At 54.9% G+C, this 60,948-nt stretch overlaps 3 protein-coding genes across 10 annotated transcripts; 2 read left to right on the forward strand and 1 right to left on the reverse strand.

The window, feature by feature from the left end:
- Window positions 1–326: 326 nt before the first annotated feature.
- Window positions 327–5,479, reverse strand: USB1 (U6 snRNA biogenesis phosphodiesterase 1). Its single transcript, XM_075160755.1, has 7 exons — window positions 5,310–5,479; window positions 5,036–5,187; window positions 4,658–4,841; window positions 4,110–4,163; window positions 2,840–2,945; window positions 1,818–1,901; window positions 327–1,525 (listed from the first exon to the last, which is right to left on the reverse strand). The coding sequence occupies exons 1-7, from the start codon at window positions 5,402–5,404 to the stop codon at window positions 1,421–1,423; spliced, it is 780 nt and encodes a 259-aa protein (XP_075016856.1). The 5' UTR covers window positions 5,405–5,479; the 3' UTR covers window positions 327–1,420.
- A 287-nt stretch (window positions 5,480–5,766) lies between these two features.
- On the forward strand, window positions 5,767–14,040 carry ZNF319 (zinc finger protein 319). 3 transcript variants are annotated; one of them, XR_012675314.1, is made up of 3 exons: window positions 5,767–6,295; window positions 7,813–9,976; window positions 11,150–14,040. XR_012675314.1 is itself a non-coding variant. In XM_075160753.1 (2 exons), exon 2 carries the CDS (start codon window positions 8,186–8,188, stop codon window positions 9,845–9,847), a length of 1,662 nt encoding a protein of 553 aa, XP_075016854.1. In that variant the 5' UTR covers window positions 5,767–6,295; window positions 7,813–8,185; the 3' UTR covers window positions 9,848–11,120. The 3 variants fall into 3 exon arrangements, 1 of the variants encoding a protein (XP_075016854.1); XR_012675313.1 differs by lacking the exon at window positions 11,150–14,040 and adding an exon at window positions 11,066–11,120; XM_075160753.1 differs by lacking the exon at window positions 11,150–14,040 and having other exon boundaries at window positions 7,813–11,120.
- On the forward strand, window positions 11,229–52,116 carry CNGB1 (cyclic nucleotide gated channel subunit beta 1). Of its 6 annotated transcripts, XM_075160744.1 has the most exons (36): window positions 11,354–11,433; window positions 15,030–15,222; window positions 16,636–16,765; window positions 16,847–16,916; window positions 21,098–21,343; window positions 21,599–21,656; window positions 21,809–21,866; window positions 21,982–22,111; window positions 22,351–22,393; window positions 22,581–22,662; window positions 22,752–22,833; window positions 23,235–23,274; window positions 23,645–23,795; window positions 23,901–23,976; window positions 24,523–24,559; window positions 28,084–28,258; window positions 29,371–29,529; window positions 31,433–31,562; window positions 31,862–31,904; window positions 34,272–34,410; window positions 39,094–39,192; window positions 40,173–40,330; window positions 40,488–40,667; window positions 41,427–41,635; window positions 42,532–42,582; window positions 42,697–42,783; window positions 43,151–43,215; window positions 43,670–43,792; window positions 45,113–45,254; window positions 45,497–45,656; window positions 46,277–46,374; window positions 46,460–46,543; window positions 46,961–47,079; window positions 47,697–47,843; window positions 48,329–48,524; window positions 49,810–52,116. In XM_075160744.1, exons 5-36 carry the CDS (start codon window positions 21,245–21,247, stop codon window positions 50,023–50,025), a joined length of 3,636 nt encoding a protein of 1,211 aa, XP_075016845.1. In that variant the 5' UTR covers window positions 11,354–11,433; window positions 15,030–15,222; window positions 16,636–16,765; window positions 16,847–16,916; window positions 21,098–21,244; the 3' UTR covers window positions 50,026–52,116. The 6 variants fall into 6 exon arrangements, with proteins under 6 accessions (XP_075016844.1, XP_075016847.1, XP_075016845.1 ...); XM_075160743.1 differs by lacking the exons at window positions 15,030–15,222; window positions 16,636–16,765; window positions 16,847–16,916 and having other exon boundaries at window positions 11,229–11,433; XM_075160746.1 differs by lacking the exons at window positions 15,030–15,222; window positions 16,847–16,916; window positions 21,098–21,343; window positions 21,599–21,656; window positions 21,809–21,866 and having other exon boundaries at window positions 11,241–11,433.
- Window positions 52,117–60,948: the final 8,832 nt, after the last annotated feature.

The raw sequence follows: 60,948 nt of genomic DNA on the forward strand, positions 1-60,948 counted from the left end.
TTGTTTGTTTTTCCTTCCCCAAAAGAAAACTCGGGGTGTAATCACGCGCCTTATCACGCAGATCCCCATCCCAGAAACTAACTGGCTACAGACTCAACAGAATTTTGTTAAGGATTTTGAAAAGCAGCTATTGCACGGGTGTTGGCAGACATCGTGACCTGTGCTGAGATGCTCCCATGGCCACGCAGCCCCCAGGCTCTCTTCTGTGCAAGGACGGGCAGTGCAGCACCGAGCTCACAGAAGCGCTTGCACGCATTGCCTCATCTGAAATCTGCGGGAGCTGGGCATGTCTGAAAGGGAACGGCTGAAATATACCATGGAAACAATTTTATGACACGAGGAGACAGATTTTTACTGCTCAGAAGTCCCAGAGTCTTTCATCAGACAGATGTGGAATGAAAGATTCAGGGCAGCACATCGGCATCCTGCTCTGAATACCTGAGAGGCTGCAGCCAACCTCCCCACAGGAACAAAAGGATTAAAAAAGAGCTTCTCCCAAGGGACAAAGTTCAGCCCGCCGTCCCCAGGGTCATCACGGCACCGAGGGTGCTGTTCCCACGGGGAAAAAGCGTGGAGCCTGGGCAGGAGCTGCCACCCCTTGACTCATCCGTGGGCACTGCCCTTCCAGCTCAGGCAAAAGCTGACACTGCCCTCTCTTGGGCTTGCCCACACACGGCAGCAAGCTTCTCAGGAAAAGCAGCCCACCAAAAAAGTCCTGGGCTTATGGCACACACAATCGTAAACCAAAGCTCTTTTAGACTCAGCCTGGAGCACTGAAACACAAGGGGTTTCCAACCTTTCCCCTCCAGATTTCATTTTTTGCTGTTTGGCAAAAGGATCTGATACTGAAATTTTTCTATAGAGGCAACAGCAGTGTGAGAGGGACACAAAACATGACCTGGGAACTTGTCCGAGCTGGCTTACAGTAGAGAGATGCTCTGGCGAGAGAGTCCAGCTCCACGTCTTCGCCTCTTGCTCCTCAAAGCATGCTCAGAGCCTCCTAACAATCAGGCAGTGCGACTTCCAACCGTGCGAGACACTCTCCCTTTAGAAACAGCTTCCCACGCTACCTTCTTCCTCCTTCCCATAAGGCATCTATGGCTTTTATAGAGATCTTTTTTTTTCTTTTTTTAAAAAATCAGCAAAATTAGCGACCGTGGGATGGCTGGAACCGCCGGTGCTGACTGCAGCACATACAGCAGTGAGGACAGAATCTGCTACAAACACACATTTCTTCAGCCAGCAACTCAAACTTGGAAGTAGCCTGACTTGAGGCCACAAACACCCCAGAGATGCTGAGCAGGCAAGAAGAGCGTGGGAGGTGTGTGGCAGCCCGCGCCACTCAGAGCTGCACTGGAGAACGGTCCTTGGTTGAACATCAGGGTTTTCGAGGCTCTGAGATGCACAGCCCCACCGGCCCCTACCTCAAGGGGAAGGAGAAATACTTGTTCCCCGACTTGCAGCGAATTTGCTCCCATTGGACACGCAGCAGGAGCGCCGAGTCCTCAAACCCGTCCACAATGTCCTGGAAAACAGATACAGGAGTCAGTACCAGGAGGGTGGATCTGCCAGAGGAAGGAGTCAGCAGCTCCCTCTCTGAACCAAGTCAGAGACGAGGCTGTTTGTGGCTGGAAGCCTCTGACTTCCCTCTGGAGGGTGATTTAACTCACGCTCCCCCCAAAAGCTTCTCTTCTTTCAACCCAGTGAAGTTTGTCTTGCTCAGTGAAGAGAATTTCCCGCTCTCTGCCCTCAGCAGGGAGGTGTGGCTGGACACCAGCTCTGCTCTTCCCTGCTCTCCACACTGCGTGGGGACGCACCTGGAGCTCCTGCAGACACTGCCCTTCCAGCCTGCCAGACAGATCCCCAACGCACCAGGCCAAGCTGATATGGAATGACGGGTCCTGAAAACAAAACAGGGATCAGATTGTGAGGGCTAAAGGAGACTTTGCGCAATGCATGGAGCCGCAGTGGGAGATCTGGTGTGATGCTGCCCTGCCTGGGATCGCAGAGGTAGGAGGATCCCGAAGCTGGGAGCCCCCTCTGCCAGCTCAAAGTTGCAGAGCTGATACGGACAGTGCTGGAGGCGAGATGAGTCCTGGGGTCTCCACCCCAGCCTTTTTGGACACCAGTGGGAAAGGCTGCCTGGTTTCCAGCCTCCCTGTGGTCAACTCTGCCTGGTTCCCAGCCTCCCTGTGGTCAACTCTGCCTGGTTCCCAGCCTCCCTGTGGTCAACTCTGCAGAAGGTTCTCCAACTGCATAGAAAACCTCTCATGGACAGTCCTGGAGCAGGTAGATGGGTCACTTCTGAATAACCCACAGGAGCCCCCTGCTCAACTCTGGAGACAGAGAAATCAGAGTTTGGCCTTTCAAAATCCAAAATCTGTCCCCAAAGCTGGTACCAATCAAAGAGGCTGGACTGATGCCCCAGGCAACTGCCCAGGGAAGAGGCACAAGCATCGCTCTCAGTCCCACAGTGCTCACCCTAAGCCCATTCTATCCTAGGACAATCCTGCTTCCACGCAGAGCGGGGCAGCAACCGTGACATACAGTCTGGCCCATCGCCCTGGAAACCCAATTCTCAGGAGGCCACCAGATAGTTTACATCCTTACTTTCCTGCACAGGATGCGAAACAGAAGTCACGGACTTGCGCTATAGTCCCATTCTCAGCAAGATCGTGTTCAGGGTGTTAAATATGAGCATCACCAACCGGCCCAGAGGAGACCATTTCAGAGTCTAACCTCCCCGCTCCGGTTTATTTGGGTGAACATTTCATGACCTCTTGCAGGGAACCAGCTGGCATCTCTGGACTGGCAGGGAATTAAGTGGGAGACCCCTCACCTTGTAGAACGTGGGAAGGTCAAATTCCTCCAGAACTCTGTCCACCTCCGAGACCAGCTCCAGCAGCTGGAAATGCCCAGCGGAGACCTCCAAGCCGATAAAGGTCCTAAAGAAGGACAAGGAGAGACAGCAAGCACCCTTTCATGCTGCAGAAAGCACAGCCGTAAGCATACTTAGCTCTGCATTCCTACCGGGCAAATTCCCTACCCCCCAACAAAAGATAATTTGAGAAATGCCAGGTTTAAGCATTCAAGGACCGTATTCCAAAGAAAAACAGAAATAAAGGCGTGGTAGCAGGGAGAAGCAGGACTGGATGATATACCACGTAGATTTACTAGATTAACTCGGGACCTTTTGGGACATGAAAACTCATTTTCCAGGCAGAGGATGCACTCAATGGGTATGTCAGCAGAGTGCCGTGCTGTGCAGGAGCTGCATTCAAAAAGCAGAAGTTGCCGGAGTGGTTTTACCGTGGGAGAGGAAGCGGGGAACGGGAAGTAGCAAGCTGGAGAGACGTGACAAAGAGGTACCTCCTCAAGGACTGTCTGGATGACATTTTCTAGACTCCAGGAGGGGAGGGGAAGACTAAGTCTCACCCAGGATCCGCTTCGTCCCACCCATGACTATCGTGGGCTGCCATTCCCACTACATTCAGCAACTTTTCACAATTTTAATCACCTTTGCTTTGAGATTTAAACTACTTAATTGCGTTCAATTGGAATCAGACTTCTGAGATGACACCCAGGAGAATTAGCACCGTCTAAGCTGTTTCTCTCCAATTCTTGGAAGACCTGCATCACAATTTCACGACCGGCACTGTTGCCAAAAGAGGTGGCCCCCGGCTCTGATCGCCTCAGGCTGCTTACGCTGGCACGAGGTTTGCGAAACCACAGAACAAACCAGATGGGAGATGGCGGCTGCCTCCTTTAGCTGCTGTGAAACCATAGCACGAATCTAACCCCAGCCGAAAGGCCCGCCTCAGGTCATGTTGTGAACAGATCTCTTCTCTTCAGAAGACTGAAGTCCTGCAGCCTGAGGTTCATCCACCACTATCGAGACCAACGGCTTGCAGAGAATCAGTGCTGATCCTCAAAATTTCCCAGGTGGCTGGAGAAAGGTGTGAAACCTCTGGAGACAAGGTGATCACATACTGCCCCGTCACACGGCTCAGCCTGGTCACCATGGGACAGGCAGGGTGATGCTTCCCACCCACCCAGCACCTTGTCCAGCCTTCTCCCCAGGCAGGCAGGCTGCCCCGCTGCTCGCTCACCTGGTTTTGTTCTGGTTGGTGTAAACCTTCACTTGGTCAGCCACGCAGAAGAACCTGAAATAAAAAAGATCCTATTTCACCTAGTGGAAACAAAAAAAGAAAAGAAAAAAACAGAAGATGGGGAGGGGACAGGATTTCTACCGAGCTATGGAAAGATAAAGGCGAATGCAAGCTACAATCGGACAAAATCAGCACAACCAGAACCTTTCTGGGCTCAAATTAATCCATTCCCCACCCGGTTTCCAGCCCTCTGAAGCCCAGATAGCAACAGAAGCCCTGAAGCGGCTGATGCTCAGCAAGTGCCTGAGCCCGTAAGCAGTGAAACCATCCCTGATTTAGAGGATGCACAGCTCCGGCCTCGTCCTTGAAAGCCGAGACCTGACTTGTTTGGTGCCAGATCCCGAGGCAGAGAGGAAAACTCCCGAGGGCTTTCCTGGTGCAGCACCAGCTCCCAGAGACGACTTAGGGTGTGGATGCTGGTGAAACACAGACCCCGAGGGAGAGGGAAGGGTGCGAGGAGCGCTCTCCCGCGGCTCCGCCATCCCTACCTGTCGAAGGAGGCCAGGCGCTCCTTGAGGGAGCGGACGAAGGGGTCTATCCAGTGGTAGCGCAGCACCACGCACTGCGAGAGGCTGAGGTGGAACTCCTCCATGGCAGCCAGCGAGGAGACGTAGGTGCGAGCGCGGGAGACCAGGAGCTCCAGCAGCTCCAGGAATTCCTCCTGGACTCTGTCTGCGGGGCAGCGCCGTCAGACCCGGGTCCCTCCCCGCAGCATCGGCCGCGGACCCCCACCGGGGACAGGCGGCTCCCCCGGGGCTCCCAGCCCCGCCGTGCACCGGCCGACCCTGGGGGCTCGTCGGGCCTCACCCGGCTGGGCTCCGTCCCGACCTCCCCTCCCGGTCCCGTCCCGGGCCGCCGTTACCTACAGGGCAGGTAGACGTGGGTGGCCCAGCTGCCCCGCTCGTGGGGGAAGCCGCGGACGCGGCCTCCGTGCCGGGAGCTGTCGTCGTTAACGGCCTCCTCCGGCTCCGGATCGCCCGGCAGGCCGGCGGGGACGGGCAGGCGGGGCCGGCCGGCGCTGCGGGGAGCGGGGAGGACGATGAGGAGGAGGAGGAAGGCCGCGCGTTCCTCACCCAGCCCCGCTCGCTCCCGCCGCCCCCCGCGCGAAGGGCCCGTCCCGCCGCCCCCCGCCGCACCCACCTGGCCCCGGGGGGCTCCTGCGCGCCGCCGCCCCGGCGCCCCGCTTCCTCCTCCTCCTCCTCCGAGCTGCTGTACCCCACCAGCGCGGCCCTCATGGCCGGCCCGGCCCCGCCCGCGCCCGCCGGGCCCTTCCGGGACGCTCCTGGCGGCGCCCCCCCCGCGGCGGTGCCGGTGTCGGCGGGCGGCGGCGGGGGCGCTGTTGTCGGCGCGGCCCGGCAGGGGGCAGCCGCCGCGGCCCGCCCCGCCCCGCCTCCTCCGCCGCGGCCGGCCCGGCCCGCTCGGCTCCCTCCCGCACCCCGCCACCGCCGCCCGCCCGCCTCCGGCACCGGCGCCCCCTTCCTTTCCCTTCCTCCCGGCTCCCGCCGCCACGCCAGCGCGGGGCTCGGGCGGAGCGCGCAGGCCGCGGTCCCGCCGGCGGCGAGCGGGCTGACAGGGGCCTCCCGCCGCAGGTGAGGGGCCCGGCCGCCGCCGCCGCCCTTTGTGTGGGCCTCGCCGGGGCGGGGGCGGCCCCGGCCGGGCAGGGACCCCCGCCACCCCACCGCGGGCCCCTCCCGGCGCGGCGGCGGCGGTGAAGGCCTCGGGGCGCCGTCACCGCGCTTGTCCGCAGGCCGGCGGGGCCCGAGGAGCCGTCCCATGGGGAGAGGCGAGCGGCGGGACGGGCCTCGCCGCGGGCTGCGGCGGCGGCGGCTGGCCTCCGAGCTCCCCGGCCGCCCCCGCGCCCCGCGGCCCCGCCGCGCCTCTCCCTGAGGCGGCCTCGGCCCGGCTGTGGGAGGCCCGGACGGCGGGGAGCCAGGGGGAGGCGGGAGTCGGACCGGACCATGCCGGAGCGGGCCGTGCCGTGGGCCGCTTCTCCAGTTTGAAAGTACCTCTGCTTTCCCGTCTTCTCTCCTTAAATGGTTGTCGCTTCCCACCTCCCACGGAGGGATGAGTTAGGCTCGGAGCTGGCGCCGACTCGGGTACCCGTGCGGAGCCCTCGGTAAGCCAAGGTTGGTATTTCTTATTCTTCCCTGCCGGGGGGAACGCGAGCTTCCCCTCCCCGTTAGGCCGGATGATCTGGGATGCCGTCGCCGTTGGGTTGCTCCTGCTGTGGTTAATGTTGCCTGTGGGGGAAGGTGGCGGCTGGGCTGTGCTGAAGTTTTGTATCCTGTCGAGCTCAGGTGCTAGGAATCGTAGCTGCAAGCCCTCCCTTCGTGTCGACAGTCAAGGTGAGCTACGTAGCAGAAAGAGGAGATCCTGCGAACCGGCAGGCTTGCGATGGGACCTTTGGGAATTTTACTGCCCAAAATTGTGCCGGCGGACAAAGTAATGCAGTGTTCCCCTAGGCAGAAGTGCGGTCCAGCACTGCCCAAGCTGTGGGGCACAATCCGGTCTCAGCTGAGTGCTGGGGGAGGTGGGGACGCTGGGAAGTGGCTTTCTCTGATGCTCTTTATCGCTTAATTTTAAATACAACAAACACCCTCCTGGAAGACCAAGGTTTTACTTACCCTGGGTGAGGGCAGGTGGCTTGACGCAGAAACGGGTGTGCTCTTGCGGGCTTAGGGGCTTGTGGCCCAGGAGCTGCTGCTTCTCACCAAGGCCTGGACCCTTCCTCTCTCTTGAGGTGTGTTGGCACTGCTGTTATTTGCTGCTCACTGATGGGTTTTACTCTTCTCTAAGTTGATACCAGGTTTTACTGGGCATCTCTAGGAAGACTGGAACTTTTCAGTGAGCAAAACCCCTGTGATGCTTTATAGTAGGCCAAGCAGCACCTCTGGTGTAGGTTGTTCGGCTCCAGTGTACTTTTATTCCGTGGTTTGGTAGGAGGTTCAGCTGAGCCATTGCTTTAACACTTCTTTTATCTTCACAGAGCGTGCATGCACGATACCTGCAGGTTCTGTGTTTTGTCTGTGGATAGGATAACGTTGAGCACAAACCTTCCCCTGAGCTCTCTGGCTCTTCCTAGTCTACAAGTGCTGCCTGGAGAGGGGGAAATCTCTTACATGCATCCCTTGGGTAATGTGCCCAATACCCGAGCTGCAGGAGGAGCACAACTGCTTCACAGGGGTGTTTCAGCTGGGGTGGGACCAGGTTGGGATCTGCCTTGGTATCTGTAAAATCTAACCCAGTAGCTTCTCGATTGCACGGTATTTGGTGTACCTCAGCCCATGCAGAGAGACCGATGTTCTCAGCCAGCGGGAGATCCAGCGACTGACAGCGTACGGGGTAACAGCTGAGCTGACTGGGACCTGGGCGGTTGTGCTGCCTCTCGTGAGAGCACGCCGCTCAGACACATACCTGGCTATGGCCGGGCAGAGCCTGACCCCTTGCAGGCTGAGCACGCCTTGTCCCAGGCCCTTCGCACAGCAATAAGAGGGGCTTCGGTTCTGGTTAGCTCCCCCACCCTGGCTTCCTGGTAGCTTTGCAGGGACGCAGGAGAGTTTTCAAAGCGAGCCGTAGGGGGAGGTTCTAGAGAGTTGCCCGTCTTTCCTCCGAGACCTGACATGAGCTGTTTTCTTCCTTGCAGAGAGCGCTGCTCCCTGGGCTGCCTCCCTCATCCTTCCCAAATGTGAGCACATCGCAGCCAGCACAGAGAAGGGCCTCCTCTTGTCTTCAAGGCACTGGCTTCTGTCTCCTGTTCTTTTGTCCAAAAACGAAAAAGCCAAACCAAACCAGTCCACAAAGAACTTGTGCTGATCTAGGGAGGAGGCTGTGGAGTCTCAGTCACCTCTTTGCCTCCCAAGATCCTGGCTGTGGGCTGGATTTTCTGTCCTCGACTTCAGGGGATCAGCTACGGGGAATCAGGATCTTGGATACTTTTGATTTTTGTTTTTACTTGAACCCTTTCAACCGAGAAGCTGAAGCTGTCACTGCTAAAATCCCGTTTTTTTTTCCCAAGCATGTCAGAAAGCTGGCAGCAGCAACAGCAGCAACCACAGCAGCCGCCGCCACCGCAGCAGCACCACGCTGGGGCAGCCGCCCTCCCAGAGCACTCCATCCCGCCCAGCACTGCTGACAACCCCTTGGGCTGTGCTGTCTACGGCATCCTGCTCCAGCCGGACCCCGGTCTGCAGCACCACCAGCACGCCGCCATCCAGGCTGGAGAGCCATCCCACAAATGTGGTGTGTGTGGCCATGACCTCGCTCACCTCTCCAACCCTCATGAGCACCAGTGCTTGCCAGGCCATGACCGCTCTTTCCAGTGTACCCAGTGCCTGAAGATCTTCCACCAGGCCACCGACCTCCTCGAACACCAGTGCATCCAGGTGGAGCAGAAGCCCTTTGTGTGCGGCGTCTGCAAGATGGGCTTCTCCCTCCTGACCTCGCTGGCGCAGCACCACAATGTCCACAATGGCAATGCCATGAAGTGCTCTATCTGTGAGAAGACCTACAAGCCTCCCGAGGCAGAGCATTCGCAGCCTCTCGACCCCTCGGAGAAGCCCTACAGCTGCTCCATCTGTCAGAAAACCTTCAAGCACCTCTCGGAACTGTCCCGGCACGAGCGCATCCACACTGGTGAGAAGCCGTACAAGTGCACGCTGTGCGACAAGAGCTTCAGCCAGTCATCCCACCTGGTGCACCACAAACGGACGCACAGCTCGGAGCGGCCCTACAAGTGCACAGTGTGTGAGAAGACCTTCAAGCACCGCTCCCACCTGGTGCGCCACATGTACGCGCACTCAGGGGAGCACCTCTTCAAGTGCAACGTCTGTGAGCTGCACTTCAAGGAGTCATCAGAGCTGCTGCAGCACCCTTGCACGCCCAGCGGGGAACGGCCCTTCCGCTGCGGTGAGTGCCAGAAGGCTTTCAAGCGTCCCTCGGACCTGCGGCAGCACGAACGCACACACAGCGAGGAGCGGCCCTTCAAGTGCGACCTCTGCCAGATGAGCTTCAAGCAGCAGTATGCGCTCATGCGCCATCGCCGCACGCACAAGGCCGAGGAGCCCTTCAAGTGCAACCTGTGCGAGAAGGGCTTCGTGCAGCCCTCGCACTTGGTGTACCACCAGCACGTGCACGGCATAGAAAACCTCTTCAAGTGTAACGTGTGCCAGAAGGGCTTCAACCAGTCCTCAGAGCTGCTGCGGCACAAGTGCGTGCAGAATGCGGAGCGGCCCTTCAAGTGCGCGGTGTGCAACAAGTCCTACAAGCGGGCCTCGGCTCTGCAGAAGCACCAGCTGGCCCATTGCGCCGAGAAGCCGCTCAAGTGCACGCTCTGCGAGAGACGTTTCTTCTCCTCCTCCGAGTTTGTGCAGCACCGCTGCGACCCGGCCCGCGAGAAGCCCCTCAAGTGCCCCGACTGTGAAAAGCGGTTCAAGTACGCCTCGGACCTGCAGCGCCACCGGCGCGTGCACACGGGCGAGAAGCCCTACAAGTGCCCCTCCTGCGAGAAGGCCTTCAAGCAGCGCGAGCACCTCAACAAGCACCACAGCGTGCACGCCCGGGAGCAGCAGTACAAGTGCATGTGGTGCGGGGAACGGTTCCTGGACTTGGGCCTGCTGCAGGAGCACAGCGTCCAGCATACGGCCGAGGGCGCCTACCAGGTGGCTGCCTGCTTGCCGTGAGCCTGCCGCCCCTCGGTGGCTTTCAGCTTGCGTGTGACGCTCCTGAGCCTCGGCCTCCCATTCCCTCTCCTCGGTTGTAGACGGCCTCCAGGGAGTTTGGGGGAAAGGGGAGGTATGGTGGGCAGGCAGGTAAACTTTCCTCTGGCCTCTGTGGTTGATACGCCACCTGTATCGCAGGGGTGACGGACGACGTGAAAAGCTCGAAGGGGTGGAGAGGAAAGGAGGGAGGTCGGAAGAGGAAACTGCCAGTAGTTGCCTGGTGTCCCCTGGGCTGTAGTTCACGCTGTACCTGCAGTTCCAGTGCTGGGAGCTCAGCTGCCCATTGTGGGCAGCAGCCCTTCGTGTGCGGCCTCTTTCCCCTGCCCTGCCTGGCGGGGTCGGTGGGAAGGGCTGGGTAACCCTCCTCCTGGAGAGGGCTTGGGAGCAAGGCAGAGTCAGCCCTCTCTTCTCCCAGGGTACGCTGCTCGGTGAGGAAGTAGAAGGTTTCCGCTGCTGGGATCTCCCAACTTTCTCGGTCCAAGCTCAATTGAGAGGACCATTTCAGATCATTAGCATTGATTGACTGCTCCAACCTCCCCTGCTCTCCCTCTTTCTAGAGTATAGAAAGGGAAAAGCCATGGGCTGCACAGCTCCAAAAAGCACTTTGGCATTTCTGCTTCTGCAGTCGCTGGCTGTCACACTCTACGAGGGTTCTGAGCCTGCCCGCCCCCCGTCCCTGCCAGCAGCGGGCGGGGAGAAGAGCAAGCGCTGCGCCACCACCAGAGCGCGTGGCGAGGAGAGCTGCTGTGCCCTGCTCCTGGCCCAGAGCCTGGCGTTTAAGAGCAGCTTCCCGAGGGACCTAGCTCTCCGGCCAAAACTTGTCCCCAGACGCCTTCCCTCTTTGCACCGCTTGGGCTGTTAGCATACCTCCAGGGGGGTCAGGCAAAAGGCTGTCCCAGCAGTTCAAACACTAAAGGGTGAGGCGAACACTACTAATAACCTACAACTTTGGAGACGTTACCATCCTCGACGGTAACCCATGCTGTGTGCCAGGGGCTTTGTGTCTGATTTGCTGGAGGGGAACCAGAGCGAGCCAGGAGAATCCTTCCTGGCCTGGGACTCGGCTCCATGGGGAGGGGAAGGTTAGCAGTGGGTAAAGGAGGAGTATATTTTTTTCCCCTCTTGCAGGAGTCCTGTTTTACCCCTTTACTCTTTCTTTACCTCTTCTGTATTTTTCAGGTTTTGCACAGTTCTTGTAAACATCACTTAAAAATAAATTTCCCCTAGCAAGGTCGATGCAGCCTCAGGTGTTTTCCTCTGCAGGATTTTACTGGCTTCTCATGACTGAGAGACCCGTTACATGCCAGTTAGATGCCTTGGAGGTTGAAGGCGTGCTTACTAGGTTGCTCACCAGCCTTCCCCTCTCCGTCTTTGGAGACACTAAGATGTTAAATATCCGTCTGTGGAGATACTGAAGCCCTGACTGGACGTGGTCCTGGACAACCTGCTGTAGCTGACCCTGCTCGAGCAGGGGGTTGGACTAGATGATCTCCAGAGGTCCCTGCCAGCCTCAGCTCTTCTGTGATCTTGGCTGGCCCTCATACGAGGTAGGAGTGTTGTGACGAGCTGTAATTAGTGAACAGCAGCCAGTAAGTTGCCCATGTGCTGCACAGGTGATTAGGACAAGTTTAATAAATGTTGTCCATGGCAAGTGTAGACAGATTAACCTTGCAGAGGGTTGGGCTGTGCCTGCTTTGCTGGTAGGGAATGCTCATCTAGAAGGTGGAGGAAGGCTTTCGTTTCCATTTCCAGCATGGTGAGGGGGAACGGGGTGCATTTTCGGGGGCTGGGACAGTTCAGTGACAGGTCTGACCTTGGGGCTGAGTGTTCTTCATGCGCAGCTTTAAGGAGGTTAAAGCAGACCTTGCTCTCTGCTGCCCAAGGAAGAGGGACTGATGGTTATCTTACTTCATGCTGCCTCAAAGATGTAGAACTTCCTACTGAGCTTTCTGTCCGTGTTTCTTTTTCCTTTTCTTCTTTCTTTTTGCTTTTTTTTTTAAAGCAGTTTGTTAATATTCATTAAAAATACTGTATAGTTTAACTTGATGTCATACTGGATCTTTTTTAAAAAAAGAGATGTGATAACTTGGATTTTTAAAGAGCTCTTTGGTTCTAGGTAGCTGTTTTTTGCTGTTTAATATGTAGTAAGTTCAGTGTACGCTTTACTGTAGGAGTAAAAATGAGGAGTAAAACCAAGGAAGGCTAATCCTGTCTTTACAGAAGGGCTTCGTGGTGATGGAGGCTGCGAGCACGAGACCAGGGCCAGCCGGGAGCGCAGCACCCACCTGAGCCCTCGGGCTGTTCCTGCCTCGGGCTGTGGTTAGCTTTGCTCTTGCCCGAAGCAGCCTGGCGCAGCTGCCGCAGGTCCCACAGAGCCGGGGGTTCAGCGGTCGCCCTGACTGCTTGAGCACGGCACCGGCAGCCGGGATCAGTGCCCAGAGCTGGGAGCTTGCAGAGAGGCTCATCTTTAGTAAGAGGAGGGTGTGAAATGGAGGCTGCTGGAGCCTCCGGGGGCTTTTGTATTTCTTTTTGTATTTCTTTCTGGGGCAGCTGCTGGCTAGAGGAGGAGTTTGGAGAAATCGGTAGTGTGGCCCCCGAATGGCTGTGCCCTGCTCTCTTCCTTCCCCAGGGGCCGGGGTGGCAGGACAGCCTCGGGTGCTTGGGGCAGAGGAGGATGGCGGTGGGCCCCGGCCACAGCTTCGCACCGTGCGCTGGCCGCGGAGCTGCCAGATCCTGTCCCCTTGGTACCAGCTGGGCACAGGGACTGTTGGGGAGCATTTCCCTCGTGCTGAGCAGCTGCGAAAGCCCTCAGTGTCCGAGTGAAGAGCTCTGGCTTAGGATGTGGAAACAGCCAAGCAGCGCCCTGGGCAGAGAGAGCATCACCAGGGCTGTGCGCTCGGCGGCCCGTGCCTAGGGGAGAGGGGATGCTGTGGGGAGCTCAGCGGGGACGAGCTCAGGTCCAGGTCGTCAGCCGGTGCCTGTGAGTAGGTGCCTCCAGGTTTGAAAACATCTTGGTGGGGCATTGGAGCATCATTAAGCAGGACTGGCCGTGGGCCCATGGTGAGTCGGTCTCTTCATCTTCTTTGCAGCCCTGCGACAGCCCAAATCCAGTAGAAGCCCACGGTGGCTTCTACTGCCAGACCTCAGTGCTGGCGGGTGCAGGACCTGTGCAGAGTGGGCGGCTGAGCGGCTGCCAAGAGCCTCAGGTATATTTTTATAGGGAGATTGTCTAGTTGGAAGCAGCTGTGTTGCGTACAGGCGGGCTGGGGGGGCGGGTCGATCTCTGTGGCTGTGCGTTTGGGTCGTGTTTTGTACCGTGAGGTGAGAGGTGATGGAAATAGCAGGAGGCACATGAGTGTTGGGAGCGCGGTGCTGGGTGGGGAGGCAGGGGCTGGTTTGGGGGACCGATGTCCCCTGGGCGTCACACTGTGAAGGGCTCTCTGCTAACTGCTGGTGTTTCTTTTTCAAACCAAAGAGCAGTTGCGGCCAAGCCTCTTGGGATTAAAACGTGTTTCTACTCTGTACCTGTGTTGCACTTCTGAGAGTTATTTCAAGAGACTTTCAGGCTTCTTCATGCTGCCTCTGCTTGGCCTCTCGCGTCACTTATCACCCCACAGCACCCAAGAGGGTTGCGGTGCTGGAGCCGGTGTTGAGTCAGCCCCGTGACAAGCGCTCACGTGTGTCTTCAAGACCTGGTTGCCAGACTGCCTGAAGATGGTCTGTAGGGCTGGAGTAGGGGATGGTCCTTCCCAAAGTGTTTTTCTTTTCGCCAGGCAGCTTGAGCATAGGATGCTGCTGGGGAAGCGGCAGGAGGGATTAGGTTGGCCAAAGGTGGCATGGATGTTGTCCAGGAGATAAATCCTGCTTTCTAGGGCTGCTGTTCCTCTGGCTTCCTGGGTCCAGGAAGAAGGTAGTCCGTTACCTGGGCTTTCTTCTGATCTTCACTTCCCCTTACCCTACCCACAGGATGCCTTTAGCTGTGTCTCAGCCCCTTCGCCTCCACAGCTATTTTGCTTATACTTTTATAAGACCACCTAGGCTTCTTTGCCCTTTGTTCACTTCTTTATTTGTAAGCAGTGGTTTGGTTTTCATCCCTTTTTCCATTTTGATTGCGAGGTCTCTTCCCCCTCTCCTCCCTCCCTGCCCACCCCAAATTCCTCTCCCAGGCTGGATCCAGGTGATACCAAACCACTGGTGATGAGGTCAGGTGTTTGGGACCCGACTCTTGCTGGAATCCAGTGGGTGCTTCTGGTCCTTCTCCTGTGAGGTTGTCCATCTTGCTGGGCACGGGCGATGCTGTGGCCTGGCAGCTTGGCTCAGCTGGGTCATGTCCGTGGTACAGCTGGCTCTGGCGAGCGAGTCTGAGCCAGTACCAGGAGCCAGAGCAGAGCTGTAGGAAACGGGCACTGGGGTGACAGTGGCCATTTCCGTGGTGGGTCCCTTTGCCACATCTCCAAGGCTGGGGGTTAAATTCAGTGAAGGGCTGTCAGACGTTCCTGGGGAAAAGTCATGGCGCTGGGGTGGGGTCGGACTGCTCGGTTCCCCTGGGAGTGCCTGTGCAGTGGCTCTGCGCATCAGGCAGGCGGCTGAGCTGAGTTAGCCGTGGCGTGGACACCCCTGGGACCGCGGGTATGCCCAGGTGGCCCTGCCAGCTCTCCGGGGAGCAGATGCCATCCCTGCAGTCTGGGTGGGAAAACGTGCACGGTCTGCTCTTGGAGCCCACACGCTGGAGTGCAGGGTGAGGCGGAAAGCGTCCTCTGACAGTGGTTTGGGACCATCTCTGGGTACTCAAGCCTGGCCGTGCACTGTTAGGAGGCAGGAGAGCACTTTCTACACTTCCCTTGGGTATTTACCATCAAGTCCAGGCTGCAGCCAGAGCCTGGCTATTCATAAGCAAAAAACTTGTTGTTCTTCAGAGTTTGACTCTTCCTCCCTTGGGTGGCAAGTTCACCTGCGGGAAGGTTCCTGCACGTGCAGGCGTAATGCTGAGATGCAATAACGGCAGGCCGGCAAGGCCTGGGGACGGCAGCTCTCCCCCAGGCCCTGGTGAGCACGGCTTCTCCCCAGCCGCCAGGCTCCCTCTGCAGCATCTCCCAGCAGCCGCCTCCGCCACTTTCTGGACATGAAGATGCTGCTCTCGCAGGGTGCCCGGGATGCTCAGCGGGGCAAGCAGGACCGCAGGTGGGAGCTGGACCATGGGCTTGTCTCCGAATGCCTCCAAGCCGTGGATCTGAGGGATTTCATGGCCGGTGAGGTTCTCGGGCTCTTCCTAACCTGCGCTTGTGCCTCCGGCAGAGTTCCCAGGGCCGTGGGAAGTTGCGGCCAAGGATGTTGAGGTTTGTGTGGCTTGCAGTGCCTTTAACACTGCTCTCTGTGTGTTTCTAAGATGATACTCCATGTATGTGTGTATATATATTGTATTAACACATCCCGCTCTTCTGTGTGAGTGTCAAATGGTTTTGCTTTACTAATAAATTTATAGTTATTTATACCTTCCTGTGGATGCGTAAGATTTCTGGAGCGGAGGCCGTGTGCCAGGCACCGCCTCCCCTGTCTGTCTTTGTGCTCTGTCTGGCTCTGCTTGATTTTTTTTTCATGTTTTCTTTCTTTCCCCTGAACTTTTTTGACGGAGGAATGATGGTTCATCTGCCTGGTAACCAAAAGTCGAGACACAGGGTATGGGCAGGCTCCCAGGGGCCAAAAGCAAATGCAAGCAGAGTCTGCAATGTGGTTTTGCCCCTTGCTAGAGGTGGACTGCTCCCTCCCCAGAGCACAGCTTGCTGCTGGGGCTTCAGGGTAGAAGCAGGCAGGATTCTCTGCCTGCCAGAAAGGAGCGCCTGGTTAGGAGGCAGAAGCTGATGCATGTTGTGCTCCAAGGACCCCAGCCCCACGCACGGCTGTTTCAGCTTTCCCAGAGTTTTTTTTTCCATCCTGTGATAGCAAGAGAGGAGCCCGCTACCTGCAGATGACTTGACTTGCTCCATCCCACACGCAGGCCAGGTGAGATGTGTGTTTGTCTCTGGATCACTGAGAAAACGCTTCTGGCTGAAGGTTTGGGAAGGGGATGGGATGGGAAACAGAGGCAAAAGCGTGCACAGCACTCGCCCAGGAACCCACAGCTGGGAGACATCTCAGCATTCCTTCTCAGTTGGCTGCTCCATTCAGAGCTCCTTAAATTACAGCAGAGAGGTGCTTGGGAGGAAGAGGAGGAGGGATGTCCGCATCCCAGGGAAGGGGCAGGACCCCCTTCCCCTTTGCTGACGCTGATACCGGGTCACTGATCCCTCCGTGGCAGCTGTGCTGAGCCCCGGGAGAACGTTAGTGCCACCGAGTAGGATCGTGCCCGGTGGCAGAAGGGCAATACCTTTCCCAGCAGCCCTAATTTCTTACCCCTGGCTGGATGATTTCCATGGGAAGATGAAAAGTTAAACTGCAGCTGATAGTCCTAAACTGTGCCTGTGTTTGAACTTTGCGGCTTGAGGAAATACTCCGTACCCTCAGGGCAGGCAGGCGAACTGCATCAGCACCACCGGCGCTTTACATGGGCTTTTACTTTCTCGTCTCTGATTTCCCTAAATCACAGCAAAGCCGTGTAATTTTTGCACGCGCCGGAGCTCCAGGCTCCGGCTGGGGGAGGACTGGGAGCGGTTGGTGGGAGCAGCATCCTCTCGGCGCCTTATTAAGAGCCCCTTAAGGCCTGGTTGCTTTTCCAGAAGATCTTACCTATTTGGCAGCTGTTTTCCATGCAGGTATCATCGCCGATCCCTCCTGCCTTACCCCACGAACGTAAAAGCTAGGGGTGCAAGTGAAAGGACAGCAGAAGTGGATGGAAAGTAGTTCTCCAGCAAATGTGCCGGGAGTGGTGGCAGCGTCACCCAGGTGAGAAGCAGAACCTTCCCCTTCCTCCCCAGGGTTTCTCCTCGGCATTTGCTTGCAGAAATAAGTCGAAGATCTTTGTAGACAGGACTGGCTCAAAGACAAAGTGTCTCCAGAGTGTCCTTGGAGGAGATGCAGGTTTAGCCATCAGCAGGTGCTGCTTTTTTGAACCCCTCGCTACAGGATTTCACAAGCCTGAGCCTGCAAAAGTCCACTTGAAACTGTCCCTGCGTCGCTTTGCTCTTTCAGGCAGCACTGTCTTCGCAGGTGGGACCTGGGCACCTCTTGCGAGGTGGGACCTGGGCCAGGCTGTGCCCCGAGGGGTGCAGGATTCAGGCCCGTGCTGCTTCTGCTGCTGATCCTGCTGCGGGGGCAAGAAGTCAATTGAACACTGCGCCTGTCAGGAGCTACCGCTGCTCCCCCGGATCTTGCTGTTGGGCTCACCACAGCTTGCTCCCTTTGCAGGGGTGGTTTTTCCTGGTGATCCAGGGTTTTCAAGGCATTACGCAGCAGCCCCCATGCCCTGCTTTCAGAGCCGAGGCTCCCCTGCCAGCCCCAGCCCTGACGCAGGGGTCGGCATCCATCCCGCAACGGGGAGCAGAGGGTTTGCCCCCCTGCGTGGAGGCGTGCGTTTGGGACAGCTGAAGTTGCCGACAGATTAATCTGAGATTTTTTTTTTTTGTGGGTGCTGGAGCATCTCCTGCCCCAACACTCAGCACTCCCTGGCCCCTGCAGCCTGGTGACGGAGGCAGCATCCCGGTGGTGGCCACCTCCGGGCTCATCCCACTTCCCAGTGCAGGCTGGGTCAGGGGAGGAGCGCTGGTGGCCCATCCGCTCCGTGTGATGATGGCACATGCGTACAGGATGCAGCTTGCCTGGCTTGCCCCTTGGCATCACCAGCCAGGGGCTGCTCCAGGGCTGGAGGTGACGCAAGCAGCTGGGGAGGCGAAGGGAGGCGCGGGGGCAGCCCTGATCCCATCATGTTGCAGGGACTGGAGGTTTGCGAGCAGGTGCTGTGCCAGCCGCAGGCTGGGGGTCTGAGCCCAATGCAAGGAAGGGGAAACCGGGATGATTGGGGCTGCCTGGCCTGGGATGGGAGCCCTGAGCTCCTCTCCTGGCCACCATGGAGGATTTGCTGCTGATTCCTGCTGGGGCAGGGACAGCTCTGCCGGCCGAGGTTGCAGGGAGCAAAATGAGGAGAGCTGAGGCTGGGTAATGGCTTTGGTAGCTGTGAGGCCCGGGCGAGTGTTGTAAGCACCTTTGGCTCATGTTTCTGCCATTAAAGTCAGTGGCCAATGCTGAGCTGTAAGCAGTCATCACTCTGCTTCAGAGTGATCGGTATCTCAGAAATACAGGGATGCCTTTTGGTTGGCTTCCCCGGGCCCTGGGGATGGGGAACGAGGTGCGATTTGGGAGACCGCTGCTCTGTGCCTCAGTTTCCCTAGCTGCGAACCAAAGCTGCAGAGGTGCTGGGCTGGGGCCAGGCAGGATGGGTACTTGTTGCTTGCCAGGCTGGGGACACCCGCGGGGCCGGGGAAGGAGGAATCAGGCCAGGGGGATCCGGCACTGCTCCAGGGAGCTCTGGCCAAAGACAGAAGCTGGGGCTGGACCTCAAGCAGCGAAGCTGTGCCCATACCAGGATGCCGGGATGTGACCACGGCCGAGATTAGGGGCGACGGGAAAGGCTGGCAGTCACGCAGGGCTGGAGGTAAATGGATCAAGCAGCAATTGGCAGGCTCAGCAAGGGGAGGCTTAGCTCAGCCTGGCAGAGATTTGCTGCCTCCTGCCCCAGATCCTTTGGGGTCGTGCGGGCACATCACCCTCGGGCACATCACCCTCACATCGCCCCACAGGGTTTGAGCAGCCCCACTGCTGCTCGTCTGCGCATCCCTGCACCCACCTGCGCTTGCGTGAGACAACAGCCTTTCCCGCAGCCCTGCCAGGCTCGCGCCCGGCCGGTGAGTGGCTGGGGTAGCTTTGGTGGCTCCAAGGATTTTGAGGATGCTCAAACCTGCTTGATTTGGGGGTTTTCTTTGCACTATCCTGCACTGAAACCGGGCTGGCTGCTGGGAGCCGGGGCGTTCAGGACAGCTGGGTGCTGGTAATCCCATTTGCGGGCAGTGCTGGGCTAATCCTCGCAGAGCCCTGAGCGGATTGGGCTAGGTTTGGGGGGTCAGTGGCGAGCTGCGGTGGCCAAGGGAGCCCGCGCATCTCAGGGGTGGCTTCCCGGGGAGGTGGCGGTGAACGTGTGGGGGTAAGTGGCAGCGATGGAGGCGAGAGATGTGGCTGGGGTTTCTTTGGGGCCACCTGTGCACGTCGTGGTGGGGTTTGGTGCTCCAAAACAGAGCTGGAGGATGAGCCGCAGTGGGGACGCAGGTCCACAGTGGGGGAGCGATGGAGCAGGTCCATGGGGAATGATACTGCAAGGGCAATGGAGCTGGGTAGTGTGGAGGGGTTTGATCTGATGCTGGAGGAGAGGGAAAGGCTGCAGTGCTCCCTGCTCCAAATGGGGATGGCGGGTCTGCCCCCCGCTTCTTCCCCTCAGAGACTGGGGCCCTTTGCCCACTGGCGCGAGCCCCACAGAGCTGGCACGACGGGCGGTGGCACCGGCCGGTGCCTGCAACATGAGAGGGTTGCACGTGGCTGCCCGCTCTTCGGTGCCATCGCAGGCAAATCCTGGCTGCTTATTCCTATTTCTTCCAGCAACTAGTTTTTTGGGGACCCACAAATGTTTGTGCCCCTCTCTCGTTCGGATGTGCCAGAGGAACGGCCCCGGCTCTCCACTTTCCTTCCCGGGCCAAGGACAGGCTTAAGCTCCAGGCTTTTACAGCTGCGCAAGCTTATGTCGAGGGAGGAGGAGACCTCGGCTGTCGCGGGGGGCTCGCTCCAGCCCCGGGCTTTCTCTGGGCTTGTTTGGGCTCAGCGGCGTACGTTGGCCCTGGGCTTCTTTGGGAGCTGTGAAGGTCCCGAAGCATGGGTGGAAGTGCCGCTGGGCCGCACGGCGCCGCTGGGTTTTCCTTGTTGTTCCTGGGGCATTCGCAGCTCCTTAATCCCTTATACCCAGTGGGAGGTAAAAGGCAATTTCTTAATTGGTTTCTGGTCATCGGGCCTCCTGGGAGGTGTTTTACAGCAACCTTGTCCCGCTTTGGGGACATGGGGGTCTCCGGGAAAGCTGAGCCTGCCCTTGGTGTGCTGGAGGCTCTCGTGTGGGGCGGGGGGCGATGCTTCGGCCGCATCCAAACCCAGCTCCTGGGCTTGCACAAGATGGGCGCAAGCTAAGAGCTGAGGACAGACGTCACCTCACCCGGGAACCTCGGCTCATTAAGATTTAAGATGCCAGGCTTTGGACAGCCCCTGATGAACCACCCCGAGGGATTTGAAGGCGTTCTGCATGTCCAAAAGCTGAGTGAATGGGTTAATGCAAAGAGCCCGGCGCTGAGCGGCTTCCAGCCTGTAACCTGCTGTGTGTGGGACTGGGGTTACGTGTGGAAACGCCCGTGGAGTCTCCTGGTGGGGCTGGGTGGAGCTCAGGGATCTGCTTTCTCTTGCCCTTCGCGGGCATCTCCTGCGAACAGCAGCGTGGGGGCTGCCCGAGATGCTCCTGAGCCCTTCATTGAGCAGAGTGGGGTGTCTTTGGAGGGGCATTTTGGGCAGAGCAGGGCTCTTCGGAGGGGCAGCAGCAGAAGACATCCCCAGTTTGAGCTGGGCGAGAGCCCCCAGCCCTTGTCCTGTACCCAAGCGTGGGAAGGTGCAGCATCGCTCCGCTCACTGGTGCTGCATCCCAGCCCGGAGTCGCACCGAAAGGGATGGGGGGACCCAAAAAGACCAAGCAAACAGAGCTTGAAGAGCTGAATCCCTGCTCTGCAACATCTTATTTTTACCTATGCCATCAACATCTCGGCAGCCACAGCAAGTCAGCGCTGGCTGCCTTTGCTGCCTGCCCCAGGCAGGTGCCTGCCCCAGCGACCACCATGGCCCTGAGTTCTTATGTGTGTTGGGGTGTGAACTTGCCCATAAACAAATTCTGCTCAAATTACTGTTGTTTTTCATCCCTCAAATGAAAAATGAGAGGGAGCGTAGAGGACCCTGAGCAGAGCATCACAGTTTCTGTGATCTATCTGCTGTGGCTTCACGAGCGCTTCTCCTGGTGCGACCCTAGCCATGGAGGGTTGTGCAAAAAAAACCCTAAATGAGCGGTTACGTTTAGGAAAATCAAGTTTAACTGAGCCTGCGAGCTTAAAAGAGAGGGCGTAGTGTGTTCCCGATAATGGTGAGGGGTCAGGGGTTGAGCCGGGTTTGGTCTGGCTGTGCTGCAGTGCCACATTTCCCAAGCAGGACACGGAAACGGAAGGACGCCAAGGACCTTTTTGGGCTGCCCTGGGGACAGCGTGAGGAGCTGGTGCACCCGGTATTCCCTGGGGAACGTGCACCACTGCTGCTGGCCTCTTGCTGGCTGGAGACCCCTCCCCGCTACCAGCTGGGATGCTGGGCTGGATCGAGCGGGTGGTTCCCCAGCCCCCCGTGCCCCATCTGACAGAGGAGACCCCCCTGGCCCCAGTGCAGGACCCGGAGCCAGCTAAGGTGAGTGGGGAGCCGGTTTGCGGGTACCGGGGTCCCTCTGAGCTCGGTGCCTCTGCATCCAGCCCCGGCACTGCGGCACCCCGGGATGCTCCACAGCATCCCTGGGAGGAATGGGGGCCAGGATGCGTCCCCCCTCCGAGCTGCTGGGAGGCAGCAGGAAGGATGGGGAGTCCCTGGGGTTTGCAGCCACCTTTGAGCAGGGGATGCTGTTCCCTGTGCCTCATGCTCTGACACCTTCTGCCTTTTACCCTGAAGGCACCGACAGGAAAGGCCGGTGGCCCCGGGGATGCTGCTGACCACGCGCGCACCGCGGGTAAGCCCCCATGGTGGGGGGACGTGCTGGCGCGGGCAGCGGATCAGCATTCCTTTACCAGCGGGTACCCCTTCTGCCTGGTACGCTGGGGGCTGGTGGAGCGGTGATGGGAGCTTGCTTTTTTTTTTTTCCCCCCCCTGCTGCTATTGAAGAAATGGAAAACAAGGTGGGATTTGCGATCCCCGAGGACCCAGGCTCTGTGTTTGAGAGGTATTGCTCTTGCACCCTCCAGCGTGCAACATGGTTTGCTGGGATTTTGCTTTCGGTTGGGGGCTGGGTGCCTGGGATGGGAGGTCCCAGACTGACTCACCCCCTTCCCTGGCAGCGTGGGGAGCAGTGTGCTCTCCTGGCTCTCCCAGGGGCTGGAGAAGGTGATTCCCCAGCCAGTCCCGGCCCCGGGGACGCTGCAGGCGCTCGGGAAGAGCTTTGAGACGAGCATCGATGTTCCTGATCAGGTAGGTGACAGATCTGGGCAACGGTCTGGCGTATTTGGGCTTCTAGCTCTTTTTACCTTTTCTTCTTCTCTTTTTTTTCCTTCCTATAGCTCTCCCAGTGCTAACTGGGAGCACTAACCCTGCCCTGCATGGGCTTCTGCCTTCATCCATCCCTGGGGAAAGGGCAGGTTTCCCTGCCCGCCCGGCGGGATGAGCCCCACCTCGGCTGCGGGTGGGTGACGGTCTGTTTGGCTTTTCAGACGGAGGTCCAGATCCTCAGGGACGAGGAAGAGGATGCTCTGGGTAAGGAGACCCGGGAGCCCACAGGTTGCAGCATCCTGGGGGCCTTTCTGGGACTCCCGCATCCCACCTCCCTGGTCGGTGATGCTGGCGCTATTGTCCCCTTGAGCCAGCTGATGGGGGGACCAGGACCCCCCCGCAATGCAGGTCCTGGCTCTCCCCCATTCCCACGGCACCGCTCTCCTTGCAGAGATAACCCCCTTCGATCCGGAGGAGGACGAGCTGGATGGCTGCGAGCCTGAGGCCGGCTCAGATACCGGCACGGAGGAGTGGTGGGTCCCCGGGGAGGCTGGCGGGGGGATGCGGGAGGGCAGGAGTGGTGCAGGACGAGCTCCCCGACCATGGTGCGCTCTCCCCGCAGGGCAGGAGCACGGGTGCTCAGCTGGCTGGTGCAGGGCTTCGAGAGGATGGTGCCACAGCCGGAGATGCCGAAAAAGCTGGAGGTGAGCACCGCCTGGCTGGGAGAGACTGGGGGCTGCTGGGCAGAGGTGACAGCGGAGCGGGCTCCCCATCCTCATCCTCCCGCACGCCCTGGCTGGGACCTTGGGGAGGAGAACCCCAGGGGAATTCAGCAGAGCAAAAGAGAGACCTCGGGGTGCCGTCCCAGTGCTCCCCGACCTGGTTGCATGCAGGGGGGACCCTCTGTTTGGGACCCGCTGATGCCAGCAACGCCGGGGTCTGGGTTTAATGGTCCTTGTCAATGAAATGGGGCCAAAACTACAGTGGAGGGTGTGCGGGGCTGTGTGTGTGGGTCCCCTTGGGATGGGGGACGTGCCCGCCCAGGGTCGTGTGGGGCCGCAGACAGTGCTTTGCCACGTCGATGCATCCCTCTGTCCCTCTGCAGCCGGAGCCGAAGGAGCAGAAGTGCGAAGCCGCGGCGGGAGGTGAGCGATCCCCCTTCCCTGGGGTGGCCCTTTCAGAGGGGACACTCTGCCTTCGAGAACTCAGGTACAGGCGGGCACCAGCGCTGGGCTGCCCTCCGTCCCCATGCCCCGGGGTAGGACCGACTGTGCCGAGAGGGGTGGGCACGCTGGGAGCCGGCACCACGGCACTGTCCCTACACCACGTTTGTCCCCAAACTGCCCGTGTCCTCGGCCCAGGCTGGGTCCCCGGGGGAGAGGCTGCCAGGGAGGTCCCCCAAGCGTGTCCCTCTGTGGGAGGTGACCCTTCCTTGCTTGCTCCCCTTCCCCAACAATTTATAAGATGACTGCTGCGTTGCCTATCCCTCTTCTCCTTCTGAATAAACCTGAGCAGGCACAAAAGGGACTAAAACCCAGGCAAAGTCAAAAAGCAGCGTTTCAGCCACCCAGAGCATCCCGGGAGCAGTGGAGCCAGCAGCGGCCGAGGGGCAGCCAGAGCCGGTGGCCACCCTCATCCCTCGGTCCCTGGCTGGGGACGGCAGCAGGTAACCACGGCAGCAACTTCTGCATGGGTGCTGTGGCCAGAGGGACGGCTGCTGTGGGAGCAAAAGCTCTGGCAACCGGGTCTAATGGTGGTTTCTGGTCACCAGTATGTTTGCCTGGTTGGTCCAAGGGCTGGAGAAGGTGATGCCACAGCCGGTGACCAGGGAGAAGCAGGACGCACAGGTACGCTGTCTGCTGGATAGTCAAAGGGCACGTGAACGCTGTGTCCCTGGTGGGGAGGGTGTCCCCTGCCACGCAGATGCCCCCAGATCAGCGCCAGAACCTGCTGTGGTTTGGGCTGTCACCCAGCTCCTTCAAGAGGACAAATCCCCATGACCTGCTTAGCTGATGAAAACCAGGATTTGGCTTCTAAGCAGCGAGAGAGCCCATAGCATTTGCTTTCTTTACTGTTTCCTTGCCTTTCTGTGTGGCACCGGGTGGTGTCCAGGCCCTGACATCTCACCTAGGTGTGGTCCAGCTCTAAGGAGAAGCAGCAGCAGCAGCTTTACACGCTCTCCTTTTCTTCCCTTGCACCCAGGCGAGCTCACTAATGTGCTCCTGTCCTTTACCGTTGTGCCCATGGCCAAGCCATCCAACATGCCCTGAGAAATCACATGGGATATTTAGGGTAAAAGGGCCACGTTTACTGAAAATGGGGCATTTAGGGTAGAAACTTAGGTTTACTGAAAATGGGCAACATCAATCATGTTTCCCTTTTCCTCCTGGCAGGGCATGGCTGCAGCAACCTCGAGTCCCGTGGAAGAAAGTAAGTGGTTGCTCCATCTCACCGAGCCGGTTAGCTTGCCGAGGTCAGAAAGGTTACTGGGAAGAGGGACTGCTGGTGGTTTTTTTCCCCTGGTCTGCCACGGGTGCCAGCTCCTGAAATCCCCTGGGGAAGCCATGGGAGGCTGTTGCTGCTTGAGCAGCAGGAGCAGATCCGGAGTTGTGGTGCGGGCTTGGTAAAACTCAGGCTGTGGGAGCCTCCGACTGCAGCATCCCACGTCCTCATGTCCCAGGTTTTGAGGTTAGTGCCGATAGCAAGGTCTGTCCTCGAGCTGTGCCGGAGGATGTTTGCCAAGCTGGTGGGATTTGATCAAAGGATCACAAGGGAATTCAAACCTGCCCCCTTCATCACCCCCTTTGGCACGTTTGCTGCCGAGCTGGAGGGTGTTTGCTCAGTCTGGTGTGAGATATCTAGGGAGGTACCTCGGGAAAACAAAGTCCTGGGATTAGATGTGTTAGATGTGAGTCTGCATGGTGGTAGGAAAACATTGTGGGGTTCACACCGCTGCTTGCCTGCCTGTGGGGGTGAACAAGCGCCAGCTCTGTGGGCAGGCGGGCTTGACTCCCCCCGCCAGCCATGTTGCAGGGTGCTGAGCAAAATGGGGAGCCCATCGGGGAGCCACGGCTGCCTCCATGGATGGACCGGGCAGGGGAGATGTCCCACAGCCCCGTGCAAGCACCATCCCTGGGAAGGAGTGGTTGGGCCGTGGGAGCTGCCGATGGGAGCGGGGACCCGCCACAGCATGCGGGGGCTGTGCGTCCCTCCAGGGACATGCCGGGAGGTTGCTCCCAGCGAGCCAGCAGCCACTTGGTGGGATCCTGGAGCGGGAAATCCTGCGGGAAGGCATTTCTCTGGAGACCTGAGCCCTGTCGTAGACCTTGGGAAGAGGCAAAGCCAGTGGGATGCTGCTGCACGTGCAGGGCAGTCGCACCCTTTGCACGCAGCTGGCTTGCGTTACAGCTCGCTTTGGTGCCTTGAGGCATCTCGAGGTCACTTAATCTGCCCGAGGAAGGGAGCGATTGGATCTGCCCCGGCACCAAACTGCCAGCACGCTCATTAATGTTTTCCTTCTCCTTTTGTTTCAGGGGGCAAAGGGGCTTAGCGCCTCTGAAACAAATGGAAAACGAAGACCGTGGCGAGCCAGCCCTTCCCACAACCAAACGAGGCCAACCCAAGGAGAAAGCACAGCTGGGGAGGAAAAGCAAAGGGGAATCTGCAAATGGTCTCTAGCTCCTTCCCAGCCGGGGCAGCAGGGACCTGAGGCTGGCACAGGGATGCTGGCTGCTTGTCCCCGGTCCCAGGGCTGTCCCATCCCGGCTCCCTCTTGGCTCCGGGAACCGGAGCTATTGGTTTTGCAGGATGATGTCTATGAGACAGGAGCTATAATTTTTAGGAGGGTAGAAAAGCATCACTTAGGACACCTCAGAGGCAGAAAGCCTCTTGCTGCAGCCTCCCAGCACTCCTGGCCCTCTCAAAGCCCCCCTAGCATCCGAATATTCACCCCTGAGACCTCCAGCTGAAGCCCACAGGCTTCTTTTAGTCAACTTCTGCCTCCGAGGTGTAATGTTATAAAGCTCTTCAAGCTTTCGTAAGCTTCTTACTGCTTTTCTTCCATTAACTGAGTGTTTTCTCCCAGTAAGTGGAAAGGGCTCTGGTTTGCAGCAGCAAATGCGGGTGGGTGAGGTTAATCTCTAGGTGAATAGGTAGGAGTTAATGGTTAGAAGCCTTTGCCTTATAGGAGAACTTACCCCAAACTCTCCTGACCCCCGACTATGGCTGCTCCCTCCCGAAGCTCACAGCACTAACCATGGTGGCAGGAGTGTCCTGGCAGGGAACGGATCTCGGGGGCTGTCTCCAGCCCAGAGGCGTGCGGGCAGGCGTAGCCAATGCAGGCACGCTGGGCTGGATGGGGTGAGAGCCCCTCCACGGCAGGTTTTTAGTACAGACCTTAGAATCACAGAATGGTTGGGGTTGGGAGGGACCTTTGAAGATGATCCGGTCCAACCCCGCTGCCATGGGCAGGGGCATCTTCCACTAGATCAGGTTGCTCAAAGTCCCATCCAACCTGAGCTTCAACACTTCCAAAGATGGGGCAACCACAACTGGGTAACCTGTTCGGGGTCTCACCACTCTTATCGTACAACATTTCTTCCTCGTGTCCAATGTAAATCTACCCTCTTTCAATTTAAAACCATTGCCCCTTGTCCTGTCACTACAGGCCTTGGTAAAAAGTCTTTCTCCATCTTTCGTATAAGCCCCCTTGATATATTGAAAGGCCACGACAAGGTCTCCCACCACCTCATTGCATCTCTTTAGGACGATCTAGGCAGCCGTAGCAATGAGTCATGAGCCAAGCAACCACCCTGAGCCCTGTCCCCTGTGTTTATAACGAACCCCACTGGTACCAGGCTACAATTTTAGTATTTGCCACATTTTCATATAATGTATCCAAAAGTTGTGGCATGTTTTAAAAGCCATCTCCCTGATTGCTGTTCCGCATTTTAATTAACAGAGATCTAGAGGGAACGAGCTAAAGGCAGTGTGGGCACCGTGGGGTGGGTAAATACAGCCCAGAGCTGACCATGAGTGGGTTTCCTCCCTTTCTGTAGTTGAATTTGCACGTTTCCTATTAGCTTCGCTGCGGACATGTAAGTTTTGTTGTCAGGCAGACCTCAAAATAAACTGGTTTTACAGTATGCGGATGCGCTTCCTCCTCCTGTTTCTCCAGTGTGTGCCTGACGTGGTAGGATGGGTACCCCTTGGTCACGGAGAGGGCTGGTCGTGGGTCAGACACGTGCTCTTCACTTTGCAGCTGGTCTGACAGCCTCCCCAGTAACCCGCTGTGGGTTTTCACCCAGTGATGCTGGGGAATTGCGTGGCATGTGGGACGCTTCCTACGCCATGCCCGGGGGAGCGTTGGGAGCAGACGTGGAGTGGTGCTCGGGGCGTTCCAGCGTGGGCTCTGGGTGTTCCAGCGTGGGCTCTGGGTGTTCCAGCGTGGGCTCTGGGTTGAGTCTTGCTCTGCAAAACCAGGACCCTCGGGCTGTGCTAGCGCAGCGTTTTGCTCGAGGTTCACAAGGGGAAAGGCTTTGGGCTCTTCCCATGGCTGCTTCTGTTTGCCAGGAGAGCCAAAATTGGCCTGGAGATGAACCAAATCGTCTGCTGATGGAGGTTGCTACGTGCTTAGGGAAGCCAACAGGCATCTGTATGCAAAGGGTTACAGTTTTCATAGGGCTTTGGACACGCTTGGCACAAAATGGTGAATTTTCTTCTTCCTTCTGGCAAAAGTGCCCAAGGCATCCGTCCGGCACAGCTTGGGGGGACCAGGGCTGCACGGGCTGTGCAGGCTGAGAGGTGCTTCAGTCCTGGCGTGCGGCAGCACCTCTGCATCGAGCAGCTGTTGTAACATGCAACCAAAACGTGGGATCTGCCCTGGCCCTACCCCTGGCCTCTCGAAAATGTGCTACTCCCACTTCATCATCTCCCTTTCCCTGTTCCTGTTTCAGTTCATATTGTCCCTGGGGAACCTGAGGAGACTGACCTCATCCTGGAAGAGATTGATGACGACTGGATTAACGAAGCCACGTGTGAGATGATGGCCTGGGGTCGTGAGGCTCAGCTGGTGGCAGATGCTCGTCCCCTTCCCCCCATACAGGAGGAGCCTCAGGAAGAAGAAAACAGGTAGGAGAAGGGAGATGCTGTGGACAGGCAGCTCTGTGTGCTCTCCGGCCACCACCGTGGTGGCCATGGGAGGGGACAAGCATGTCCCTGTGCATCCCTTCTTGCCAGCACTGGCGGTGGGGCTGGCAGCAGGCAGCCGAGGTGCCCGTTTCCAAAGAGGGGGGCACCAGAAGGACCCAAAAGGCGTTTGAGCAAACATCCTTTCCTTCTGGTGTTGAGATTCGGGTGGGGCAGGCAGTGGCAGAGCCATGAATGCGATGCTTCACGTTGCCCTGCAGAGGACAGCTGAAGGATGCTCTGCTTAGGCTTCCCGTAAATAGATTTTGGCCCTAAGGCAAGAGGGTTTGGACCTCGTTCCCATCAACTGCACATCCAACTGTCACAACATGTGGAAATGGTAGCCTTCTCTGTATAATTCATCCTACTGCTTCCAAAAGAAACCCCTGCTGAGGTCCTCCGGAGGGCTGGGCAATGCGTTCAGAGCCGGGAGCGGGCTGCGTTGCAGCAGTGGGATAAGAGGTGTCCGTGCACATTCCCAAAGGGTTTGGGAGCCCCCCAAAACACTCCCAGCACATGTGCGGGGGAGGGTGAGCGCAGCGGTCCCCACCTCCGACATGGGCGATGCACGACTGCACTAAGCACAAGTGATGCCCAGAGCCATGTTCGCTCAGCAGAGCTCTCTTCTGCTCAGCCAGAAAACACTGGACTTGTTATAAAAATATTTTTCAGATTTTTTTTCCCCTTAGCATACGAGCCTGAGAGGCTGTGGGCAGCAAGCATGTTCTGTCCTGGAGGGTGGATTTCATTACCAGGGAGGTTTTGGTCTAAATCAGCAACAAGTGACCCCTAAGCACATCCTCTCCCCGTGCTGCAAGGGGAATTTGAAGGCTCTAGGACTCTGGTTTTGTGTTCCCGAAGTTTTTCCCGTTCTTCCTCCCAGGGCGGTGAAACAACGTATGCCCGGTGTGCCCAGGCGTGTGCCCCCCAGGATGTTGGCTGGGAGATGGAGGGAGAGCATCTCCGGCCAAAGGGGGTGTGGAGACTGGCTGTGCTCCTCTTGTGAGGTTCAGACATACTTCTTGGATTTTACCTAATGAGTTTCTCCTTCTCAGGCTGTGGTTGTGCTCCCTGAGCGCTGCCGAGGAGGAGGAGGAAGAGGAAAACAAGGAGGAGGGGGAGGAAGAGGAGAAGGAGGAGGAGGAGGAGGAGAAGGAGGAGGAGAAGGAGGAGGAGAAGGAGGAGGAGGAGGAGGAGGAGGAGGAGAGTGCGGGGTGAGTGGCTCCCGTTGCCTTTATGGCTTTGTTGGAAACGAGCGTGAACGCAGTTGTTGTGTCAGCTGCATTCAGAAGGCGGAGGGGCTGAAACACCCCCGGAGGAGAGAGCAGAGCTCCCCAGCCTGGCGGGGTGCGCCGGGGCGGGGTGCGCCGGGGCGGGGGTGCGCCGGGGCGGGGGTGCGCCGGGGCGGGGTGCGCCGGGGCGGGGTGCGCGCTTTCGCAAACCAGCTCGCCCCAGGGCTCGTTGCTGACGCGGCACCTGGTGACAGGCGAGAGTCTCCTGGTGACACGGGCTCCGTCTGCATCGCAGCTGCCCGTAGCAACCCCAGCCCCTGGCCATCCCCTCCCGTGGGGTCCGGCGGCTCGGCCCAGCAGGAGCCCCGGCTTGGGCCTTCACCGGGAGCCGGGAGCGCCCGGCTCCTGGAGGCGGTCCACGTTATTTAAAACCATATCCATTAATTCAGGGCAGTCGGGATTATTATGAGTATTACAGAGCTGAATTTAAAGACAGGAGTATGTGTTGTACCTGCAAATGCTACTTAATACAAGTAGGTATAATTTCACATTTTTTCCCTGTTGTAGAAAATAGTTGAGCTATTGTCAGCTGTTGTAGGTGGTGACTTTGGCCTATATGGTATTTAGAAAAATCTTTCTGCTTCAGTGGTTTGCTCTGATTTCACGTGAGATAAACATTTAGGGGTTTATTACCTAGTGCTGCAATATTATTCTCTGTTAATTCCTCTGAAGTAGCTAGATTTTCAGGAAGAAGCTGAAAACGCGTGATTATTCAGTGTTAAAACCATATCTTTTTGTTTCATCAAAATCTGTTCCTGGAGCTCCACTATAGAAACTTGAGCTTCAGTTGTTGGGTGAATGAGATGCTGCTCCATCCTTTGATGTGTTTGTCTGTTTACGGGAAAAGAGAGACAGCGACAGGTTTTCTAGATTAGGATGAAAAGACTTGCGATTGCATTTGAAGAGAGCCTAATTTAAAAAAAAAATAAGGGGGGGGGAGGAATGATTAAAAATGATTTTAAAAAGACCTTGGAAAATATCAGTTTTTCAAGACATGGAGATAAAAGAGAAAAAGCAGCCACTGCTTGTTACACACATCGTCTGACTTAAGACCTGCCAAGGATGCAGAAAGATGGTTTTTTCAATTTTCATGTATTTAGCTGTCTTAAAATTTTTTTCATTATCCCCAATCCCCGCTTTGTGTCTCTCGTGAGGAAAGAGCGAATCGGGAGATAAGTGCACAGAACAACGTGATGAGGCTTTTTTTTTTCAGTTGTAAAATTATATTAAACCAATAAAATCGATTTTGTGAGCCCCCTTTGTCAGAAGGGTGGAGCTGAGGTCTGCACGTGCTGCTGAAGGAAAATGAGAATTATGTGTCCTGGTGGTGTCTTGCACAGGCAAACATGGGATTCAGATGGTGCTTGCGGGGCAGCCCTGCCTGGAAATTAGACTCTCAGCTTTTTATTTGGCAAATTTTAATTATATGAGAAATTATTATGCACAGCAGGAGAAACATACTGCCTATATCTTTTTGCATATGTAATTTTTGCTTATGCATATGCAATGCCCTGCATTATTTATGCACCTCTCACCTGGTCTCCCACGTAGTATTTTTTCCAAGTCCTTCTAACCCAAGCAGCAATTATGGTTTTTGTACCACTACTGTATTAAACTAAGATTTCTGTGGTATCGTTCACCTGCAAATGAGGCTTGCAGCGCAGCTGGAGGAGTAGTGCTCCCCAAAACTGGGAGAGCCATGCATGTTCCCCACTGACGTGATGCCCCCCCGTTGACGTGATGCCCCCCATCCGCAACATGCACAACCTCAGAAAGGGCAAAAGCGAGCTCGGGCGCTTGTCTCTGCTTGATCCGTACCATCCAGACCCCTGCTCCAGTCGCCTTGTCTCACCGCTGACGAGGGTGCGGATGAAGTCGACTTTGTAGAGGAGGCCCTCAGGTTTGAGCAGCTGGAAGAAGCTGAGATAAGTGATCTCGAAGGTGCTTTTGTACAGGTACGGCATCGCTCCCTGCTTGGTCTGCAATGAGCTTTTGCTGCCCAGCGCATGCTGGGGGCTCAGGGCTTGTCCTTGGCATGGGACGGGCATTGGGAATGTTGCCTACCAAGATGTCCCCATCTCTGAACCTGGGACAGCAGCAGTAGCTGTGCCTCAAAGGAAGGATGCTTGAACAACAAGCTGAGAGGCTGGCGAATGGTCAGGGGATGTGGGGCACCCAATCAAGCTGCCAAATCTGCTCTTTTACTGACAGAGCAGGTCTTTTTCTCCTTAAAATGGCTTTTTTCATTTTGAAGGTGGAAGAGGAGACAGTTGAAGCTGCTGAAACCGATGCCGAAGGTATAATATGTAGCAGAGTAATGTCAAATCAGGATGAACCGAAGCAGGCAATGAGATGCCCGGCGAGGGGGAAGGTGCAGCTTCTCCCTCCCCGCTGCTCACTGTCTGGGAGCGGGCAGCTGAGTTTTCTGCAGCGTGGGCCTGTGTGGGCAGTCGGGGCTTTTCGCGAGCTTAAAGCATCCCGTGGGCGCACTGCGATGGCAATGTTGTCGTCAGCCGGAGCCAGCTCTGAAGGGCTGGTGCTTACGCGGTACTTAGTCTTGTTGATTAAGCAACCTCTGACGTGAAATAAGAGTTTCTCCTTCAGCTGAAGAATGTAGGGGGGGATAAAAAAGGATTTTCTCTAACACTTTGCTCAATTTGGGAAATAACTAGTGGCATAAAGTGCATTTTAATATAACCTTTTAGGAGGTAATGGGTTAGTAATGAAACTTAGGTGGTGAGCTCCCATCTCAGCCTGAGTGAGCGAAGGCAGGTCCTGCCATAATTCCACCGGTGTCAGGGGAGTTGCACAGGGGATGGCTTGACCTGAGCCCTGGTACAGGCTGGAGATTTCTCTGCTCACGCAGCCCTGCAGAGCACCCCAATCTTGCAGCGATGCTAGAAAAGCACGTGGTAGGATGCTCACCACCGCTGCTACCAACATCCGTGAGCGGCGGGCGGCAACAAAAACCCCAGCAGCCTTGCATTTCTCTGCGCTGACATAACTGTCCCGTCTCAAACCACTCTGTGTTTTATTGCAGCTTCAGATGCCTTGTCCTTTGCTTGAAGCACCTAGGCGCCTAGCAGCATGTCCAAGCGTGCCCGAGACGTCGAGCTAGATTGGCTGGTGCACGACAAGCCGCTCGACGGCGGGGACGCCTCCCCTCCCGGCCGCGGCGCGCTAGAGCAGCTCCCCAATGTCCCCAGCTACCGAGCCACCGCTGCCTCCCGCATCCCCGTCCTTGTCACCAAAAAGGCAAAGGCTGGAGTTGTCAACCCCAATTTTTGCAATGAGGAGCAATCCCCCCTAGGTATTAGAGATGTCGGCTTTGACGATGGACTTGCGTAGCTTGAGGGGGGCGAGGGGTTATTCCTGGAGTAGTTGCTTTTTGTTGCTTTTTTGGGAAAAAAATAAATAAAAGCGCGCTTCATGTTGCAGCACAGGGGCTGGGGAACAAAATTCATGTTTTTTCTGCTTCCGCCTCATCACTATGTGTCTTTTCTAGCTAACCCCTAGAGAGCGATTGCAAATACCTGTAAATGATATGCTGTATGTTTTGACCTGCATGGCCAAAAACTGTCCTGAAGGACCTGCAGGCAGAGGGTTAAATATCCGCTGCACACAACAGTTTTCTCCTTAGCATTCGCGTAACCCACTCGTACTAAGAGGACAGTAAGACGGAGGTTTGCTGTTTACAGTTTTCTGCCTTTTAACCCAGAAGTACAAATTATGTCTCTGTAACTTTGCTTTGCTTTGTTTTTAACCAGCAAGCCGAATTCTGCTGCTTTTCCTTACGTGCAATGGGATTTTAACTTTGCAACCCAAACAGGCCTTTTCTCGGTGATTTGGTCGAGCCACCCTCTGATCCACTGGTCCCACATCAGCATGGGGCAGGAGGAGGGCACAGGGACTTTCAGACATCTGAAAACCTCCCTTAGAAGAAATTCTGCAGGAACTCATTGCATTTTGTTATATAGCGAAGAAAAGGGGCACCACTTCACAGCCCGGCCGGCTGCAGGGTCTAGCCAAGATAACCCCCAGCGCCATTTCTCCCTTGGGCCGTTGGCATCTCTCCCTACCCACTATAAACATCCAAGCTTTCTGCTTCTAACCTTCCTTGTGGCAGGAAGCAATTATTACCTCTGCAAAAGAGAGAGGCCATAAGTGCTTATTTACATAGTGCCTTGTTCTGCATGAAAAGCAAACGCTCGTGTAATTTGGAGCTTGCATGATCCATACGTTTCTGTTCAGAAGACCCAGGAGATTTTCTAGACCCTAGGAGGCAGGTTTGCAGCTGGAAATCCTGGGTGTCTGCTTAACACCTGCAGCTGGTAATCCTCATCTCCATCATTTTCCGAACCATGGGGACCCAACGCTCACACGGAGTAGTTGCAATCGCTGCAGGCTGGGAAAGCAGAAGGGAAGCAGGTGGCCCTTCTTACAGTGTTAAAAACTGGGCAAAAAAGAGAAAGAAATGCTCCGAACTGTTAGGAGAAAGGAGCGCTGGGCGAGAAGGGAATGGAGAGAAAAGGAGAGTCCTTCCAGCACGCTGCAGGGTTTGGGGGCAGCTCCGCGGAGGCAATGGGGCTTGGGGATTCATCCGGGCTGCAGGCTGGGCCCTTCACCCCTCTCACCTGCGATTATTGTCCTTCTCCACGGGCCAGGTAATTACCCCACCGTGGACATCAAGGATGCGGACAGTGGAGGCGATGCTGTGGAGAACAACGGTACCCACTTACCGGTGCCCACCGCCGGCGCTCCCAACATGCTGGCGGTGCCCGGCACGGCGCCGGCATCCCCCAGGTATGGCTCTGCCCTGGCGCGGTCCCCGGCTCCTGGGGGTCTCACCCCCCCGATGGTGTCGGTACAGGGAAATTAATTCAACCATGTGGAGCAACCCGTTCCTGGCAGGTTTGGACAGTGAGCTGGGGCAATGAGGGTGCGGCGGGTGTCACCCCCCATGCAAGGCAGGGGAGATGCCAAAAGCCTTGCCTCTTGTTCGCATTTTTTAATTAAACAGTTAAATTTTGTTTAAAGCTTTTGGGGGCCAGGGACAGATCTGTGTGTCCTCTTGGAGATGGGTTCGATCCTCAGGTCATGATCAGATCCCATTTGTCTGCTGACACAAGTGTCTGCGCTCCCAAATTCAGAACGCGAGGGGTCTGCGTGCGGGACGCGGGCCTTCGTCATAAAACCCAACAATTTTCTTCTTGCGTTTTTGCTGGAAGGGTTTGCAGCATCTCCCCCCTGGCTTTGCACTTTCAGATCAAGGATGCTCGGAGAGGGGGAGGATTAAAACTGAGCTTTAAAATGAGGCTGGAGGAAGCTGATGGTTTTTTGCTTGTTGGGGTTTTCTGAGGCTCATTCTTGAAGAGGATTAAAAATAAAAACCAAGGTGTTTTATTCTGTGCTGAAAACCAGGTGTAATATTCATCCTCGCTTAATAGTTTGGATCTTTTAGTAAACAAGCTCCTGGAGGAATTGAAACTAAAATGACAAAAAAGTCCATAACCCAGTCTGTTGAACAGCTTTTTAAACTGCAAAAACAGAACCCAAGGAGCCATATGAAATACCTGCAGTGCAAATACTGACAGCGTTAAGAGGCCGGTTATTTAAAGCCTGCTGAATCTCACTGCCTTTTTTTCTATTAGCCCAGCAACGCAAATTTTCCTGTGACAAGAATTTCGTCACTGGAGAGCGGTCGAGGCTCACATCCTCAGCCACAGAGCGCTCAGGATCAGTCCGGGGAAACACCTTTGGCAGTCGCTGCTCGGGATGCGTTTTTCTCCCTTGGGTTAATGAACCCAGGGTATTTTTCTGAGACGGAAAAGTCCATGTTTTCTAGTTCCATCAGCAGGTGCGGCAGCTCTTGCTTTGAATCAGGGTCAAGGTGATGGGCTTTCTCTTATGCCTTCAACCGACATAGAAAATGGACAACAATTAGATTAACGCCCATGTCATGCATCCCAGCACATCTTGGGCATCTTTGGAGCCCAGGACCCAGCAACCCAAAGGCACAACCTTAGTTTATTTAGATCCACTTACCTATGTACAGTTCTGTCCCTGCCATCATTTTTTGTCAAGTCTTTTATCAAGATCTTATTGTGGCCTTTCAATATGTTAGGGGGGGCTTATAAGAAAGGTGGAGAAAGACTTTTTACCAAGGCCTGTAGTGACAGGACAAGGGGGAATTGTTCTGAACTGGCAGAGGGTAGGTTTAGTTTGCACATAAGGAAGAGATGTTTTACGATGAGGATGGTGGGACACTGGACCAGGTTGCCCAGAGAAGCTGTGGATACCCCATCCCTGGGAACATTCCAGGTCAGGTTGGACGGGGCTTTGAGTCAACCTGATGTAGTGGGAGATGTCCCTGCCCACGGCAGGGGGTTGGACTAGATGACCTCTAAAGGTCCCTCCCAACCCAAACCATTCTGTGATCCTATGGTTCCCCAGTAGAGCTATTTTTTGCAGCACCTCAGTTTTCTCATGCTATTTTCTACCAATTTCGTAAAAGCAGGTTGTGTATTTGCAGTTACAAGCAGGTTGTATATGCAGTATGGGCATATGAACCTTTCTGCCATGTCTCCAGGTAGCGTCTTTCAAGACAACACTGGCCATCCCTTGGTAGAGCTGGAGATTTTTAAAAGCAAGCAACTCCTGTTTTGCTAGATGAAATAAAATTTCATCATTCTGAACCAGAAGGAAAATGCGCGGCTCCGGCTGGTGTTTTCAGAGGAAGAGAACATTAACTCTGCATTGAGCCATCATCCATTTATCCTACGTCACTTCTGTTGGCCACGGTCTTGAGTTTTTCCTGTGTGGGGCTGTGAAGGATTAGGGTTAACGTTGTTTAGACAGAGTCACGAACGACTTCACTGCAAATGGGCCACACGTTGTCTAACTGGTGCCTGGAAACAGGCTCTTGCAGGTGATACATCGGACGATGCCGTATGGGCAGGGCCCCTGCGAGGGACCCTGTGCATCCCACTTTGCTCCAGACGGGCGCAGGACAGCCTGGTGCTTGTGGCCGCAGCTTTCCAAGGCATTGAAAACAGAACAATGTTTAGGCTGCGACGGGGTCTTCCATCGCGGCTGGCTGTTCAGTGGATGGTTGCGTGGTGGTCGGTGCTGCAGAGCTACCCGAGCATAGCTGGAGGCTTCGCTTCTGGGCAGCGTCGGGGCAGCGACCCACAGTCCACACCAATGGCCAAGCCCAGGCAGCAGCTGCTGGCCTCGTGTTGCTCACCCTACAGCTTTATTTAGGCAATTGCACTCTCCACCTGGTCTCTTGAGCTGGCAATTTACATTTTTATTGCTTGTATTCAAATCCTTTCACTCTTGGCTTCCTGCATATTTGTGCAAGGGGGTTCGTGCAGCTCTTTGTACCTGTGCTGTGCATTTCTACTTCTCAATTTATTTATTATTCATTTATTATTTATTTATTTATTTACCTTTAGCTTTCATTTGGTCTACGTGCACTCCTCCTCTTCACTAGCTATGTGTCTCTTGGGTCACTTTGTATCGTAGGAGATGCAGTTTGAAGCCTTCATGCATTAATGCAAAAAAAATCTGGCTTTTAATGCCATTCTGACCCACGGTCTGGAGGTCCTGTCCCAAAAAATGTCCCTTGCAGCTGGAACGTATCAAAGGGCCGAATGTTTTCCAGGGGATTATCACACAGCTTCCTTTTTTCCCATGGATGGCTGAGAAACTGCTAGATCTGCCAGAGTTTTGGACTTAGGGTTGCACATACATGAGCTTCTCCATGGCACTTAACGTAACATCCCAGGTTCCCTCTAAGCCCTTCACCCACCAGTTTCCAAAATCTGCTGAAGTTTGCGTTGCTTTTTGGGTAGCTCCTGCTCCTTCTCACATCCGCATCTACTGGGAATGCAGGTGAACTACAGGCACCACGGAATATTGAGAGATGTCTCCTGCGCCTCTGGAATTCAGCCTTCCTGGGGACGTTCATCTCCTTTTACATCTTTCCGAGGGCATCCATCAATCTGAAGCAAAAAGAGGCATTTTTTCCCAGATGGATGCTGACACACAAAGCTTTGCATGTACTCGGAGGGTGACCACGTGAGCTCTGTGGCCCGTGGGGAGCCATCCCACAGGCAAAGAGGGGGGACGGCAATACCCTCTCTACAGGGTCCCTCTTACAGAGCAAGAGGCCATTGGGTCGATGTAGGCATCTTGGGCTTGCTCATGGATGAGGATGGGCAGTGGGGCAGCGTGGTGCCCCAAGGGGGCAGGGGCAGGGGAAGGGCAGCTGGAGACTGGTGAGAGGCCATGGATGTTGTCCTAACAACATCATGGACCTTGGCAGGGCTATTTCTCCAAACTGATGTGGTTTTGGGAACCTCTCCATCCACATCTAAGGGTACTTTAACAGGGGGGTTGGTGGTTTTCTTCTGCCCCTGTGCTGCGCACTTGGGGAATGAAGGTTTCGCTGGTCTTGTTCATCTGCTCCCCTTCCCAGCAGGGCACGCCTGAGAGCCATCGAGGCTGGAGGCAGGTGGGTTCATCATATTTGGCTTTCTTCAGGAGACTTGTGATGGCAGGACGACTTCTCTCGGCGTCCTGCTTGCTCCTGCTCCACACGCAGCACCGAGCCATTTTGCACCAGGGGCAGTGAAATCCTGGTTAATTCAGAGCAACAGCTGTGGTGGCAGAAGACAATTTCTTTGTTGCAGTTAAAACGCTGAACTGGACTGCGGGTTTGCAACCCAGATTTTTGCCGAGATTGTCATCTTCATATTCAGATCTCTTTCTGCCGCGTTGCTTGCCCACGTGTAAGGAAGTTGTCCCAGAAACCTGTCTGTGCCAAAGGGAGCCACCAGCCGTGTTAGGACACATCTTCTAGGAAGACATCAGCTGCCGCTGGCTCAGCATCGCCAGGGCAGCTCCTTTTGAACCCGGAGCCGTTCTTGGCTGTTGTACTTCGCAGGTGTGAGCAGCCATTAGAGGGTCCATGTTGCGTACCCGCGGCTCTGCAGTTCGCTCTTTGTCTCAGAGGTTTAAGGTGCTATGGAGCCAGCTCAGAGCCAGGCGGTGTCCAGTGCCCTCCCTTTTTTCCAGATTTCTCTTTCTTGCTCCACCTTACTGGTATTGCATTTTCCTTGCCTGCCTCTCGAAGTGCAGTGGCGTGATGGTGCAGCACTGGGGCTGAGCATGGAGCGGTGCCTGCCCTCCGTGCACCTCACCAGGTGCCCAAAATGGGTTGCAAAATGGGCCAGGTGGCTGCATGCCCATGCAGCCGTGGGCTCGGTGGTGCCCAGGAAGGAACAGGGCTTCAGCAGCAAAGGAGCAGGGTAGTTTGCTCCCATTGACTTCAAGGCAACGCCAAAAATTAGGGGAAAACTGACCCTTGTAGGAGAAAGGGAAGAGGAAACAGATGAGACCTGGGAGGAGGAGGAGGAGGGAGAGGAGCTGGCTGAAGACGGGGGACAAGCTGAGCCTTGGTCGCTGTGTTTGTGTCCACAGGAGGAAGCTGCTGGCCCCGGCGGATGGTCTGGACGAGGGACTGGTGAGCCAGTCCCCCAGCCGAGCACTGCTGGGCTGCGACGAGGAGCAGAGGGAAAGGTGCGTGGTGAGACCGAGGGGCTCCGATCAGCCAGGCTCCCAGGGTTTGGATCCTGGGGCTAGGGTGGAAATAGCAAAGATCCTAGAAGCGCTCGGATACCAAAGAGAGAGGGAGCCGTGCCCGCAGCGGGTCTAGCACTGTATAACAAGTAATGCACTCCCTTTCCAAAAAAAATGATCGTGATGCTCCCTGGAGCAGGAACTGCGCTCCTGTTTTTCTTGTATCCAGGTAGAAGTATTCTCCTTAAGACCAGGTTTAACCACAGAGAAGATGCACCTTTGATCTACGCTATAGCACTATGGGGACACCTTGTTTTTACTGATTGTGGAGAAATAACCTTTTTCTTCCATGTGCATCACGCATCCCAGGTCCTGGCTTCCCTGCAGCCCCGGGGGACAGCCTTGGAGGGAGCTGCCCTCCCCGGGAAGCAAAGTCTTGGGGAGGGTCTGCACCTCCACACGGTGCAGGGTTTTGCCTTCTTCCTGGGCAGAAATCTTTGTGCCAATTATCACAACGAACCATCCGGGAGCTACAGCAAACGAGCTTGTTTTTGTCCTCCCTCGTAGTGATGCTTATCAGTCGTGCTAGGTAAAGCATCCTGGTCTGAATCCAACCTAGTTTTAATAAAGAGGCTGAAAAGAGACGATATAGTTTATAAATTCAGGGGCTTGGTGCACATTTTCACCCCATAGTTCTTCCAAAATCTTCCTCTCCCAAGCACATGCAATCCAGCCTGGGATCTTGGTGCTTCCCAAGCGCCTCTGAGGGCATCTCACACCCCAGGGCAAGGATGAGGCTCAGGCTGGTGCTGCTTCGTGGTATTTTACTGAAACCACCTTCACTTGCATTCTTCTGATTACACAATAGCCAAATAAATACGGGTAAATCCTAATTCAGGATCCTGTAGGTTAAAAAATGGGTCATGAACCTGCCCTTGGGCTTTCCTTCCTGCATGAAATGCCTGACGGTCTCCTCGCAGCCTGCCCGAGCGCATCGGTTCAGCCACGAGCCTGAGCAGTGCCGTCATCAACACCCGGCTCCAGGAGCTGGTGAAGCTCTTCAAAGAGAGGACCGAGAAGGTGAAGGAGAAGCTGACCGACCCCGATGTCACCTCGGACGACGAGAGCCCTACGGCATGTGAGTTCGAGTGGGGCTGGGAGCGTTTAACTGGTGCGTCCCCACACCTGATGTGTTTGCAGGGAGACAGCTGCTTTATTAACAATTTAAAGGCCTTAAAACAAATTGTCGTGAGATGTTTTTCTGCCCTTTAAAATAACTGTGTGGCCTTTCCCAGCCCCCGCCAAGCTGGGGCCTGCGGCAGCACCGGTGCCTCCCCTGGGAGGGGAGCCGGAGGGGGACAAGCCGGCGGGGGACGAGCACTACTGCGAGATGCTGTGCTGCACGTTCAAGTACCGGCCCTGGCTGGTCCGCCTGAAAAACTACCAGTTCCCCAGCAGCATCGACCCGCTCACCAGTGAGTGATGGCGCACGGCCACGTGCCCGGGCTGGGGGCCAACTGGCCGGGGCCGGGGGAGAGGGGGTAAGGAGGGGAGCAGGCGAGGAGGTGTAGAAGATGAGACCTTGTCGGGAAGGGAGGACAACTAAGCAAGGAGCAACGTAGCTTACACCTGTCTACTGAAAAAGCAGAGTTTAAAATTCCCTTGCAAGGCACAGACTTTCCTAAGTACTTCCCGATGGCTGTGGGTGTCAGGAGCACGACCAGGCAGGGAAGGGGCTTTTCAGGCTTTTTAGTGGGCAAATGCTGTCCCTGTGGTGTGGACACCCCAAATGACAATAAAAATCTCAAAAGAAAAATCCACTGTCCAGGGGACACCCCCCAGGAACCCAGCTCCTTCCTTAGTCCTTGCTATTTCACAGCCATTTCAGAGCCTCCAGGCTCCGGCAGCCAGCAGTCGGCTCAGCACAGCCTCAGGGGGGAAAAAGCAAAGCAAGAAAGTCGGTATTGTGGGAGCAAAGCAAAAGCGAACCTAGTTGAACCTGCAAAGTCAGAAGAGGCTTTCAGATAAAAAGCAACGCGCTCTGCCACCAGTGGTATTCACTTTGCATCTAGAGCCCAGCCTGCCTGCAATTAAATGCTGTCGATAAGAGACCTCCTGCAGGTTTCCTCCTTGCACTCAGGGCAGGTCAGGGGCTGAAAACCCCTTTGCGTAGTGGATTCACACGGCCGAGGGACGCGCGCCCCGCTAATCGTGGTGCGGTTCCCTGTGCGCAGACCTGATGTACGTGCTGTGGCTATTCTTCGTTGTCATGGCCTGGAACTGGAACTGCTGGTTGATCCCCGTCCGCTGGGCTTTCCCCTACCAGACGCCGGCAAACATCCACTACTGGCTGCTCATGGACTACCTCTGCGACTTCATCTATCTGCTGGACATCCTCGTCTTTCAGACCCGGCTACAGTTTGTCCGGGGAGGAGACATAATAGTGAGTGGCAGCACACCGTGTCCCACTGCTGGGGACCAGCTGCGGGGACCTCCCATCCCCTTCACCCCGAGTGGCATGGGTAGTGCTGGTCACTGATCTCTGAATCGAGCTCTCCAAGATCTCCCACCACGGCCATCGCCACCAGGGCCATGTCCGTTCTTGCAAGACTGCAAGCATCTCCTGCCATGTAGTGGATAAGCTGGCCGTCTTTTTGTCCACCAAACGTATTTTCCCCCTAAATACCAGCCCATCTAGAAAGCATGTGATCCATAGTGGCCCCGTTCCTGGGTAGGGATGCTCAGAGAGTGCTGCTCTGCGGGGCGGTCCTGCCGGTGGTGCGGTGAGGTGCCCGCCGACTGGCTCTGGCGCAGCCGTACGCTGCTAACCGTGAGCAGATGGCGTAATAAACTCTGGGTTTAATTTTCAGGAGCACAGCTAGGCAGAATGCATTAGCGATATGACAAAAGCGATTGCAATCTGAATGCATGGATCATGCGCCTGAGATAAGTGAAAGCCCTTGATTTCGTTTCCATATTCAATTAAATAAGCTGTGAAAAATAAAACCTTGAGGGTACAGCTTTCCCATTGCCCATGCAAATGCTCAGACAGGGAGGTTTCTCCTGTAAACGGTGATTTTTGTGGTGCTGGCGCTGCAATGTGCTTTCTCTGGGATGCAAAACGAGCACAAGATGTCCCAAGATAGGATGGGAAGATGGCTTACGGCCAGGTCTTCTTCTGCTCCTTTTGCTCTGCTTCCCTTCCCGGGCATGAAGGGAGCATCTTCCCTGCCGTGGTGCGGAAGAGGAAAGCCAGGCATGACCACGTTGGCCATGACTTTCCTTTCTGTAAGCAATGATCAACCTTCTTCTCTCTCTCTTCCTCCTATTCCCAACCAGACCGATAAAAAGGCCATGAAAGAGAACTACCTGCGATCGCAACGCTTTAAGGTTCGATGTAATTTTATTTATTAATCTGAATCTCTAATCTGAACCATGGCTTGCAGCTTCACCCACCACACCTGCAGGTCCCCACAGAGGTTTCTTTCTTTATGCGGATTTCAGATGGATGTGGTGTGCCTCCTGCCCCTGGATTTCTTCTACTTCAAAGTCGGTGTCAACCCCCTCCTGCGTTTTCCTCGCTGTCTGAAGGTGAGTTGGAGCTTACAAAATCAGGCAAAACACCAGTTGCAGTGGACGTGAAGGAGTCCCACGCTGGTTGGGGTAAGCCATGGCTTGTTAGACTCATCGATGATGACAAGAGGATTGTAAAATGGATGGGAAGTCTCGTCCTGAAGGCTTTGCGGGGCTGTCGGTCAAACACTTCATTTCAATCCTAAAACACGGTCACATTTGAATAGAAGGGCACTTATAGATGGAGCCAAATCTGTCCATGGCAGTTCGTGTTGCAGAGGGGCCGCAGGAGGGGAGCGGAGGGTGAGTGGGGTTTTACGGGGATGTAACTCTCCCGGCGGGGGCTGCGGGAAGCTGGAGCACGCTGCTTTCCTTCTCCTCCCAGTACATGGCCTTCTTCGAGTTCAACAACCGCCTGGAGGCTATCCTGAGCAAGGCGTACATCTACAGGTGAGGGGCAGGGAGGGAGGGAGAGAGCGTGGAGTCGCTGTTTGCGGCTGGGGAAGAAGGTTCACTTTGGTGTGCACCGTTCTCACTTATTTCCCCACTGTCCCTGGACCGGCTGACACGGGCGTTGGCTGATGCAGGTGGGATGTGGGGGTCCCGCAGCCTGCGTGGGTAGGATCACCTCTCCCCGACCCAGCAGGGACAGGGGTGCTGGCCGTGAAGAGGAGCCAGCGGGGGATAAGCTGCTTTTTCTGCACTTCTGGAGCTGCAGGGCTGCGGGAGGGAGCAGCGGGGCCGCGCTTCTGGGTGCTCTGTGGTTCCTGCGTGGGCAGGACCTGCACGGGCAGCACGCGGCTCATCGCCTTGAAGTTCCTAGTGATGCCGGGGGGGATCTGATGTGTTTCTCCCAGCAGACACCCTATCATCTTCCCTCCTGCTCCCCCCTGGTTTTTTGCAGAGTGATTCGGACCACTGCCTATTTACTGTACAGCTTGCACGTGAACTCCTGCCTCTATTACTGGGCATCAGCCTACGAAGGACTGGGCTCTACCACCTGGGTCTACGATGGGGAAGGAAACAGGTACAGGAAACAAGGGTCCTCATGTAGCACAGCTCGCTGTGACGAGCTGGAAAAGAAGGAAGGTACTAGGATGCAGCTGGGTTCATAAAAACCCCTGAAGCAAAGGGTTGGGGGTGCCAGGAGAAGATGCGGAGCCACAGAGAATGACGGGGACAGGAGGGGTGGGATGTGCAGTAATATACGGTGCTGCAAGACGAGGAGGCTGCAGCTGGGCTGAGATGGAAAGCAATGGCAGGTCGAAGAGGCGGAAAAACTGGGAACCTGGTGCTGGGAAACAAGGAAACGCTCCCTGGCTGAGCGGGATGGCAGTGTGAGCCCTGACCTGCTGCCAGGCCGGGATGGAGGTTTGAGGCTGTGCTTGGAGATGGGGGGCTGCGCTTTGAACCTAAGGGCTCAATGCAGCATCACTCCCCCCACGCAATCGGGTCCTAGGTGCCATGTGTCAGACCCCTTGGCCCAGCCCAGCACCCTCATTCCCAGGACAGTGGCCACACCGTCCTCTCGCCGTGGCAGTTACAAGTACACATAAACGCTCATTGCACTGTCGGTGGTGGATGCCACAGGGGGAGCACTCGGCTCACAAGCTTGAACGCTGCCTCGTGGTGAACGCCCACGCCTGCAAGTTTTACAACATGGGCAAAATACGTTTGAGTAACGTTTAACTAATTTAGCACCATGCAGTAAGTGAGAATTTCCTGGAAAAAGATATGGGCCAGGGCATTAAAGACTTACCGTGAGGTGTGGCTGTAGGTGGGGACGAGTGACTGTCACCCAGTCAGCCTTAGTGCAGGTGTTGCCTTCCCTTTGAGTGCTCAGCTTCCCAAGTGAACGTTACTGCTATATAGTTATTTTCTGTGACATACATATCTATGCCTATCTCTAGCTGTAACTATAACATCCAAGGGACTGCCCAAGACCGGTGAATCAAGAATTCACTCGACATCTCCTGAGTCCCATGCCGACAACTTGCTCACAAACCCTTTTTTCCCCTGACTATTTCTAAAAGTGTAAACGTTGCTGAAAATGCGTTGCTGGTTTATGTAGTGGAGCTGTAAGAAGCAGAAAATGGGAGTAGCCAGAGCAGCTGAGCATCCCACACAGAGGTTTCTGGAGGGTCCCTGTGTCCTCCTGCTCCTGTAGCATCTCCAGATGCAGGTGTGGTGGGGAGTCTGCAGCCCCTTAATTTTCCCTTCATCACCTGTAATTACTCTCGGCAGGCTCTGGCTTGCCATGGCCAGAGGATGTGAACTCGGTACCGAGGGGTGAAACAGGCCTTCACACCAGAAACGCCTTCAAAGCTGCCTCCTCTTTTCCTCCCAGCTATATCCGCTGCTACTACTGGGCAGTCAAAACCCTCATCACCATCGGGGGCCTGCCGGACCCCAAGACGCTGTTCGAGATCGTCTTTCAGCTGCTGAACTACTTCACAGGCGTCTTTGCTTTCTCCGTCATGATAGGGCAGGTGAGCAGGAGTCGTGTGGGGTTCCCAGCCTCACGTGGGGAAGGTTTCGGTGGGGTTGGTCCACAGGTTTGTATCTCCAAGTTTGTCTTCCCCATGCAAGGACCTGCTCTGCATTGGGGGAAGACAAAAAGTATTTGGCAGATGCTATTAGGACTCAGCATACGTGCTCTAGACTGCTTAACCTGTGTGACGGATAAGTGACAGCAATTAAAACATGTCTTCCACCCCTTCCTCCCATTCAGATGAGAGATGTGGTTGGCGCCGCTACCGCAGGGCAAACTTACTATCGGAGCTGCATGGACAGTACCATTAAATACATGAACTTCTACAAAATCCCCAAAACTGTTCAGAACCGGGTGAAAACGTGGTACGAGTACACGTGGCATTCGCAAGGCATGCTAGGTGAGATCCAACCACTCCAAGGGTCAACGCTTGCACCGCATGTGTTTTACTGCGGTTGCTTTGCAGAGCTGAAACATTACTGTCAAATAGCACCACAGTTTCAGGGCAGGGGGTGGCTTATTTTACTCTTTGCTATACGGGCTTGTTTGCCCACCGGTAGAGTATATAGGCTGCCACCGGCTCACAGCACCTTGGTGACCCAGCATCACTCATAGTGCACCGAGTCCAGCATCCTACCTGCTGGTCCCTGGGGAGAGGGCAGGGACTGGCAACCGCTGGCCAGAGCGTGTCCTACAGCAAACCCACTAGCTCACCCTACCAGTAAATCATCAGGCAGGACCTCTGCGCCCGCTCTCCTGGCCAAGAAAGATGCTGGCTTGGGCTTACCGGCCTGTCTCTGAGAGCCGTCAGGGCAGGGATAACGCGAAGGGTGGCTCTCCATCACCCGTTGGCTTTAGACCTGCAGGTTGCTGGGCGGGCAGAGGCTGGAGGAGACCCTTCTGTGTGAGCTGGCTCCTGCCCTCTGCCACCAGAACGTGGGCTCCTTTCCCACTGCCACGCCAAGGACACGCTCTCGGATCAAGTGCTGGAAACAGCCACCTTTCTGCTTTGTCTCACAGATGAATTAGAGCTGCTGGTGCAGCTGCCGGACAAGATGAGGCTGGACATCGCCATCGACGTGAACTACAACATCGTGAGCAAAGTGGCCCTTTTCCAGGTACCTTCTGCACCGCGGGTCCTGGCTGGTGGAGCCTGGCGTGCCCGCACAGACTAACGGCGCTGTTGGCTCTGTTTCGGCTCAGGGCTGTGACAGGCAGATGATCTTTGACATGCTGAAGCGGCTCAGATCGGTGGTCTACCTGCCTAATGACTACGTGTGTAAGAAGGTAATGAGGCGCTCGGGTGCCCTCCCATCCCCAGTGTTGTGGCCGGGCTGTGCAGGGCACTAGGAGCAATCCAGAGTGGGGAAAGCCAGGCCTGGCCCATCACCGTGGCATCCAGCCGCTTCACAGGGAAGGAGTTCAGAGCGAAAACATCCTCGGTGGCAGCTGGTCTTGTGCAAAGACTGACCTCTTCTGCTGCAGCCATGAACAGCAGGAGAGATGGGAAGAGCCTGCCCAGCTGGAGGAGACTTTGGGATGCTTAGATGAGGATGCTGGGGAGTGAGCACCATCAGGACAAAGTGTTTTGAGAGCTTGGAGAGGGCAGTATGGTCGTGAGGGTTTCCAGCAAGATGCAGGTTGGGGCACCCATAGGGTCTCCCTGTTTCTGGGCACCCCATGCAGCACCCATCTTCACTGCAGGGAGAAATCGGCCGCGAGATGTACATCATTCAGGCGGGACAAGTGCAGGTGCTGGGGGGACCCGACGGCAAAACCGTGCTGGTGACTCTGAAAGCTGGATCTGTGTTTGGAGAAATAAGGTGAGTGAAGCACTGCCAGGGAGCTGGGGAAATACAGCTTGCGGGCTCTGGGCACGGAGGCTGGGAGGTGGGGAGATCAGTAACACCCGCGTTAATCTTTGTGATTGAAAGCCATGAACACTGAGCAGCGTCTGCGACACAAATTACAGCTTTTTTTCTTAGAGCTTTTCCACTATTTTTGTCATCGAGCTGTTTTCTGCCTGGGGAGCCGGTGACAGTAAGCAGAGGTATATGGAGGGATGGGAAAATGAATAAGAAAAGATGTTTCACTAAAACAGCCTCCCAGCCATTAATCATGGGCATGTAAAGTCCTATACCCATTTGTAACACCGAGAGTTTACCTCCCTATAGCCCAGCAGACACTGGAGTGGCATAAAATGCAATATTTAAACCTTCAAACAGGCAAATCATTTTTTATATAGCGCTCCATGACAACGTTTCCCAGCATTTTTTAAAAATTGGGCTTGGAAAATTTCATCGGGCGTGAAAATTAAACTCTGAGTCCCCTGAAAGAGAGAGGTGGGGGGACACGATGGGAAAAGGGAGATTTTAAATTACAAATGCTGTGCTGAGCCCATTAATAACAGTGTTAACGTCTCGCTGTGTCTCTCTCTCAGCTTGCTGGCAGCAGGAGGGGGAAATCGCCGAACAGCGAACGTCATAGCTCACGGCTTCGCTAACCTCTTCATTTTGGATAAGAAGGACTTGAACGAGATTTTGGTGCATTATCCAGAGTCTCAGAAGCTGCTGCGTAAAAAGGCCAAGTGCGTGTTGGGCTGCTGCTTTCTAGCCTGTGGGGTTTTAAAAAAAGCAGATTACGGGTTTCAAGATCGCAGGGGAGATTTCCCTCTGTGCGAAGCACTGGGAAAACTCCTGCTGCAGGCGCAGGCGTTAGGCACGCGTCCTCGGAGCAGAGCCGGGCTGGAGCTGCCGCGCTTCGGCAGAGGGCAGCCGTCCCTCGCCGCCGGGCTGGGGTGGCTGGAGGTGCCCAGAGCCAGCCCAGCCCTGCTGCAAAGCTTCACCGCTAAAAGCGGGTGCAAGTCGGGAACGAACGTGGCCAAAGTGCATTTTTTTAAAAATCTATTAAAATATTCACTTTAGTTTTTAGCATTACTTAGATTTGTTATTCTGTCCTTCCTAAGGTGTAAAAAGTCCTTGTTCTTTTAAAGTCTGATTTTTCTGCATTATAAAATCCAGCTAATATAACATGTCCCCAGACTGAAATCATCTCTCCTTTTCCTTGCTGTAGGAAAATGCTGAAAAACAACAATAAACCCAAAGATGAGAAGGGAGCACCCGGAGACCCCCTGATTATCCCCCCGAAAGCTGACACCCCGAAGCTCTTCCAGGCTGCCCTGGCCGCCGCGGGGAGGATGGGGGGCAAAGGGCCGCTGGCGCAGCTCCGGTGGAGGCTGAAGGAGCTGAAGGCGATGCAGGCGACGCAGGTGGGCGTGGGGAGGATGGCAATTTGGCTTTGCTTCCTTAGATGCTAAGTCGCTGTTCTCCCAACCAGCTCCAGCGACTGTCATTAAGGTGCCTTAAAGGAGTGAGCTCAGATCATCGAGGCCTGATGTAGTGCGGGCAAACGGGAAGGGGTGGTCCAGCATCTTACGCGCGGCCTGGGGAGAACGTCGCTGTCCCACAGGGGTTGTTTTGCAACGCAAAAGGGGAATACATTGACTTCTTGCCTAGCTATGCTAAGCCTGAATCTAGTTTCTAGCTGGGCTACAGCCAGAGATGAACATCTCTTCCGTGCCACGGAGACAGAGCTACTCGTGATTAATTGATGTGCTGGCGGGACGGAGGCTGATGCTGGCATCCAGCATCCACAGTATTTGCAAAGCTTTCACGGTGTGGCTGGGGCCGAGGCCCCCGGCAGCGGGCACACCATCCTGCCAGCTCGGCATGAGCTGCAGGGAAACCACCCTTGCTTTTTTGTCATGAGCGACTGAAAAAGAAAGTGGCCCTGCTCTTCTTTTTTGGTTTTTTTTTTTTTCCTTCCAAGCGTCTCTGCTGAACTCGTAACAAAGGTCGTATCTCCATGCAGACCTTGTTGATACTCTTCCCACCACGGAGTTATGCAGACCGTCACATCTGGACGTGTAAACGGAGGTGAAAGAGCAGCTGATAGGGAGCGCGCGGTGGCCTTGAGGCTGGGTAAATATCCAGGGAGGTGCTGAGCGTAACTGCCTTCCTGCAGCCTTTCACAAAAGCACAGCGAGGCTTCAGACCATGCGGTGCTTAACACTAATTAAAAACCAGCTGAAGGCAGCGGTGAACAGTGGCACCCCGCGCTCCGTACGGTAGTGGCAACAAGACCCCGTTCGCAGGACATCCCTCTCCACGGCACGTCCGTAGGTGAGGTTTCTGAGGCTCCTCTCTAAAGGAGGTTTTAGGACAGGGCAGTCCAGGGCTGCTCCCTCACAACAACACTTCTGCCAAGCTTTTGCCAAGGTCAACCCCTCCAGATGCTTCAGGAGCAGAACAAGAGCGAGTGCAGGGGGTGTGAGCATTGTACGCATCTCTGAGCACTTCTCTCCAGATGTGCGGGGTACAATCCAGCTGCCCTTCTCTTTGGCAGCAAGCTGACATCCCGACGGTGAGGTCCGGTGCGGTGAAACTCCGCAAAACGCCTGCCTGGCTTTGCACGGCGCAGACGCCGTGGTTGGGGGTAGTGGATAAGGGTTTGTTAAGGTTGATTTTGCCTTTTTGGTTTTTTTTGGATCGCAGGGTTCCAGCTTCAGTCCGATCCCACCGAAATCACCAGTGCACCGGAGATCGCCTGTCACCTCCCACAAAGCACACACCCACCTGGGAGAAGAAATATTCTCAAAATCCTCTGATAGTTTAGTCACCATTCGTGTGATTTCTACGGCACAAGAAGATGAAGAAATCCTTGCTGCTGAGATTTCGGAGAAAGAAGAAGAAGAAAAAGAAGAGAAATGAAAAACAAGCAGGCCCTGGGGCAGGAGTAGGAGTCAGGCCAACGCCTGGGGTAGAAGCTTTTTGTCATTAATGGTCTCCACGCAGTGGCTGTAGGCTTCGCTAAGAGCTGCAGGTAGGATCTGCCTTTCTGTTCCGCCCAGACCTTCACCCACTGTTGATAAAACCCCTTGCCGTATGACCTAGAATCGCACAAGGTTTCTGTGCTCTGGAGATCTATTTTTCTTGAGCATCTTTATGAATATTCCCACTAAATCTCAGGCCAGCCCTCTTGCTTTGAAATCCAGCCTTACGGAGAGGGAGCCCTGAAGAAGTTGCTTTTTATGGCTCTGGCTGGTTAATGAGTGTTAATAAAGCGTGAAGAGTTATTCACCTCTGACAGCTGAGTCACCCCACGGCCAGGAACAACCAGGGAAAAAAAACCAAGGTTTCTCTGTTGGGCTCAAGGTTGTCAGCAGCAGCTGGGGAGTGATTCATTCAAAAAGGATGTGGACTATGCTCACAAGCCAAGCACAGACCAAATCACACTGTCACGAGAAGGCCGAGGTCCATCCTGGTGTGCACAGACTGCAAGATGCTGGAGGGTCCCTGCATGGTGCCAAGACCACCTTGGGTTTGCTGCTGGGAAGAGGAGTTCCTGCCAGCGTCCACCCCGGGGAGGTGGTGGGCTCTCCATCGCCGGTGGCTGTTATGGAGGGATTTGATGAGCATCTTTCAGGGATGGAGAAGCACAATCCTGGATGAGGAGATGTTCCTGGAGATCCCTTCCAGCCCTGGGTTTCCATGGGTGCACCAACCTGCCACTGCCAGAGGGATAAACCGAGTGCAGAAAGAGAGAAGCTGTGTTGGTTTCCAGCTGGGTCGGGAAAGAGAAGTGCTCTCCTCTCCAGCCAGCGTTTCAGAGTCAGGCCAGAGCCCGTAGCCTGCAAACGAGTGTGCACGAGCGTGCAGGTGGTCCCCTCTGCTCATTGCTGGACATCAGTGACCTGCCACGTTTCCAGCAGCCAATTTCCAGCCCCTTTCGGTCACTTTGTTGGCTCTTGGCCGTGTTTCCCATGGAGAAGCCACTCTGGTCTTGCTCATGGCTGCAACGGGGCGCTTGTGAAGGCGCTCTCCCAACCGTGCTGGGAGCGGGCGCTGGATGGGGAGGCAAACACCTGGTCAGCAGCCAGCATGTCCAGCTGACGGCTCAAGGCGTCCAATCTTCCTCCAGCACCACCAGTTCCTCGTCTTCCTCAAACCCAGCACCAACCGAAGTGACTTGCTGGTGAGCTGAGAAGTGGTGAGAAGCGGTGGGCGAGACGGTGCCGGGTGAGACGACGCAGACCCTCCCCAAGGCTTCGGCTGGCCAGGTCTCCGTAGCACCGCTGGCTCCATCGAGAGGAGCCGGTTTCCATCCTCCAGAGGAAAAGCTGGGGCAGGTTTTGCCGCAGGGAGCAGCCCTGGAGCCACGGGCGAGGGACTTTTCAGGTGTTCAGCAAATCCTGTGAGCAGTGCTGCAGGTTTCACAGGTCTGGCCATGAGACGGCCATGAGACGGTTCGTGAAGGGTGTCAGCGCCAGCATCGCCCCCGTACGTGGGTGATCCCTCTTCCCGTCAGCAGCCTGGGGCTGATCTTCATCTCCTACGGGGTCTTCTTATTTTGTTGTGTTTTTTCCTTCTCTTGCAAAATAGATGGGTTTCTGTGGCGGAAAAAGCCAGAATATATGTTAGTGTTAATTAACAATGGCTTGCTCTCTTTTAAACAAGTTGAATGAGCTCCAATATACTGCAAGAGGGTCTGAAGCCACCACTGCCCTTAACATTGCAGGGGAAAACCTGGACTCACCCAAACCTCCCTAAATATTTCTCGTCCTCAGTCATTTGCAAGTGGTTTCCCGCTGGGTAGAAGGTTTGGGTGGGGAGTGCAAAGTATTTTTTTTCACTGTATAAATATTTATGTAATCAAACCAGGGAACGTGCAAAAGTCAAACTGGGCTTCTGATTTGCTGCTATGATTTGATATGGTTTAGAAAAAGCATTTAAATAAATAGCGGGCTGTGATGGCTTTCATAATTCACTATATCTACAATAAACACCACGTAGATTACTGTTCCTTTGCTGTGGATTTGGTTCAAAATTCCAGTTGTTTTCCATCTTTTTGGTCACTGATGCACCGACAGAGCCAGGAAAGCCCCCACGCGCAGTTCACAGATTTTCCTATAAACTTTTTAGAGGCTCAGAGGTCACGTAATACTAGTAAGTAGAACTGTAATATTTTTTTAATCACCAGAAGGAGGGAAAAAAGCTTTCTTAAATGGCAAATACTTGCGTGAAGATCTTAGTTTTCAACATGCAGCATTAGATGGTGATGGATACCTAACTGGTAATTCTGGAACCGCGGGGAGATTTGAAATTATCGTCCTCTGTGATCTGTTTACGGCTTTAGTTCTTTAGAGGGATTATTCTCCAGGTAATAATTAAGGTCAAGGTAGGGTTGGGCTTACAGGCTGGTTGGAGAGTTGAGCTCGGATCTGTTTGCTGTGCAGGACTATTTAAAATGACAGGTAGGCTGGGGAGACAGGCAGCTCGTCGAGTGCCTCTCGTTCTGGGGGCTGCCATAAATTGGCTTTCTGCTGAACTTTGTAATTCCATTCATTTGCCAGTTTTGCTGTATTGGCCACGGGCTTCCCTTGCATTCATTCCTATTAAATATCTTGCAGCGTGCGCTTATCACAGGTCTGTTCCTTCCACTGCCCTTGTAATGTTCCTGATGGATTTGGTAACGCTCCATGTACCTTTACTGCGTTTCTTATTAGCTTTTGCTCATTCCGCTTTGATGTCCTTAAGCGTTGGATCGAGCTGATATGATATCCTCTAATAATATTAATGCAGTATTTGGGGGATCTTGCCGGGCAGTTGCTTATTGTCAGTCCAGCACCCTGGAAATTCTGCATTGCAGTCTTCCTCCTGACTTATATTTCTGATTAACGGATTTCTCAGAGGTCCATAGTCATAGAAACCAGATTTTCTTGCAACAATATTTTGGCTGTTGCTGCTTGTGAGTCAAATAAGTGGAACCGAGAACTGCTGAAGGAAGCAGCAGAGCTTGCTGTTGTTGGATCTGTGTGAATGTGTTAGGTTTTGCCTTACCATCACAAGTAGCATCTTTACTGGAGGCTTTATATATACTGTTTTAATATATATATACACTTTTATAGAGAGAGAGATGCTTTTTAATATATATATACACTGGAGGGGTATTCATATTCCTTGTGGCCTGTGCCGTTATGTCTTTCACAAGAGTGATACTGATTTAATGTTCTGTATGAGGTTAGGGAAGACAAATATCTTCAATTAAAAAAATCAACTTACAAAAAGAATAATAAAACCCACCATAGACATCTGACTGGGGAGGAAGTTGTTTTCCTCTGGATAGAAACAGGGCAGGTGGCTTCTCTGTATTTATAGTTGGAGCAATCTTTTAAAAAGATTAAGTGCAATTGCAGGTTAATCACCGATAATGTTATAACGAAAGTAAAAACAAATAAGCAGGTTTGCGGATTAGACTTGGGTCTAGAAAGAAATTGCAGGATAAATGGAAAGCCCAGTTAAATGGTGTTTAATTAGAAAGCTTGAAATAAAATTAAGCACTTTAACCTTGAAACCTGGAGACCTTAACCAGCAGGACGCGCTCCTAATTCTGGGAACAGTCTGTAAACCACTTTTTCTGCCTAGATATATTTTTTCCATTGTGTAGATCTGCTTTGGGTCATGGTTGCAATTAAATCCCCCCGAATCCCTTTTACCTTCCTCTAAAATGGAGCTAATACGAGTCTGGTTTTCTCTGCCCTGAGCACACAGCTCCTTTTAAGTGCAGTAATGGTCCCACTGGAGTTAACACCTGAAAAAAAAGCCAGGCCACCATTTGGGAAGGGGTCACACAGAGGTACACAAGCCGACGGGTGCCCACGCCAGCGTTTATTAGAAGCAGCTTAAGCTTAGCTTGGGCTGGATGACATTTTTCCTTTTCTCATTCTTTCCTCATTTACCCATTCTTATTTTGGCATGAAACTTTCCAACTTCGGTTCATGCCCTAGGGAGAATGTCTTAGGGAGATCTGAGCAATATCCAGCAAGTTGGGTTTGAGTCATCTGAAGAAGTAAAGCCTAGATACCTACGTTATTTCATGCATTTTCTTCTGCTTTTAGAAGTCACTGGATGCATAAGAAGAGCTGGAAGTCAAACAGTTAAAGTCTAAAAACTCTTTTCTTGGATAAATTGGAAGGGATTTGGGGGGAAATGTAAACAACTGGAGAAGTGAGATAGATCAGGCTGTGGGACGCTACGGGGCGGCCGGGGGACATCCCCGCCAGCTCTGGGCTGTGACATCCAGGGGACGGCATGGCCCCGGGTGCTTCACACTTTTGGCAGGGGCTCGCTTTGCAAGCTTGAGCTCACCAGGACGGCCACTGCTGCCTTTCCAGCTTTAACTGTTCAGAAGTGGTGGGCTGGGTCTGCCTCCATACAGCAGGGCCATTGCTGCAGTGCCTGTGTGAGCATCCTTTTGCATTCTGGAACCTCCCATACGTCCCGGCCCATATGTCCCATATCGCCGTGGATGGTCCAAATTCGCCCTGGGGTGAGCATCACACAGGCCGTGTCGTGCCGCTCTGTCTTAGCAATAACTGGAGGAATGAAGACCAGCCAGACCAGTTACTCATTCTAGATAAGAGGCTCTTTTGTGCTGCAGAAATACCAATATCACGTGCAAATCTCTCCGCTGCCATGGTTACTAGCCGCCGTCACGGCCACTGGCGAGACGGGACTCGTAGCATTGACAGGGCTTCTGGTCTCCCCTTCGCAAGGAGAAACTCCAGCCGTAAAACCTATGCTATGCCCCAAAAAGGAGGGGAGATGTCCGAGAGGGCTGCCTAACTCTCCCCAGGGTGAGCTGGCCGCATCTGGCATTACGATGCTCAGAGCTTGCTGTGTACAGTGTCTGTGCCCTGTGAGTGGGCATTAGGCTCTGGGTTTTATACGTCCCTCACTAATAACCTGAAATATTATCAAAGAAGTGAGAAAATGGTGCTGCAGCCTGGGCGGGCAGAGATCGGCGCTGCCCCGTTTCCTGTTTTTCTGGCATTTAGGAACGACTTGACCTCTCGGTGCTCTCGCTTTTTACACTAACGCGCTTCTCATTAAAGTGCTTTCCTGAACACTAATTAGGGCGGTTTTCCTTTTGTAAATTAGCCTGATACGATCTGTGTGTCTTGGCAGACGCCCTCCAGAGCAGGAACCGAGGTCTCTGCTTTTGATCGCTGTTTATTTTGCAAATCTCCCCGGTTTTACTGTTCTTGGCTGCCTTCTAGAAAGTGCTCGCAGGTGGAGGTTAATGGGAGGGAAATGGGGCTTTCCAGCTTGCCTACCTCAAGAAACAGGAGCGTTTTTGGGGCTACGGGGGCCTTCCGACCAGTGCGGGTTGATGGGGTGGTGTGGGCACACAGGAGCGCTTTCCTCTGAGCTCCTTCCCATCCCAGCCCGGCATCCTCGCACGGTGTGGGGTGGAGGAGCAGGTCCGCAAGGAAAGACGCTGCCTGAGCCAACCTTTTAACAGGTGATGGAAAAAAAGATATCCAGTTAACACACTCATTCTGTGCAATTAAACGGCTTCTTTTGGCTATAGCGAATGCTCAGGGCAGCAGACCCGAGCGACCCTCTGGATGTCTGCAGAGGGAGGGAAGTCCACCTGTCTGCCGATGCTGCTAAATAGGTTGTGTCAGCAATTTGCCCAGGACCAATGGAGCTCAGGAGGGGACGGACTTTAATCGGCTCTCATTTTCTTAATGCACTGGCAGATGGGAGCAGAGGGGACGTTGCTTTTTCCATCTCCCCTCGCGGATGGGGCAGAGCCTCCAGAGGTTTGCACAGGCTGAGAAATGCAGCGGCGAAGGTGACGCTGGATGTGGGAAGCCATCCTCTGCCTTCGCTCGCTGGGGAGGCTGGCAGCGAGCGGAGCATCCCTGGGGGGTCCTGCCACCCCGGCTCTGCATCAGCCGCTGGGACCCTTCTGGGACCGGGCACCATTACAGATCATCTTTACAAAAGCATTTCCTGGTCCTTAACAAGGGAAGAGGAGAACTGCCGGGGGGGTTCACCCAGGGACCCCTGGGATTGGGACGGAGTTGACAAAGCCCCTGACAAAAAGGCAACGATTTTTCAGTGCTGGCGTGCACCGTGTGTGGCACCATGTGTGGAAAAGCGTGGTGAGCATTCCACCCCAGAGAGCTGCTGCCAGCATTGGCCGCACCAGCACGGCTGCACCAGCCCGGCTTGCCCCCAGGTCCTGGGGAGGCTTGCAGCGGGGGTCCACACGGGCCGTATCCGGAGCTCAGCACCCCTTCCCGGGCGGTGTGGAGCCATGCACGCGCTGTGTGCGCTGGCAGGACTGTCGGTGCAGGGCTGGAGTAAGGGGAGCAGCAAGAGGAACGGGATGCAGGCTGCGGAGAGCATCCCTGCCCGCAGCGAGGAGGGCGAGCGCCGCGGCCTCGGGGGGTATTTCTGCCGGCCAGCGGGTGCTGTGCGGAGACTGGCCCGTGGATGCTTCCGAAAAACGTGCCTGGGACCAGGGTCGGCCTGGACGGGCCCGCAGGTGAGAGCAGTGGGGTGGGGGTGGGGGGCGAGCAGGGCAGAGTCTGCGTCAAAAGCAAAAGCTGGGGATGAAAACCAGTAAAATGCTCTGGATTGGAGTCGTTTTCATGAAACATGCCTGGATGTTTGCACACAGGCTCTGTATTTCTTCTGCCGCTGTTTCCCAAGGGGTTAATTAAGCAGCACGTTTTGACTGGTGGGCTGAAGATGAAGATAGCTGAATAGAGATGTGTGAGCCCCGGAGAGCCCCGGTCCCACCTCGCCTGGGATGCTGAGTGCCCCGGCCATGCCTCAGTCCCACCTCGTGTACCATTTCTTTCTCCATCTCATCCTTATTTTTTCACCTGACACCTCTCTAGGATCCCCAAATAGACCTGAAAGCCCAGGAAGGTTTGCATGAAAAAAAGCAGCAAGCTGGCAGTTATTCCATGTCAGTCTGCATAAACCCTCCTGCCTGCTCCTCCTGCCTGCGCTGCCAGATTTTCCTTAATGTCTCCTCGTTTTTCCAGTTGTGAGTGATTGCTCAAGGGATCTCCTGGCAGAGAGGACTCGGGTTCACCCTTCACATCCCGCTCATCTCTGAGGCATATGCATAAAAATATGGGTGTGGGTCCGCTCCTCTTCATAAAGACAAATGAAATCTGCTCACGCAGCGCCGGGTGCAGGCGGCAGAGCCGAAGCGTGTGGCTGTTTAATATTCATTGGGCGTAGATGTGAAAGTTTGCTTTTCCAAAATAGCCTTGCACAGCGCCATGCTGCTCCGTTTTCCCTAAACCTTAGCGGGAGGCTGGAATTTAACGTTTCCTGTGATTGTCTCCCCAACTTCCACTGGCTTAGCCAAGAAGCAGAAGACCCTCGTTGGGTGTAAAACCTGCTTCAAGGACAGATCCTGGCACTTTATTTGCAGTTTTCAATGCTGTAGTCTGCTGCGACGGAATGATGTCTTTGAAGCACCAACACAGGAACGAGAAATTTTGCTTCTGTTTTGAAACAGGATGAGTTTCTGTTAGTTTCTGGTAGTTGTGCTTCTATTTGTGTGTTAAGTTTTCAGAGGAAAAAATAGTTTTCCCTGTAAATTTTTGGCAGGCAGATTCATGGACCTCTTTGGCTACTCTTCCTATTAATTGAGCGCAGTTTTCTTCACCATCTCAATTACACCTTAGAAGAAAAAAATGAGAATATGATCCCAGTTGGGTCCACAGTAATTAAATCACCATTAAATACGTTTCAGTAAGTTAAACTTGGAAGACCCCAATCTTTTTCCTTGTTAAGAGGGAAGCTGCGATAGTACGGGGTGGGCTGGCATGCTCCGGCTCCGGGAAGGTAACAGCAGGGAGGACATCGCCCGGCAGCACACGGAGGCGGTGGGAGCACCCCCGCGGCGCCGGGGAAACAGGGGGCTCGGATGCAAATGGGCGCCTGGGCACGGCTGAGCTGGTGCGTCCCTGGGCTGTGGCCAAGGGGCTCTTCTGATGCCCACCAGGGAGCTGCTGCGGGGCTCTGAGCTGCGTCGCCGGTGCAAATATAGGGACATCCATTATATAACGGGTGTCAATAACGCATGGGAGGATAACGCTTCCGTTCTGGGAGGACTTCTGCTGTCAGAGCTGCAGAGCGGTGGTGGTACAGCATCCCGCACGCTCTGGCGCTGAGACGTGGTGGGACAAGTGGAGCGGCTGGACCGTGCCCACTGAACATCCCTAGGGCACGCTAAAATCTATAGGTGACACGGTGCGCTGAGGACCTGGTGGACCAGCACAGCTGTACCCATGCCGGGATGGACTCACAGTGGGGTTTTGCAGACAGCTCAATATCAAGCAGTCAAAGCTGGGTAGCGGGAAGGCTATTTAATGCCATCAGAGAATATCCCACCTCATTTGCATATTCATCTCTTTGTCGGGTGCAGCTTTCACGTTGCGGTCGGGATGCAGCTGAGCCCATCTCATGGATTACCCGCCGTCACAATATTTTCCTTTACATGGGTGCATTTACTTTATGACCACAGGGGTATTTCCCTTTTCCCTGTAGAGGCTCTTACTGATTTACCTGTGCCCAGGTCTAAACTGGCTGGATATTATGAGTGAGCCTTGCGTTCCTCCAGCCGCCCCAGCACGGCACAGCCACTTACATCAGTCCCAAAACTCTATTCCCTAAATTATTCAGAATTACTGCTTTTGCTTCATTTCTTCTCTGAAGTCAAGCACACTTTGGAGGGCACTAAAAATAAATGGTTTTGCTGAGAATTGAAGGTATTTTTTAAAGGAGATGGTTCCTATCGCTTTTGGCTGTGCAGAGGAAAGCCTAACCCTGTCTTTGCACACCCTCTTACCAGTGTCACCCAGCCAGGGTAAGGGGCTCGGTGGCACCGTGGGGGCCTGGCTTCAAGGAGAAAATGGGCAGCAGAAGTAGCAAAAATCTGAAAAAAATCCCAGTTGCCCACCTGCAACTGGTGCCCTTCTTCATACATGTTTTTATTTAAAAAGAATTGCAGAAAGCACCCGAGGTCCTGAGCGGAGGGTCCCAAGGATGCCCTGTAAGCGCTGGCCAGGGGACCGCAGGTGGGCTCCTGCCAAACCATGAGCTCCAGGACCTCCTGCTTGGGATGCAGCGATCTTTCCAGTACAGCTTTAATTTTTATTTGCTGGATAAAATGTCCTGAATAGAATTCACTTGGTGTCAAGCTGCTCCCTCGCTGGGTCTGCTCAAACCAGCATGGGCATCCCCCAGGCGATGGGGCAGTTTTAGCCGTGGCCGGGACACCTCATGCTTATTCTTAGCTTCGTTTCTAAGAAATGCTTTATAAGCAGGAGCCCGTATTGGTTAACGCCATGAAACATTAATGACTTAGCAGGTGAGCTGCAGTCCTCCCGCAGAGCAGCTCACAGCTCCCCAGCAGCCGGCGTGGCACAGGACGAGCACGGCGGTGCTTTGCTTGGGGGAGGCACAAGCATTAAAGCCAAACCCCCATCGTATTTGAGGCCAGCTGAAAAACATGACGAAGAGAAAAGGTAGGTAAAGGGGAGACATCTTGCACTGCACTCCCCTGACTCCCTGACTCTACCTGAATACAGCAGGTTGAAAACGATGGTGCTTTTGTCATTTGCTTGAGATAAAGGAGATTTGCACGGGGGGGACACAGGCAGAGCCGAGCCGTGGCGTGCAGCAGCTCCCAGCCGGCTCTTGGGCTCTGGACCGGCTCCACAGCTCTGGACCAGCTCCATGCTGCCCTGGGCTGCTCCCTACCACCCTGGCAGCCCAAACCCGGCCTAACCGGCTCTCGGGGTTTGGCCAGGGGGGCTGAGCCGAGCAGCTGCGGAGCCCCCCGCCACCAGCTGAAGCTGCTGCCAAGGCCGGCAGCATCCCAAAGCGTCTGATTTAGGCAGCGATCCTTGCAACACCTCTCCCCAGCTCCCACTCTCCACCCAGCTCAACGCAACCCTATCTCAAGGATCGGAGCCTCCGGGTTGAATTAATTCAGTTGGTGAACTTTAAAATGAGTATTAAATTCTTAGGAGCATGCTAAGGCTTAATTAAAACTCCTATCTTTGGCGAAATGGCAATGTAGGAATGCAGGGGGTTCGTTCCTGCTTTGGTAAGTGTTTCATGTCGCCTTGGCAAACCGTGCTTCAGCAATGCCGAGAAATCCCCTCACCTCCTCAAGGAGGAGCAAAATTAGAATAATGAGGTGGGTTATAATTAATTGTGCTCTGGGGACACGTTCTCACGACGTCTGGTGCTTCTGGTGGGAATTTTCTACAGGGAGCATCCCAATATACTAGAGGCTTCAGGTATGCTCCTGCCTGCATTCCTGGGCTAGGTTATCGGGTTGCTGGAAGGGAAGGGAGGGGGAGTTAAATTTTTGCTGGGATTTGGGGGATTTTTTAGCCGTCTTACAGATGTAGGTTAAATATTTGCTCGGGGCAGAACAAATGCCTAATGTAAAAGGCCCTGCTCGGTGATGTGTTTCGATTGCTGGAGCTTCCCTTCATCCAAGTAAAAGGCGAATTAACCTGCCTGACTTAACAGCGTCGCAACAGCAATGCTTTTTGGCTACAGAAAAGGCTGGGCTAAAAGCAAAGGGTCCCCGTCCCCCGGCAGCGTGCCCCGTGGCGGGCCGGTGCCGCCAGTGCCGCCGCGGAGGGCAGCTGTGTTTTAGCGCTGATGGTGGTCGATATATCGAGCCTTCCCGCTACCTGCTGGGTGCTCGCAGGAGGGTGCCGCTGGCAGCGAGCCCTGCTGCTTGCTGCCTTTTCTCTGCCTGCCTGCAAAGTGGCGTTTCTAAAAATACCTTCAGCA

The sequence above is a fragment of the Calonectris borealis genome, chromosome 12 (assembly GCF_964195595.1).
Source record: "Calonectris borealis chromosome 12, bCalBor7.hap1.2, whole genome shotgun sequence".
NCBI lineage: Eukaryota > Metazoa > Chordata > Aves > Procellariiformes > Procellariidae > Calonectris > Calonectris borealis.

What these genes read in the sequence shown, in the direction of transcription:
- USB1 (XM_075160755.1), bottom strand. Translation starts at nt 5,404, where the DNA reads ATGAGGGCCGCGCTGGTGGGGTACAGCAGCTCGGAGGAGGAGGAGGAG. An exon ending in CAGGAGCCCCCCGGGGCCAG is followed by an intron (nt 5,188 to 5,309) that starts GTGGGTGCGGCG and finishes CGCTCCCCGCAG; the next exon opens with CGCCGGCCGGCCCCGCCTGC. An exon ending in CGCCTGGCCTCCTTCGACAG is followed by an intron (nt 4,164 to 4,657) that starts GTAGGGATGGCG and finishes TTTTTATTTCAG; the next exon opens with GTTCTTCTGCGTGGCTGACC.
- ZNF319 (XM_075160753.1), top strand. Translation starts at nt 8,186, where the DNA reads ATGTCAGAAAGCTGGCAGCAGCAACAGCAGCAACCACAGCAGCCGCCG.
- CNGB1 (XM_075160743.1), top strand. Translation starts at nt 21,245, where the DNA reads ATGCTGGGCTGGATCGAGCGGGTGGTTCCCCAGCCCCCCGTGCCCCAT. An exon ending in GCATTCGCAAGGCATGCTAG is followed by an intron (nt 45,657 to 46,276) that starts GTGAGATCCAAC and finishes TTTGTCTCACAG; the next exon opens with ATGAATTAGAGCTGCTGGTG. An exon ending in ATGACTACGTGTGTAAGAAG is followed by an intron (nt 46,544 to 46,960) that starts GTAATGAGGCGC and finishes TCTTCACTGCAG; the next exon opens with GGAGAAATCGGCCGCGAGAT.